Source organism: Convolutriloba macropyga, chromosome 3, assembly GCF_964194025.1.
Source record: "Convolutriloba macropyga chromosome 3, txConMacr16.3, whole genome shotgun sequence".
In the NCBI taxonomy this organism is placed as follows: Eukaryota; Metazoa; Xenacoelomorpha; order Acoela; family Convolutidae; genus Convolutriloba; species Convolutriloba macropyga.
The window spans coordinates 80,970,015-81,042,103 of NC_134470.1; the positions used below are offsets into that span (position 1 = coordinate 80,970,015).

The following is a 72,089-nucleotide window of genomic DNA, read 5'->3' on the forward strand; positions in this document are numbered from 1 at the left end:
CGGCTAATGGCTGTTAAGACTTAAAAAATAATTTTTCGAATTTTTTTTTGAATATTAAAGAATCATAATCTTATTATAGTGAATTGTAAGTCAGTCCAGGGGTGAGAGCACCCTCTTCCTTCCTACTGCAACCAAAATTAAACTGGTTAGCGGTTTTATCTTCTATCTATTGGTTATATGACTTCAATGACAAAAAATTTCAATTTTTTAAAATTTTTTTTGGATTTTTACGTATTATTGGTTACTTTTGAAATCTTATCACATTATCCAAATATTGACAGTTCCCATTAGCTTAAAAACGATGTTCTGTGGATGGCCAATAAAAATTTTAAACAAAAATTTATGGTTTAAATGGCTTCGACACGTTCTTCTTGCACTTTTCTACTGATTTTTTGGTTTTCTCCTGTTTTTTTTTTTGTTGTTTTAATAGTCATTATACTTACTGTGATCTCATAATGAATACCTATGCATGACAAACATAAATGTACTGCCACCGGGGCATCTTTGAGCGTTTTTATTGACTTCCGTTGAAAGCTATTGAATTTAATGTCTGTTAAAATAAAAATCATTTTTCGAAAATTTTATTTGAACAATAACAATTCCTAAATTTTTCTTGAACTGTTAGTGAGTTTCAGTATTGACTGGACCCACTTGCTTTTTACTGCGACTAAAAATATTCTGTTTAGCTGTTTTATCTTCTAGCTATTGGTTATATGACTTCAATGACAAAGATTTCAATTTTTTTAAATTTTTTTTTGGATTTTTTGAATTATTGGTCACTTTTGAACTCTTTATCACATTATCCAAAGATTATTGTAATCCAATTGGCTTAGAGAGGACGTTCAGTGGATCACAGAGAAAGTTTTCAGAGAATAGCTAATGGTTTAATTGTCTTCGACACTTTCTTCTCGCATTTTTCTACTGAATTTTAGTTTTTGCTGTTTTTGTTATTGTTTTCTGTCATAAGACTTATTGTGATGTCTTTTTAACTATCTATGCATGACAGACATCATTTTCCTCCCTATGGGTTATATCTGAGCATCGTCATTGAGCTCCGATGAAAGATTGAGTTTACTGGCTGTTAAGGGTTTAAAAATAATTTTTCGAAACTTTTTTGAAATTCAACCATTCCTAATTTTTTTTCGTGAATACTCTTGGTCATTGTTGGTTCTAACAGAATCCATTTCCGTTCTACTATAGCCAAAATTAATCTGGTTAGCGGTTTTATCTTCTACCTATTAGTTTTAAAACATCAATGCCACGAGAATTCATATTTTTTTTGGGTACTTTATTTTGTTTTTCGATCCTTTTGAAATCTTATCACATCATCTTACTGCTGAGAGTCCCTATTGGTTTAGGGAAGAAGTTCAACGGATCATAAATGAAGTTTTCAGGGAAGAGCTTATGATTTGAGTTGCTTCGACATTTTCTTCAGGCACTTTTCTACTGAATTTGTGGTTTTTGCCTCTCTCTGTTGTTGTTTTCATAGTCATTAACTTGTTGTAAGGTCTTATTGATGAAATACGATTGGCAAAAAAACTTATTGTCCCCTCGAGGCATCATTTATTGTATATACTGGCTTCCGTTGAAGGCTAATGAATTTAATGGCGTTGATAATACGTGTTTTCCCGCAATTTTCGTGCGTCTGATGTATTTGTTTATATTTGTTGATTTTTTGAAATTATATTGATAAAAAAGGTTTTCCCATTGCTCCTGAAAAATTAATTTAAAATTGAAGAGTGTTTAGTGAAAAGTTCATTTTTTTAATGCCTTCGACCCTTTTGTCGCTCAATTTTTTTCCTGAATTCGCTGTTTTTGTTCTTTAGGTAGCCGTAAATTGCTCACAGATCTCATAGGCTTGTAATTGAGGACTGAATGAATGATGTTGCTCGAAACATTCAGTATATAGCGAATAGGTTCCTTTCGTCAAATTTAACTTCTATTCATCAATCAGATGTCCCATCGAATTTCGTGTATTTCAAGAAATAACATATATATTGATATTATGTGCCACTGTTGTTTCGTTTTTCTGAACGTTTATTGAATGGCCATTTTTTGCGTTTCTTTTTCTCTTCCTTCAGAACAATCGCGTAATAACAGATCCCAATGGTTTTTAAATGTGGCCCAAGTAAACTTATTTAATCTTTCAGTATAAATCCTTCAACTGAAATAGCAGAAATAACAACTGAATTAAAAATACATATTCAGATGATAGGTATTGATTTTAATGGTAGCAAAGGTTTGTGTTTTCGCAAATCGTTTGTAATTTTTTGAGTTTCTCTTTAGTTTGTTTCTATGGCATAGTCTGACCACAGACGGGTGCTTTTGGTTTTGTAATGACTTTTTAGTAATTTATCAAGGATTTTTTTATTAAAAACCAATGTTTTTTAAGATTTTTGAATTTTCTTGGTGCAAAAAATGTTGATTAATTTTTAAGTTTCGCCTCACTGTTCGTTCTTTTTGTCGGCTTGTTACCTAGTCTCGTTAAGAAAACTTTTCATCTGCTGTATAGTTAGTAAAAGGTAAACTTGTGTAGTTAAGGTTTTATCTGACTGCATTTTGACGTTGTTACCAGGTGCTTTTAAATTTAGATATTCATTTTTTGCCGCCAAAATTTTGTTGGTGCTATTTTTTTTCTAGTCTCTTCAATGTCAGGTCACGTTGGTGCTGTAATGAAGCATGGCATTAGTAATTCAATTAGTAGATAGAATGTGTAACGATTGTTTTAAACTCAAACATCTATTTTTGTTATCTCTTGATTTGGTTGACATTTTAGTCAAAAATGTAGATGAGCTCGGGTCGGAACATCATGTGCGAACGCACATTAACGAGCCGCCTTGTTGTTTTCAAGGAGCAGATAACACGACAGATACTAGACGTACAAAATCAAATTGATAGACAGTCTGAAAAATTCGGAAATTGTGGTCAACAATGGCTTAAAACCCATAAATCAGTATGCCTATCAAAAGAAAAGCCTGGCCAAATTTGTGGAAATCAAAACCATTTTGTTCAATTATGTCAAAAAACCCAAACTACAAATTTTGTTTTATGTACGAGTGTTACTTCTATTTGAGTTTAAACTCAAATAGAAGTAACACTCGTACATTAACCAAAATTTCAAAAGAACAAATATGTGAGGATAATGCAGTCAATTGTATAACAAATTTCAATCAGCAATAATACAAGTCACGCATTGACGATTCAGATGATGATTTCATTGCTTGGATTGAACAATTCAACTAGGAAGATCGCACCAAGAAAACCTTGATGGTTAATTAAGGGATAGTTTGTACCTTACACACGTACTACCTTGCAATTGATTGCGGGGAACCAATTTGTTTAGAAGAACCTCTAGAACGAAAACTAACAACGTTTTCACAAAATTAACAAAAAAGAATTGGTCACAAAATTAACCAATCTCGTGTAGCGACGACACGATGCACGACACGGTAATAACTATTCCCAATGGTTTAAGGCCGTTAAATAGTGGCTATTTGATCATTGCCCTTGGTTTATCCATTGTTCAATAAAGCACTTCATTTCAAGTTAGATATGCCAACAGGATTACACAATTTCCTATTAAAGATTCAATAGCTAAAAAAAACCAAAAACTCTTCAATCGCACTGAAAAGACAATATATATGTCGTTAAAGTCAAACTTCACAAAAAAAATTTGCAAATTATGGGACGGGGACAGGGCGTTTTGTGCTTATTATTTAATCAAAAATTATGCCTATAGTCAACTAAAATTACACCCTGTAACAGCACAACATTGCAACTTCAAGATCAATTTTGGCGAGTCCACATGCAGATTTGGTTTTAAAACAGTTTTCTATGGTTAAACAGACATCCCCAGAGAATTTCCAGAAGCGATGGATTATGCTTTTATAGGTCATAAAAATACCTATTGCTTCTTTGATGATACTTAATAACCAGATTTTTGACCTGCTCAAAAAACTAGATGAAAACAACTTGCGAATCAATTAACCTAAACGCAATTTTGCAGCGTCTGAAAATGAATGCATCCATTTTAAACTGGTATTTAGGTGATCGAATTATAAACATCCTCAGTTCCCGCAATAACAAAACCAAAAAGTAAGGTTGTTTTTTGTAGTTTGCGCATCATGTTAGCAAACAAGTACCAACTCTAGCACAGCTTTGTCACCAACTTAGACCATAGCTCAAAAACAACATTTTACTGGGACAAGAACACAACAATCACTTAACCTAAATTGACGATAAAATCGCAACATCAACAGAAAATTATCATTATAACTAATCACCCGGCATGTGAATCAAATGTGATGCACCTGGAACAGGATTAGGCGCCGATCTAGAACAATTAATAGAACATGGTTGGAAGCATACTGCATTTAACTCACTTTTTAAAAAAATCAAACAAAGGAAAGATGTGGTATGAACGAAATAGATTTACTTGGTGTTGTCTGGTCTTTTGACTGGTTTAAAAATCATCTATTAAAACATCTTTCATAGTTATAAAAGACCGAAGCTCGTTGTTATCATTTCTCAAAGAATTAGTCAAAGCGTTCTAACCAGTGATACATTAGTTGCCTAACCAGAAGGATTGGTGGTCTTTACCTTACGATTTCTCAGTTAACATTTATCTGTTGCAATCATAGCTCTAGTAGATTAGTTTTTACGTAACGATTCAGTCTGCAAATTTAAGTTCATCATTAGACGACCAATTCGTTGTAGAACCATTGTGTCATATTCGCACAGCGGTCAGCTCCATTGTCAAGCATCAGTAACATTTGCACTGCATATTAAACATCATTTCTACAACCGCACCTTCTCTGCGAAATCCACATACAGTTAATTTATTGGCACGAGAAAGAAGTGAGCTCGCTCGAACCACAATGATCTTTTCTGAAATTAACATTCGGGACGGAATAACAAGCTACAAATCATCCCATTTCAATTGAATGAACTCACCACAAGTCACCCTTCCCTCAAAAACCGCTTCCAATAAAAAAATGTCAAAAAATCACAGATACAAACTTTGTATATAAATCTAACTCCGCATTAAAGAATTTGAACTTACAATACAAAACAATACAATAATACGCAATCACACATATATTCTTCAAACAAAGTCAAGTAGTTCCTTGCCAAAAAATCAATCTGAGTCAGTTGCCTTCTTCAAATCAACACTCCGGTCTGAGTAATACTACTGTAAATATAAACATAATACCTCACACAAACAAACAGAGTATGATTCCAGCGAAGAAAAAAGGTTCCAAAGAAACAAAGGATTCAAGCGAAACATTATTTCAGGAAAACATGATTCCAGCTAAACAAGTAGGTGACCTCACTCACTGACAACGTTGTCAAAACACGCTTACAACTTAAAGCATGGTTGTTAATAACAAACAAACCGACTAACGCCGGACGAGTTTCTCTCGATCAACTGGCGAGGCTAGATAAACTTTTATGATGCAAAATTCCGACCAGTCACGGGTTGAGCGTCTCGCCCACTGACCACTGCACTATACTGGCTATATACTGCCTCACTCAAACTCGCTTTTATTTTAACACTTATTTTAGCCAGACTTAATTTCTGAATGCTCGAAAATCAAAACACCCAAAAATCGAAAAAAAAATCAGGGTTAAAAAGTCACCCGAGAAGAGAAATCAAAAGAAAACATTAATTGCATCAAACTTCATTCGAGAGCACTTGCAAATAAAAACACTCGATCAAATACTCTATTTGCACCAGAATGATAGCTATAATCGAAGGCTAGAAAAGGATAGACAATCCCTAATAGAAAAAAATTTCAGCGTACTGAAATTTTAGGTGCCGGTTGCTTTCTATGGAGTAATTTTTAATTCACATCTACGTTTACTGAATAATTGAAATATTAGAATAAAATAAAACACACACATTGTCAAAAGATTCCTTACTGCGTGTGGTTTTTTTCACAAGCCTGAAGGCTTCTGGACCTAGTTAAAAAACTAGAGATTTAACTAATTTAATCAACACCTGTTGCGATAATAGCAGTTAAATAAACTGCCAGTGTAATAAGTTTTAATGCCCGATCGACACTGGAAAAACACTTCCGCATTAGACTACGAGTTTATCACACTCTTTTATCGCCATTGTTACTAAACAAACAGTGGCAATAAAAGAGTGGTGATAAACTCGTAGTCTAATGATGAAAACTTTGTTTGATAAACTTGTAGTCTAAAAAAACAAACATGATCGCAACAGGTGTTGATTAAACAAATTAATACACAGTTGGTATCGCCCTCGAAGTTATCGTAACACCTCGGCTTCGCCTCGGAGTTTGATAACTTCTCGGTGGCGATAACAACCGTGTGGTAATATTCAATAACTAGATAAGTAACTAGATGACGTTAAAATTTATCAGCCGACAATATTGGTAACGCACAGTTTTCAACTACGCTCAAGAAACTTGATTCCTTATCGCCGTAAATAGAAGGCCAAGAAATTCTCAATTCAACAAAATTGGTTACTTTCTAAAACTAATAATTCGTCTGAGGTAATTGATATTGTACTGTTGGAAAATATTGGATCTTTTCTTTTCATGCCCTCACCTCCCGTCCATTTTAACCCCACACTTATAAGTGTTTTGCCACATTCTTTGCATTTCATACACTTACATATACAATTATTCACAAACGGCACTGACAATTTAATGATGCAGCAAAATTTTGAAATTAAGACATAAATTAATTATGCTTACTTATAAATGTAGTGCGACAAATAATAATGCGTGTTTTTACTACTTTGGGACTTATCTCTTATAGGAATCGTTTTATGCGACTATTTTTTTCGACAACCAATGGATCTCTAAGGACCAAAGAAAGAGTACACATTTGGGGCGGGGTTGCAAACAGACAAAAAAGATCCGAAATATTAACTATTATTATCTAGTTAATTTTCGCACAGTCCTAGACTCGCATGACGGCTGCCCGTAGAGAGTAACAGCACGTCTTTCGAATGCATTGGTCATCTGGTTGACAACTTGTGCAAAAAATAAAGAAGACAATTTAGTGTAAAACAGATTTGTGAATTGGAAGCCGACGTAGAACTCCAGTAAACAAGACGAGGAGTCTGATTGGTCGCCTTCCCCTGGTCTGAAAACCCAAATATTTTCTAAATACTGAAGAGTCTTTCCATCTGAACATTGTGACTTGACATAGTTTGGCTCGTTACACGTTACTCTAGAAACGTACCTGCAACAGAAAAAAAACCTTTATGAAATCTAGATCAATGCTCACGGTTTTTTCACAGATGAAATTGGCAACTATGCGCCAAGAAAACTTGAGTTCCGAACTACGTCAAATTACATCAGATCTACGAAACGACAATACAAGATAGTACTGTACATCCCTATTAGAAAAAATCGGCTCTTGAAATTAGAAAAGAATGAAATTTCATGTTTACGCAACGATCAGTGAACTTAGCTTATTGGGCAAAACTTCTAAATGGACCAAAAAATCTTAGCCGCTTAAATATAAGTTTTCTGCTAGAGACAAGGATTGCTTTTTTAGCTCGTAAAAATTAAATATTTTTTGTTCGCTTCCAAGTGTCCAAACCGTCCAAGTGTGAAATTTGGGTTCTATTCTGTCCCCACATCCCCACCCCAGTGTTTTTATGTCCCCCCAATTACATTTTGTGTTGATATATAGCACATTCCTATGTAAAAAAAAACAAATGAGCTGGGGGGGGGGACGTTAAAGTTGTACGTCATCTAAGCTGAGGGAGGGGGGGGGGGAAGGAAGGAGGGGGCAGAAATTACCCGAAATTTGCTGGTCAATTCGTCATACCTCTCCAGAACTGGCGGAAATCCAACTTCGAGCAGCCAATCAGCCTCCGTCTCACTTATCCTCCGATGCAGCTGTGACTTTTTACACCATGGGACAAACTTATGGTAGTGTTGAATATTAGAAGCAATGTCATACATCTGTTCAACTGAGAAGCCAATGAGACGCGTCTCCGTGTATTGTCTAAAGGGACCATCTTGCAGTGAATAATTCGACAAGTGTCTTCTGTAAAACTGAGGAATGAGTTGGGAGCAGCTATTTGGTTTGTGTCTTAGTTCTGTTCTCAACCCATTTGTAAAACAAAGAGCAGTTGTGTTCAACACTGAAAAGGCATAGGGCGCACAGCGCATCTGAAACACACAAAGATTAAAGGCAATAGATAAAAACGCTAACATAGTCAAGCATTACAGAGCCACTTTTTCGCGACTTTTCATTGCAAGCCCTTTTATCTAATTAGTTGCTCTCGAACGAAGTTTGGCCCAATTATTGTAATTGTCTGTCTTTTTATGCAAAATTTTTGATTGACCGTTTTGACTTTCCAGTAAGTTGAACTCAATTGGCGGCAGTTCATTGCTTAAAATCAAATAAGTGCAACGAAATCGGTCTCGTTTTTTATTTACACATTTAGCATTACCTCATTTTAAGCCTGTTAGGGAATTTATCCAATCCCCCCACACACACACATACATAGGGTGGGGGGGGACTGAGGGGTGGGTGGGGGGTGAAACTTTCAAGACTAAGAATCGTCTTTCACGCCATGATATTGTCTTCTCAAACAGTTTTGGTGAATCGCATTCTTAGAGTATAGTAAAGCTTAGGGCTCTAAGAGAACTTAATGCCCTACGAGCGCTACCTTTTCTGTTCTTGAGGACGAAAAGTTAAATGGGTCAAACGAAAAATCAGTCAAGCCAAAAATCGCAATGAAAAGAGCACAGGGCAATATAACTGCTACAGACTTCTTCTGAGAGCAAATCATAACATTCAGAGAGCAAATTACTCGAAATCGAATCCTTTTTGTCAATGAACGAAGGAATTTCATTTCGCAGTTACAACATCAGAAGTTTTGAGAAATCAAAGCTAAACGTGGAATAACAAACTGGCTAATATCGGACAAATTGTTCTTGAACGACAGAGACGTGGATTTGATTCAGGGAGCGAAAGCTAGATCACTTTATGGGAGCGAAAAAACCCATCAGGTGAGATGTACGAACCTGCACCCTCCCGGATGGTAGTCTGGTGGTTTAAACACCCAGCTTTACGGGCTTTGTTATCGCAGTAACAATAACCTTTAATTGCAAGAGACTTATTTACGGAATGAGAGCATATCATATCACGCAAAAATGGCGGAGTCACTAGACAGCGAAAGAATGTTCTAGAACAAAAGCACAAAAACGGCCAAACCGTTGCGTAAAAAACACACGTTTACAGTAACTGCTTAATCTACGTTCGAGAGAACTTAATAATAGTAATTGCACCAAATTAAGACAGACAGCGTCTTTCATAAAATTTGATAACTCAGATATGCATTGAGTGTTTTCCCTCCAGCTATTCCGTTTCAGATTTCAGCTGCTGGTTTTAAGAGTGTCCAAATCACAGATAAAAAGGGTCACCATTTCACTTGGTCGGGAGTGTAAACAGGAGCAACTTTTGTTTAAAAAACGACCACAACCGGATTCGAACAAGCATCTTCCTTGCAAGCCTGGAACTGTGCGCTAACTGTTACACGGATAATTCTTAAGCTCTTCAAATTTGGGAATCTCTTATACAAGCTTCATGCTGTTTCTTGTCCCTCAAGGTTTCATCTCTAGCTAAGTTTAAGTTGAACAAGCGAATCTTGTCAGTCTCATATCACGTAAAATTTACATTGGTTCTTTTCTCAGTTTCACCTATCTTGTCTCTAGCTTCTGGGCCAATAAACGCCAACTAGTTTCCGGTTTTGGGGTTCTAAGCGGCTACATCAACAAAAAATTAAGCAGTGATGGATTCGAACCGGAGCCTCTTTCTTGCGATTCTAGTATTTTAACCACTACACCAATTGGTCTCAAATTCTTGCAGCTGAGTATCTCTAATAACACGATCTTTTAATTCTCAAGACTTCCACTTTCCAGCCAAGTTTACGCTGAGCACGTAATCTTATCAAACTTATTTTGTGCACAATTTGCAATTTATTCTCTCAGCCATCTAACAAGACCCAGTCACCTACCTAAGTATAGGCAAGAGAAAAAAAGTTAATTTATAAAAATTTTATTTACAAAATATGAATTGTTATTTTCTCAAAATTTGCACTACAACCATATGGGCTTACAAAAATAATGTCAACTTGTTAAAACTCTTTTAATCACTTTAAAGGCTGCCTAAATCATAGAATCACAATTGAACACCATTGACCACCTCTCTTGAGCACAAATTAGAGACATTTGAGAGCACATGAACGAAAAATACCAGAACTCAATTTTTATCAAGCGTTTCTTCCTTTTCCTGTAACCACGCATGCCATTACATAGCCATTTAACCAGTCATTGCTCCAAATATAATTTTCTGTTTCATTTGAAATTCAACTAATTTACAGGTAGAAGAAGAAAGATATCATATAGGCAGCATTATAATGTCACTGAAATTTATTATCAAGTCTTGCAAAAAAAAGCTGTCCCGTTAAAACAGACTAAGCCTTTTTCAAAATCGTAAATAGATAGCTTCACAATCGATTTGTCATCTGTAAACGGTGTCATTATATTATATAGCTTCATTTTGATTAATATTTCTTTTAAAGTTTGATTAGTATGTAGGCGGGGAACCTTGATCAGATTTGAAAATATGATAGCATTGACGTTTTATCCAATTTATTTGTGTCACACGTCTTTGAAAATTGTATGCGAGGATAGAAGTCCTAATTTGCAATCTTCTTTTCGGAGAACATGATGCACGATAATGTATAAACAATGGCAGCAATATTCGAATGTCTGGAAACGCTGAGGTAATTTCGGGATCAAAGATTTTCCAGCCAGAAAAATGATTTGTGAGTAAACTTATATCTTTTTCGACTTCTTTTGAGATTCACAGTCGCCTCCACAATATGGTCCAACAGATTGATTGAATTCGTACCAATTTTACAAAAATTATTGACGTCTCTCAATTGAAAAAAAAGCCAAACAAAATGCGCGGTCGCTCGGGCTTGTGTTGTGCAAAATATTTCATTCGTTGGATCTTTTCAGGACTTGCAATTAACCTGCTCAGTTTACCAGATAAACATTCTTTATTCGCTAAGTACAGATGACACTTTAAAGCTTTTGGTGTATTGCTACGGCTCCCTGGGCAGCACTAGTTGTTGTTGTTGTTCTTGTTGCTGCTGTTGTTTGTGTTGTTCAGCTGCTACAACGACTGCCGGAGGCTGTTGAGCCAGATCGGATGCTGATGATGTAGTGGTGGTGGTTGTAGTTGTGGTGTTGGTTGAAGGGGAATGTGGAGTAGCAACTGCAGCTGCTGAAATGTTCAAACTGTATCCAACACCACCACCAAACCCGTTAATGATGTTCGCGCCCTCGTCTCCGATTACTTTCGATCCCTCGCTTTTATCGGGGGAATTTTCATTCACATTAATTTTTCTATTATTAATGCTTTCATTATTATCTGTTTTGTTGTCTGAAGATTTTTGTCGCAACACTGGGTTCTGTTCTTCGTTATGTCCATCATTTTCATCGGCCGTTTTTCTTTCAACTTGATTTTCACCAGCGGTTTCAGGGTTTCCGCCATTTTTGATACTTTGAGCTTTCTCTCCTGTCAAATCAGAGTCTTCAACACCTCTTACATCAACCTTTTCATTCGAAGCTTTATTAGTATCTTCTTCGTCCACATTTTTTGCTTCTTCATCTTCTTTATCAGTTTTTACAGCTTCCGAAAAGTTTTCAAGTTTCGTCTTCTGCATCTCAACAGTTTTGTTCAACAATTCAAGTTCTTGCCTCACGGCGGTCAAGTTCTTATCCAGATCGGCGAATGTTTGTTTGATTCCACTCACATTACTCAAAAGTTCCAAACGTAATTGCCTCATCACATCAGCTTTAGAACTGGTTACCTGTAACGATACATTGTTTTTCAATAGCAGAAACTTAGTTTTCATATCTGCAATTTCCGACTCTTGTTGCAGTTTCCATTCAGTTGTAAGACCCGCTTCTTCGCTCTTCTCTCGTTCTTTGGCATGACTGGTTTCAATATCGGTCAATTTTGTTTCAATTGAGTTAATGTTAGAGGCCAGACTAGTTCTGAACTGATCAAAACTATCCTGAATTAGAGACACTTGACCAATGTCGTCAACTTTACTCTGTAGTTGAGTAACCTGACCTTTGACCTCTATGAGTGATGTTGAGAGTGACTTGGACTGGTCTGTTAGGTTCCCAATTTGGTCCCTTAAAGGCTGCATTGATAGAGTGACCTTAGTCAATGCATCTACATTTGTGTGCACGTCAGACTCCAGCTTGAGGAATCGGCTGCTGAGATCATCGTATCTGTGTTGCATGGCTAACAAATTCCAAAATAAGTAAATACAGAGCAGGAAGCAAGCTGTGAATATAAAAATTGAGCATGCGAAAGAAGCTGTACATGACCCGTTATGGTGACCACTACCCGTGAAGCCATGATGGTGTGGTTTAGTGCCCACTACGGTCGACCCGTTCCTTCGGGCTCGCTGGGGGTTTGAGGTGACCTCGTCGTCATCTTCATCCTCATCGGTCGAGCTCTGTGAGTTGGCGATTAAAAGGAGGGATGCGGAATCCTTGTTGAAGGGACTTCCATTAAGGGATCCATTACGACTGGAAGACTTCATCAGAGCGTCCAGCTCTCGTCGCTTTTTCATTCTTTTTGTTTGCTGCTGCGAAGTCATATGTACACCTGTGGTGGATCCAATGGCAATTGGGGGGCTGGCTGTAGTTTGGATAACAGACCCTGTAGTTGCTCCTACGTCACCGACTGTCGGGAAGAGAGACACTACACTGTACTCCGTTTGAGGCTGTTGTGATTGTTGAGGTTGGAGTTGATTACTACCAATGCCCCCTCCAGTTGATGCAGTCTGGCCAGTGCTGGCTCCGATCGCCACATCTGGGGCTGAGGTCAGCTTCCTGGCGGCGGCTGAAAGATCCACTTTGTCTGGCTATCCTTGCTTTCTCTCACCGTATACTATTTTAATCACAGTTGTTATCCAGATAATTTTGCACAAGACATCACATCATAAGCTCCGCACGTAAAGTAACATAAGCCAACGTTTAGTCCAGGGATCAATACAACCATTTAACCTGAAAATTATGACTAATTCTATAATGCTTTTATTCCTGAACGGAAATTACGGTAGTTTGACGCGGTAACATTCGTAACATAGAATCATGACAAATAATAGTTTCTCAAATTACGTTTTATCTCTCATCATAGCATTATTTTACATGCTTAATTCTGGGCACTAGCGATAGAAATACAAACGTAGCAAGACAGCATTCTTGACGCTGTTACGATTGCACTCATGTGACCACGAAACAATTTCTGAGATTCAAACTATTACCATATAGAAACCATTGGAGGAACCATTGTAGGCTAACCTTAAATTATAGCCAATTTTAAATGGTTCATAGGAAATCGTTATGCGTGAAAATCGATAACACTCAATTTTAACAATAACAAGGCGGCTCGGTAATGTGCGGTCGCACATAAAGTTCCGACCCCGCTCATCCACAATTTTGGCATAATTGTCTACCAAATGAAGAACAGATGGACAAAAACAAAAAATTCAAGTATTTCTCAAAAAAAAAAGATAGCCTCCAAAGAAAATAACTCAGTAGAGTAAAGAATGATTCATTAGATTGATGAGCTATGCCGATATTAAGAAAGCGAGCGAAGACGAACGGCAAAATCAAACAACAACAACAACAAACATTAATTACATCAAAAAATTTATGTCCGTTTTAAAAATCAAAACTTAATAACAAAGTCAAAATAGCGTCAGATAAAACTGAAAATAAACAAAATAACTTGTAATTAACCAGACAAAAATGGTTATTCACCAGTTCATAATAAAGCTTTGTAGCAATTAGACAAAAAAGAACAAACTTTAAAGTTAGAAAATTCGCTGAATTTAAAAAAAAAACAATTAATTTCCAAGTAACGAAAACCATTAGGAATCAACTAAAATATCCCATAGGTTTACAATCACCAATGCTTCTATAGAAGGGAATTAAGAACTCTTGGTATTCAATTTTTTATGCAGTTACACAAAGAACAACAAATAGACAACAAACTAAAAATTAATTAAAACTTGCCAGAAAATGCTTTGGAAGCCGTAAAGCCATACTTTGGCTACCAAAATATGTTCAATTGCACCTTTGTCGAATAACGATACTGTATTATCTGGCCGCTCATAAATGAAAATAAGCAACAATTAGACAAAAAAAGAAAAAAATGCAAAATTATGTAATACTTGTTTTCTTTCGAAAAAAATTTATTTCGAAAGACATGAAAGCCATTAATTACAAAATGAAAAAGATAATAAGTTCGTCTATTCTTCCAAAGGAAGCCCTTGAGACCTTAAATTATCCAGAATATGTCTTACGTCTACAAAAAGAACGTCAAATATGACAAAAATCAAAAATTCATTTACTTTTTTTGTGAAAAACACGCGTGGAAGCCAGTAAAGTCATAACGAATTCTCCTAAAACATTAGATTTTGTGACACCAATCCCATTTAACACCTTCCCTTGAAATGTAATAAGTGCCCTCTCATGAATGAAACTAGGCAACAATTAGACCAAAAAGAACAAAAGAAAGATTATGTAAAACTTGTTTTTATCGAAAAAAATTTATTTCCAAAGACATGAAGGCCATTAATTACAAAATGGAGAAATTGAAAAGGTTTGTTTATTCTTCAAAGAGAAGCCTTCGAGACCTACAATTAACCGGAACATGTCTTACGTCTACAAAAAGAACGTCAAATATGACAAAAATCAAAAATTAATTTACTTTTTTTTGTGAAAAACCCGTGTCGAAGCCAGTAAATTCATAACGAATTCGATAAAAAAATTAGATTTTGTGACACCAATCCCTTTTGACACCTTCTTCTGACAAAAATAATGTCATCTTTAACCTTTAATTAACGAGACCAGGTAACAAAAAGACAATAGCAGGAACGAAATTGCGAATTTGAAATGTTTATTTTTTCATTTTGGAAAACAATTGTTTTCAAAGTCATGAAAGCCATTATCTGTCTTCTAATATCAGAACTTTGGCTTATCTACTCTTCAAGTAAAAGCCAATCAAACCGGGTCATTGTACAGGAAATTAAATACGACTAAAAAGACAAAGTAAAAACGACAGTTAAAAACGAAATTAATAAAACCAAATTAAATTCTTCGAGAAAGTATTGTTGAAGCGGTAAAGAACCACAATCTATATCTTTAAGGATTTAAATATTCTAAATTGTGCGTTATTTTGAACTTGAAATTTGTGATATATGAACTGACAATAACGTGATAATTTGACAAAATTAGAAAACATGAAATATACCTAATAATTTTTTAAAAATTTGTGAAATCTAGTAGTATCAAAGCCAGAACACCATAACTTAAGGCGTATAACCAATATAAAGACTAAACTTGAATTCAGCAAAAAGGAGGAGCACTCTTTGATTGCTGACACTAAGCTACAAGTTGACCAAAGTAAGAGAAAAATGGAAGCGAAGTTCAATAAGCCATTTTTTTTGAAATCAAATATTTTAAAAGTCAAAACGACCATAGGCTTTCAAGTAATCAACTAGATAAATTAATTTCAAGCTAATTAGGAAGGCATTAGGACCTATCAATAGTGAGCTTTGATTTGAAATGTTCTGTTATTTAATTAATATAAAGATCGTATTTTTTTTAAAAAACCGACTGATGACAATCCGAATTATTTTTGGATTGTGACGGTCCAAGATTGGTACAGAAATGGTCCTGCTAATGCTGATTGTCCATTAGGAATGTTTAATTATTGGAATGTCATTGATATAGATATTTTGTTTGTTAAAAAATCAAAAGTAAATGCTGGGTTTTTGATAATCAAGTTAGCAAAAATTGGCAAATTTTCATTTACAGAGCACTCTCAACGGAAGTTGAAGTGAAATTAGCCCCCTTTTCATTCTACAAAGATTGTGTTAGTGGTGTTTGGGTGTGCACTTCCTGCAAATTTAATCAGAGTGGACTAAAGAAACTTATTTCGTGCTGTTTTTGATAAAAAAATCTGAATTTTGTGAAATTTTTAGCCGGAATTTGTGACACAAAAAATTCAATGAAGATAGCCGATAATGTATTTTGTCTTTAAACGTAAAATCAACAATATTTTCATGAAAAATTTTAGTAAATTTTATCAAAATTGGCGAAATTGTAGTAAAAAAAATTCGAAAAAAGGTGAATGAAATCAACGGAATTCACTCTATTTTATCGAAAATTTAAACCGCGATATCTCCCTGTCAAAAACGAAAATCAAAAAAATCTTTTTAGTTCCATATTCTACGCTGGACAAGCTTTCTAATGATACCAGTCTCAACTCTCTACGATGAATACATCGATCGGCCAAAATTGACTGAACAAAAAAAACCCAGTTGAGTATATAGTTCCTCCTCCCCCCTCAAGAGGGGTCGGAACAATAATGCCCTATATCTGGGTGAAAAACAATTTGCTTATATTTTCCGTGCGCAATTAATAAGATCACCCGTACTCCAATTTGATTGAAAGATTGCTTTGAAATTATACTGGATAAAATTGAAAGATAAATTTGAAATTTATAGGGGAAAATCAATAGTAATAACGAATAAAAATACAAAACTGAAATACTATGGTTCAATACTGATTTTACTGGGGTTTAAGTCAGAGAGAAAAGCTAGTTCTTGATTTTAAGGATAACTTTATTCTAGGTGGCAGCGAGTTGGTAAATGTTTTTTTGTAGTTGGTGGTTTTCTCATGGTCTTTTTAAAATTTACTTTTCTTTATTATAAACACTGATTAACTTGAGGTTCTTGGGAAAAACCAATTTTTATGGTGAGGTTGTCGATGATAGAACAAAAACTGATAAAGCTCAAATTTGTCCTGAGGAGACATCACTCTGACAGGTCCATTGTCCTATTTGATGTTCTCCCCAAATACAGATAACTTCTTGATTTAAATTAAATGTGTGATCATTAAGTGACTTACTGGATATGTATTTGGAAAAATTCATTATTATTAAGTCCAGATAACCATTTTTTTCGGCACAAAGTGTCAGCACAAAGTCACAATTTCAAATAGCGGCCTAAAATGCGTGTGCAATCCATCGAACTGTTAGCTTTTAAATTTAATTCTATTCAACGAGGTCAAAATTAATAGAAATCAAATAAGCTTTGTCAATTTAATAGGTTTTGTCGGATATCCTAAGCGTAGTCAATCTTAAGTCAGATTTCTGACAGTTAGTTCGACAATCCGTTCAAAATTTTAGAGATCTCAACTTTTGTCGGTCTTAATGCTTCTTGTCAAAGAGCTAAACTGAACGGAAAACAATCTGTCATAAGTTGATTTCATCCATCTCAATCTCAAAAGATCTATTCCTATATAAAGCCAACTATTTTCTAAGGTTGGAGGAGGGTGGAAGGGGGTGTACGGAGGGGGGTTAAGGGTGGGCGGCTGGGGGCGAGATGACTGGGGGTCAAACTTTCAAGACTAAGAACCACCCTTCACACCCTGAAAAATATACTCAAAACAATTGCGGTGAATCGCATACTTAGAGAGTAGAAAAGTGTAAGGCTTTAAGAGAGCTGCTCGGCCACTTAATGCCCTCCGAGCGCTACCGGTTAATCCCGTTTTAGAGGACTAAAAGTCAAATGGGTCACACAAAAATCGGTCGAGTGAAAAATTGCATAAAAAAGGCCACAGTACTAATATAATTGCTACAAAATTCGTCTGAGAGCAATAAAAACATTACTTAAAAATTCAGTTGAAAAGCCACGGTTAACACAAAAGAATTGCTCGTTGTCGCGAAGTTTACTTAACTCTAAGGCTCTTTAACAATAAGCTTTCACAATGTTAGCAGCCTTTGAAATTGTTAAATTACTAAAAGCTTTAACTTTTTTATATTAGCTTCGATGCATAATTCTTCAGAGTATAAAAACCAGCATAATTATGTCAGTCTCAAACAGTTTTTTCACAGTCCTAAAATATGTAGAAAATTAACGTCGATTTCTTGCATTTTGTCCTGTCATGTCATCTCTCTCCTCTCTTCTTTCTGTCGATTCTTCTTTGAACTAACCCTCACCAAAAGCGCAATATTTCATCAAGATTGATACATTGTGAATTTAAAAAAATTTATATTAAAATATTGTTCTTACATTTCCAATTGGAAAAATAGTCCTCTCTATTGTTTATCATTCATGACAATCTCATGACCACATTCAGTGCATTCGTAGTACGTACCGTAGAAACACTGGATTTGCTTCACTGGATTTTGTGAGGATACATTAGATTACTAAAAAGGAACGAGGACAGAGGTAATTTTTGAACATTTGTATATTTGCTTAAGCGAGTTGCGAATCTAAGGAAAACCAGTAGCACAATACCGCAAATAAAATAAGATCTGAGCACAATTTCTGACCCAAAACTACCAAAAATAGCTGACTTCAATGGGGATCTAATTTACCTTAGAGATAGAAACGAATCGGTTTCAGTTCTAAAGGCAATAAATTAGCTCAGATAACTAGAATAATAACTTGAATAATAACTAGCTTTAAGTCGACATACAGCTCACATCATCATAAACATCAGGATCAGAGAGTGTAAGTTAATTATAGTGCCCAAAATAATTTGAATTCACGTTTTGTCAACGTTTTCAGCTCTACAGAAATATTAAGTCTTGCCAATCACAACGCGGAATGCCAAGCCGTTGAAAACAACTAATAGTTTTGATTTCAGTGCATACTTTGTCAGGTGTTAAATTCGGTGTCAGGGCAATTTACCCAATTCCATTATACCCAATGCCATTATACCCAATGCCAACTTCATTTTACCTAATTCTTAAAATTACCAGAACGAATATTTAGCCGACTCTATAATTAAACAGCCCGTGGGAGTTGATATGAAACCATCACAACCGAACATGGGATTATAAATGTCTATATACCGTAGGAATTGATATGAAACTACCACAACAGAACGTCGGATAATTGAACGAAAAGATCAAAGAGCATTGGGTAAGTTGACGTTGGGTAAAGTGGCATTGTGTAAAATGGCATTGGGTCAAATAGAATTGGGTAAATTGTCATGTATCCGTTGAATTCTACCAAAATCAAAAATTCTACCATTTTATACACGTTTTGTCAAAAAATAACTGCTCGTATTATCAAACTTCAGATCTTAAAGTGTAACTTCGCTGTGCAGAAAATCACAAATCAATTAAAATATTTAAAAGACAACTGGTAAAAAAACAACTGAGAATATAAAAACAACTGGTAATCGGCGCACCAAAAACTATACATGCAAGGTCTCAAAAACGGGCTGGCAAAATTAATCAAACAATGCAAAAAAAGACATTTGCATATATCTCTGAAGAATATGTCCAAAATAATACTCGACAAAAATAAGGGCTATGAAAACACATGACGAAATTCAAATAAACAGCTGGTTAGAAATATGATTATTTAAAAGCATTCTTTGTCACATCATTACACTAACGAAAACAAAAATACCAATATACAGTCATGGTCCGGAATTTTTCAAATGTACAAAAAATTATCTTTATATTATCTTATCCGTTTCTCTTTAGAATCTTTTAGAAAATGTTCCAAGCATATAAAGGTCTGCACTCAAAAATCTCAATTTTAAAGTTTGACTGACATTAAAAAATCCGTGCCTTCGCGTTAAGGGTATTCGGCAAACTTGCGTCCTCTTTTGGAAGCCTTTTCCACTCCAAATTAATGGCCAACTGTTTTGTTGCTTAAGTTCAACTGAAAAACCATATTCCCATGTACAGATAGCAATTTTCGTCCAATTTGGTCGTCTCCAATTCACAAATTTTGATAGCCAACTTTTAAAATAATAGCATTTTGATTAGCTGACGCGGCCATTAAAAATTACCCAATTTAAAACAACAAAACTCAGAATTTTTCTTATTCGGTTCAGAACAAATGCAGCAACCAAGAAGTCACGGCTTAGTATTTTAAGGGAAATCACATCAATTAAGTAGTAAAATGTTCTCCTGAATGAAAACACGACCGACCAGCGGTTGGCTTTGGTAGAATCCAGCTGGGGCGAAGGGGGGCCAAGCGATTAGGGGAAGGGTAGGGTTGGGATGGCTGAACCAGTGGGGTTCCCAACCGCCAGGCAGAGGAGGGACGACGGCTGGGCTTGGAGGGGTGGTGATTGATTGAGTCGGGGATGACTGGTGGGTCAAACGTTCTTTCAAGATTAAGAACCGCACTTTGCGCCATAAAAATGTCTCCTCAAAACAGTTTTGGTAAATCGCATTCTTAGACACAGGTTAGGCGTAAGGATTTAAATGAACTTAATGACCTCTGCGCGTTACCGGTTTATTCTGGATTAAAAGTCAAATTGGTCAGACGAAAAATAGGTCTAGCGAAAAGCGAAAAATTGCATTAAAAAGATCACAGAACTAATAAAATTGCTACAAACTTTTATATTGTGCTGCGAGCAATTGAAAAAACAACGGCGCCTTTCATAATTCTCAAGTTTACAGAAAGTAATTAGCCAATCGACATTTTGTTCTGATTATATCAAAACATTTTTGATACAAAAAGATACGACAAGATCAAGAATATGAAACAGATGGCTGAAAAAGGTAATAATCACGCCTATAATTTTTCCTCCAAAATAAACTCACTGCGGAACTGTAAGCACCTTTTGTGGGGAAATGTTGAAAGAGTGAAGTATGCAACAAAATTAAGCTTCCCCATTATATTTGCGATAAAGTCTTCGTAGTTTCAGCCAACCCTATTGGCAAGTATTACGAATCGCAAACAATTTTCGGTCGTCAAAATAAACACAATCTCCTTAAAAAAACTCTAGTGTCCGAAAAACATTCTTTACAACCGGGGTTTCTTCAATAACTTTAACAACAACAAAAATCTGGCCAAAGAAATTATTTCTCTCGCAGGTAAAACTTGGAAATACTGAGGAAATGACGGGAAACGCTCACGAATGAGGAACTAGTTCAGTTTTGTTGAAAACATATGAGCACCAATAATTAAAGAGATAAAAGTAGTGATTAGCTCTAACAAGGAGACAAGAAAGTTGACTAGAATTTGTAATTCGAAGTGAAATCGACGCTAATTGACGCTCATTATGGTTTGAACATTACGCAACTGACGTCACATGCACACGTTAAATAACTAATCACGCAATAATCTCGACAAATTCCAAAAATGTTTCCGAACAAGCGCAAACTCGAAACAAAAACATGATACAATATACAGCTTTACAATTTACAAAATGTTCACTCGTTCAGACACTAATAGATCAAAAATGAAGACATTAGAATACAAATACTAACAATTCATCAGCAAGCTCTGTATTTGTCGGTTCAGAAATGAAGCCCGAGATCATAAGCGCTTGTCCTCAAAAACGCAAAGCGCTCTCTTATAAGAAAAATTGAGAAAAATCTAACATTAGCTGCAACATATAATAGCACCAATCAAGGCAAAAATCAGAGGTCATTACTGTGAAACTGTGTATCGCTCGAGATGTGGCCTAAACGTTCTCAATACGAAAAGCTCTAATTCAAAGACTAATTGGGCTGCTGCCTTTTTCACTGGTCGACTGATTTAATTGCCGACACAGGCATCAATCCACTCTTTCAGTATGGCATCTCAATCACATTACTTTTACTGGAACTCCAAGAGGAGTTCGAAGTGAATATGTTACAATATCAGCCCGAAATAAAGGAAAGAAGAGGGTTCCAATTTCATCAGGTCCAGTTACTCTTCACTGTTGGGCACATTCGCCTGGACTAGCTCCCATTCCTCCAGCCGCGCCCGCGTCTCCAGCAGCTGGCAGACTCTTTAACTTAGCAAATACTCTTTTCTCGAGTTCTATCACCTCTACAGGTTTCCTACAAAGCAAAGCCTGTTTCCTTTTTATTACGAAATTGGTCTTTTTAGTAATCTAAATTCCTCCTCTTTCGCAATTGGGACGGGAGGTCGTTTAATTTGAATAGAATTTAAGGGTGTCTGGACAATTTACCCAACGCCATTATACCCAATGCCAACTTTGTTTAATCCCATTATAAAAATTACCAGAACGACTATTTAGCAAACATAGTTGGTAGATTACCAGAAAATAGCCGCGATAGCTTTGTAGAGCTGCAATTTCAAAAAAATAGTAAAAGAAACAGACCAAAAAGAAACATTTTAAATGCTGAGATGTTAACTTTTGATTAAAATCTGTTTATCTTATTGCTGCTTCTATTAGCTGCCCTCAAATACCATTTAATTATAGTGACATGCACTCACTTGACCTTATCTCAATTATTACCTTATTTTAATTAAAGCAAAAAAGTCAATTTCAGATTGAAGTCATTTTTGAGAGAGTCATTTTTGAAGAGAGGCGCTTTTTGAAGTCATTTTTAAGTCACGTGCGACCAAAAACTTAATCACAGGAAAGAACAAAAAACATTCGCCATTAATAGTGGAAAATGACAACACGCTCGCAATTTAGTTGAAATTGTATGAAGGAATGAACAAAAAGCAGATTTGTGAGGTCATATGGTCGTAACATCATGTTAACAAAAAAAACATGGTAGGACATGTCCTGACCTACATTTCAAAAAACTTTCATCGACTTAACAAAAACTAGAGCTCGAATAGACTATGAATGGACTGGGAAAACAATATAGAAAAAATCAGATCCAAAAAGTAGAAAAAAACAGTAAAAATCTACGTCAAAATGCCGCATGGGAACAAAAATCCACCAGCGTTCTCACTCTAATTTAAAATTCCGGTAAAAAATCATCACGCTGCAAAATATCACCACTCGCTTTTTCTCTCCACTTCCTGCTTCCGTGTGACCAAAATCACTACTCCAATTTGACTTAAATAAACATGAATATATGCAAACAGATCTTAAAAAACGTAACCGACTAACGTCGGGCGAATTACTCTCAAACAACCGGTTGGCTTTGTCAGTATTTAGCTGCGTTTTAATGAGGCTAGCTTTAGCTTAATAAAAGGGGCGTCAGGTGAGCACAGCGGGGGTGTATCGGGGGAGGGGGGCAACAGTGGGGGAGGGTCTTTGGCTGCACGGGGCCCTTACGGCCTGAACGATGTGCAGGGGTGGGTACTGGGGGGGGGGGGGGGTGAGTGAGGGGGGCTGATGTGGGAGGTGAGGTGTTGTGGGGGGTCAACTTCTAAGAACCGCCCTTCACTCCATAAGTATGTCTTCAAAACAGTTTCTGTGAATCGCATTTTTGGAGGCTAGTGAGCTGAAGGGCTCTAAGAGCACTTAATGCCCATTGGGCGCTACCTGTTTATCCCGTTTTTGAGGACGAAAAGTCAAAAACGTCAGACGAAAAATCGGACAAGCGAAAAATTGCATTAAAAAAGACCAACGGGACTAAAATGATTGCTACAAACTTCGTTTGAGAGCAATTAAAACAGCGCTTCAATACAATTCAAATTCTTTGAATTTTAATTGCCTCAGCTATCGGTTCGCGGCTATTATAAATGGCGCATATGACTTGATATGAAACTATTATAACCGAACATGGGATTGTATTGCCCGCTGATGTATAAAACATCCTTAATAGCGACTGCTAATTTTTAACCCGATTATTGAATGAATATCAAACAGCATTGTTGAATTAGCAGTAAGTAAAGTTGCATTGGGTAAAATGGCATTGTGTCATGTAAGTTAGAGAGCCATTTTAAAAATCAGATGAAAATTAAGTAATGGTTAAGTGAATCTGCTTGAATTCACTGTGAAATTCTGGCGTTTATCGAGAACCGCGAAGCGGTTAGAGATATTAAGTCAGAATTTCGAACTTATGCAGAATCACTTAACCATGCTTAAAACACGAAACGCGCACGTTTTAAAATGACGATAGTCAACTTCAGGCTAAGTAGCAACTTTTGGCATTTTAACTTCTGGCACTGCAGACTTTCGGCATTTTAAAATGTGCACGTCAGTGTTTTAAATTTCCATGCATACGGATGCTACGTTGAACTGAATTGAATATATTAAGCCAGGCCATGGGAATTGCTCTAATTGGATTTTTTTGTCAGACTGTCCACTTAACTTGTAACGAAAGGAAACAGATGCCTATAATGAACAACGAGAGTGTTATTACTGTGAGCAAATCTGACATTAGACTGTACAAGTTTGACTCCTATTCTGTCCATGGAGGGAATGGGAAGTTTCTTGAAGTACTTCTTGTTACTTGTCCTCACTACAATCCTGTTCTCTTCTGTATTCACATTTACATCGTATACTTCTAAGGGGTAGGGCAGGTTGCGTATCCTCCACTCAAAGTTATCTGCAAACAAATCATTGAAGAATTCGCGAAAAAGAAAATTGATTATGATAATTAGTTCTTGATCTTCTTTAAAGATTTATTATTAGCATGCTTAGTTCAAACAATAATAGTGTTTTTAAGACTTCAATTCCAAGCTATCTATTTTCACGAAACAAATCAAATTTAGATACTAAACATCACTTATTTTTGGCTTATTTAGCGAAAAATAGTGCAAGCTGAACTCATTGGATATACAGGTAAGTATAGAAGTATGAAAATTGCCCTCTACACCGTTAAATCGTCTCAACAATTTCAGTGGAAATCACGCTTAGACACTAGTAAAGTTCTAAGAAAGGCGATGAGCTCAGGATTCACCAGTTTAACCCGTTTTCGAGGGACTAACGTGAAATCGGTCAGACGAAGAAACAATCACACAAAAATGGTATAAAAACATAACTGGCAGTATTTAAAAAAGATAACCAGGAACAACAGACAGTTTTAATTCAAGGACCAACAACGACCAAAACACACCCACACACACACACACACACACACACACACACACACACACACACACACACACACACAAACACACGCACGCACACACGCACACTAAAATCAATAAACATAGCTGGCAGGTTGCACAAAACCAGCTGTGATACCTTCATAGACATTTAGACTCTAATTATAGAAAGGAATGAGATCTACAAAAATTAAGGAAAAATTTTCTGTTCTACTACATGTATTTAATCGATTTATACCTTAGTACTGTCAACTGCTCTCAAATAACCTTCAATTTAATTAGGATATCCTCAAGAGACCTTCATTCCTCCGATTAAGAAAGGAGAAATCAATTTGAGAAAGGAGAAATATTTTTGAGAGTGAGGTAACTATTGAGGAAAATGAACCAAAGACTCGCTAAAAAAGTCGAAAAAAATGGAGTTACGCACGCACTTCAGTCCAAAGACTGCAAAATGATTAAAGCCTGAATTGATGTAAGCGTGCCGTTGCATGGTCGTGACAAAATCTTGATAAGGAATTTGATAACGTATCCGGAAGACTCCAGAATTGATTCGAAAAAATATTATTCAAGCCAGGAAATTACCTGCTCATGTAATACTTTATACGATTATACTACTGGATTCAAATTAAAAATTTTGTTTTTCAACGAACGCTATAATGTTTATCTTAAAACAATGACCACACATGAAAGACAAAATAAATGGATTCAGAAAATTTTATACATACAGCAAGGAAAATAATGATACGGGGTAAAAGTCAAAATCTGCCAAAAACTGAACGATCTCTACAATTAGCAACATTTCAAAAAGTTCACGGCGAAAAACAATGAACTCCATTTTTGGTTGGTCAGTGACAACTCACAGGTTTACAGCACAATAAAATATAAGCCGACTAATGTCGAAAGAATTGCTCACGAACGACATGCGGGTGGAAAACATATGACCACACCGGTATTCCAAACATTGACCTCCCTACCCCTAACCAGAAGCACTGCCTACTCGTATATCATGCCCTTCTTAATGCAATGCTGCAACCAATTTTATATTAGCAGCAAGCTTTAATTCGGAGTGAGAGCAATAGAGATCACTCAAAAATAAAGAACGAAAGCGTGAAAAAGTCACTTGAGAAGTCAAAGAATGTTCTAGAAGAAAAACGCTAAAACAGACAGGCAAAAAATTTTCATTAAAAAACCAACAGTTTACAAAAATTGCTATGAATCTCGTTCAAGAGCAATTAATGGCAAAAAACAGAGCAAAAAAACAAAAACTCAATTTAAATAAAACAGCAGATACTAATTATCTCATTATAAACACAAGCTATGAAACATTCAATTGTTTCCTCTTATTAACTACAGCACACTTGAAACCAACCAGCTGAATATGAAAAATTCTAATAAGAGAAAAACTAATTGCAACGAATAATATGACCAGAATCTGTAAAAACGTGAACATAGAAAAAAGTGCCTGACAGGGCAAAAAAAACTTCAAAATTGCATTTTGAAGTCTAAAATAACTTTAACACAGTTAAAAATTACTCCAAAAAATCAAATTTATTGTCAAAATATGTGTGAGCTCCATTTGGGCCGAAAGAATACAAGAGAAAACTATCAAAACTGTTTTGAAAAAGCTGCAAAAGAACAGAATACTCCAAATATCACAAAAAAATTCACGCATACTTTCTCGCTCTCTCTATCAGAATAATTCTTAAACACAAACCACTCTACCTTTCCTCTTATTTTTAACTTTTGTACAACATATTGAACTAAACACTCGATTTCACGTGCCCATTGACTTATGGATCCTGTTTCAGAGACGCTTTAGCAATTTAAAAACCGCCGAAGATCACCATAGCTCGCAGAGTCGTGCACCAAGAAAAAAAACATAGCTGGCAGATTGCCAGAAAATAGTCGCAATAGATTTGCAGATCTGCAAACTCAAAAAGATTGAAAAAGACAGACTAAAAAATAGTCTTTTCATTAAGAAATCAGATATTAAATTTTGATTCAGAATATGTATAACTTATTGCTGCTTCTATGAGCTGCTCTTAAGTAAACTTCAATTAGTAATATATTCGATTACTAATGAAGCTCAGCTTCAACGCTTTTTTCGCTTATGTATAGCTTTTTGAATCCAAACGGAAACAAAATTGTCGTTTTGAAAGTTACAATTCTTGTGACTTTGTTAGGGCACGTGGTAATTCTTGGTTACAATTTTGTTGAGACCTTGAAAGTTCTTTTGACCTTGAACATTTCCCGGCCTTCTTGAACTCGTTCAATTGTGACATCTGTGGGCTTCCTTTGTTATTATCTTGCGAGTACAGTTGAGGGTACAAAGAAGATGATTTTGTTGAACTGACAACTTGGTTTTTGTGAAAATCGCCAGAAATGTTATCAATTTCATACAAAACTGATTCTGTACATATTGTCGAAGGTGTGATCAAACCAATTGTGAATCTTCGGGTGTTTCTCAAAGTTTAATCCCTTATTCATGTCCAAGATCTTCTGGTTCTTCTCGGTGAAGGGGTATGAGGCGACTGACTGGTCTGATGTAAACTCCAGTTTGTGTTTTCACTTGAACAACACGAACAATGTTGTCATTACCGTCGAATGTCTGTATTATACGAGCAAGCGGCCAACACATTGGAGGAGTGTTGTCTTCTTTGATGATCACAATATCGTTCACTGCTGGTTGTACGTTTTCTGTCCTTCATTTGTTCCGCTGCTGCAATGAAGATAAGTATTCGACACTCCATTTCTTCCAGAACTGACAAATCATTTTGTCTCTATTCCTCCAATGTCGCGACAAGGTGTTGTTCTTTGGTGAAGATGGCTCGGGTATAGCTGTGATAGGTCTGCCGATGATGAAATGTCCAGGGGTTAAAGCTAGAGGATCATTGATGTCGGTTGATGGTGCTGTTAAGAGGACGAGAATTGAGGATAGCCTCAATTTGTGTCCGGAGAGTTATGAAAGCACTGGATGAAACTTAGTCGATCCAACCGTTCTGTAAAGATGGCGCTTCATAGATTTAACAGCTGCTTCTCACAGTCCTCCAAAATGTGGCGTCTTGGGTGGTAATGTAAACCAATCGATGTGGTTTTGGCTCGCAAAATTGTTAATGAGATCCTTGAACTCTTCATCTCAGAGAAGTCGTCTGAATTCGAGTTCTCCTCGGGCTCCAATGAACGTTGTCGAATTGTCACTGTAAATTGCTTGCGGAGTACCGCGTTTTCCGGTGAATCTCGAGGGTATCGAGGCAATCTTCTTTGTTAGATTTTCCACTGGCTCTAAGTGTATCGTCTTTGTGGTGAAACAGATGAATATAGCTGCGTATGATTTTTACAGTTTCCGCGAAGCATCTTTCGTATAAAACGGTCCACAATAGTGCATCCCAGTGAATTGGAAGGCAAAAGATTCAACTATTCGTTCTGCTGGCAGATCTCCCATTAATGGCTGGCGTATGCGGGCGTCAAATCGTATGCAGGGCTTGCAGTTGTGAATGACTTTTTTAACACTGGCAATTCCTCCAGGAATCCAAACTTTTTGTCGGAGGGCGAAAAGGGTCACCTAGGGTCATCTGGGGTCCACTGTGAAGGTTTCTCAAATGACTTTCTCGGATGAGTAACTCGGCTAGTGGAGATGTTTTTGGAAATATTATGGGGAACTTTTTGTCCACGCTATACGGGGAATTTGCAAGACGACCACCAACGCGGATGACGTTCTTGTCTTCGTCGAAGAATGGGGAGAGGCTGAGTAGATGACTGTTTTTCTTGATACGCTTGCTGGATGACTCAACTGGTAGGTTTGAAGTTGAGTCTTCTGGTGTTGTTGATCCTTTTATATACCTGAATTCCGGCAGAAAGAGCTGTTGCATGATGCTGTAAAGGGCTATTCTCGCTGAGCGGAGATTTGATGGGGAAAATTGATGACAAACACCAATTTGTCTTTTTGCTTTGATGTGTTGCTTCTTCTAAACTGTTGATATAAGGCTTGTTGGTGGCAATGAAAGACTTGCTGATAAATCCGTCTGTAGCTCAAAAACAGATTCGTTCTGTGATTTGTCCTCCATTGATTCGTATTGTATTTGTTGCCTTGGTGGAACCAAGTCTGTCAGTGTTGACTGGATTTCAGCGGTTGTTTGCTGAAGTCTATTCAAACATTGCGTAGATTGCTCTTCCTTTGTGTGCTCGACAGGAAGAGGGGGCTGCGGGTACAAATCTGCTTTTTGACTGCGGTGATGAGTGTTTGGCTGTAGGGATTGGTCTTTATGGCTGCTCTGAAGAAGGGGCTGTGGTTGTTGGGAATCGTTTCGATAGCAGATATTCTGCAGATGAGGTGCGTCTCTATTGTTGCTGGAGAAACCCGAATCGTCGCATGGGTTTTCCTGCTGGTTGGTTACAAGTTGTTTAAAGATTGGTCTCGAGGTTTTATCGTGTGTTGTAGACGGTGATGATCTTGATCGTTGTATGAACTTTGGTTGAAGATTCCCGTGCGGCTCTTTGTTGGAAAATGCTTTTGGTTTTTGATACGTATTTGAATGATCAATTGCAGGTAGCGAATGACTGTGATTGTTGCTTGACCTTCTCTTTATTCGTGCTTGTAGTCGTTGAGTGAATAGTTTGACGTAAGCGAACACTCTTACAAGTCAATACATTGAAGTTTGTCTGCTGATAAGATCTAATATTCTGTTGTCTTGCTTCTGATGCTGTGTTACTAGAGATAGTTGGGCTGATGAGTTTACTTCGGCTAAAGCGTCAGTTGAGGCGTTACAGAGAGGTGTAACATCCAATGAAGGCCAAAAACTGATCGTCTTGACGCAACCAATTGGGACCTTTCCACCAAAGTTGGTGATTAAGAAGTTTGTCGGCTGAAATTCCTCGTGATGCGCAATCAGCTGGATTGTCTTCTGTTGGTACAAACTTCCAATTTTCTGAAGGAATGATGCTCGGAATCTTGGGAACTCGGTTAGCAACGAAAGTCTTCCATTTCCTGGGGATTTCTTTAATCCAGGCGAGGGTCACTTGTGAATCGGTCCAGGCAAAGACTTTGGTGTTGGGAAATCGGCTGTCATTGATGGCTTCTTTTCACTGCTTGAGACAATTGTGCTCCAAGAGGTGCTGCACAGAGTTCTAAACGTGGGACACAAAGTTTTGATTGGGGCAACGCGTGTTTTGGCTGTCAGCATTTGTGTGTGCACTCGGTCGTCCATGTGCTCTCGCACGTAGACAACTGCGGCATAGGCTGTGGTTGAGGCGTCACAAAACACATGAAGCTCCAAAGATGACGAAAAAGGTGCTGCAAAAACTCGTCGTTCAAGTTTGATCTTCTCCAGTTCTTTGACCTGAAGTCGAAATCTTCCGTATTGTTTTAGGATGTTTAACGATAGGGTTTCGTCCCAGGTCAACTTGTCCATCCAAAGTATTTGCAAGAAGAATTTCAACTGAATTGTTGTTGGTGACAACCATCCGAGTGGGTCAAACAATTTTGTGACTTCCGATAATATTTTCCTCTTTGTAGTGGGAAAATCCTTGTCCAGGCAAACTGTGAAGGTGAAATGATCTGGAACAGGGCTCCACTTTATTCCAAGGGTTTTGACTCCGTAGTCGTTGCTGTTGATTATCATTTCGTCTGGAGTTTCGCGAAGACTGGTAGGCAATCGCTCAACAAGTGACGAAACACTTGATGTCCATTTTCGTATATCAAAACAAGCTGTTTTCAGTGTTGCGATGATTTCGTCCTGTAATTGAGTGGTGTGCTCAACATCTGAGGCTCCTGTTAGCAAATCGTCCACATACATATCGTTATTGATTGCAGGGCGGAGGTTGCTGTGGGTGCAACTGTCTGCTAAGGCTTTGAGAGGTCTAATTGAGTGGTAGGAAGATGATGTTATTCCATAGGTCACTCTTGTCATTCTGTATGTTTTCACCTCTGTGTCATTTGGATTTTTCCACAAAACCCTGTGAAAATCCTTGTCTTCATCGTCAAGCTGAAGTTGTCGGTACATCTTGGCAATGTCGGAAGGTAGTGCTACTTGATGGAACCGAAAACGAATCAGAATTCCAAACAGATCCTTTTGAAATTGAGGTCCGACCAGGAGACGGTCGTTTAAAGATACTCCACTGGTTGACTTAGCTGAAGCATCAAATACGACTCTGAGTTTAGTTGTGCTGCTGGCGTCCTTGATGACACAATGATGTGGCAAGTAGAAACAATTTGTGGCAGGCATATGAATTTTATTTCTGGGAACTTCTTCCATGTGTCCAAGCTCAATGAATTCCTGAATGAACTGACTATATCTGTTGTATACATCAGGTTGTTTCTCCAGTCGGAAGATGAGGCTCCGTAGTCTTCTTTTCGCTTGATGGTACGAGTCACCAAGGGGTTTGGAGTCTTTGAAAGGGAGTTTCACAACAAATCTTCCCTCTGAGTTGCGTCGGGTGGTACTTTTGAAGTGATTTTCGCATTTCTGTTGTTCTGATGTCCACTGTGTTATTGTCGGAATTTCTTCAATTTCCCAGAATCGCTGTAAATTGTCTGGTTCTGAACAAATGAAAAAAGACTGAAGTTGAGTACTCTTCTTTTCAAGTTGGCTCTCACGTCCGATCACGAGCCAACCAAAACAAGATAGGCGGTAGGTAATTGGCTTTTGAGGCTCCTTGATTCTTTTGTCTCCAATCAGCGGTTCTTCATAGTGTCCTGCTCCAATTATCAAGTCAACGGTGGATGGCTGATTGAAGTCTTCGTCCTTCGTTTTCAGAATCAAGTTTACTGATCCTTTGCTGTTGTTGACTTCTTGAACTCCGAGTCCAAAAACTCGGCTCGGCCGTCGGCTTTTTCTTTTTTCAATCCAAGGCGTTGTACTGCATCTTCCGTGATGAGGTTGCTTTGGGATCCTGAGTCTAAAATTGCTCTAATTTCAGTTGTTTTTCCGTTGTTTTCAACTGAAACGATTGCAGTGGGAAGAAATACTTCTTCTTCTTCTTCTTCATTCTGCGACTGCGCTGCGGCTGTAAATTTTTCTTTGTTGACTGTTTTTTCAGCTTGATTGCTTGCTTCTTGTGGTGACGTGCTGCTAGTTGTAACCGTTGGCGCTGTTGAAGCTGTCCTCGAGTTGTTATTGGCTTCCAAATGCAAAAGACTGTTGTGCTTTCGTTTGCATTTCTTACAAGTTGAACCATTGCATTGTTCACTTCGATGTCCAGGGCGTAGGCAGTTGAAGCAAAGTCCTTTTGTCTGGATCAACTGAGCTCGGTCCTGTACTGAAAGTGTTTTGAAACTTTGGCATTGATAAATTTTGTGGTTTTCGTCGCAACATTCACACGTCGCTGATGTGGCTATATGTGAATGGAATCTTCGAAGTTGTGGGCTGCTTGTGGGCTTCTTGTCGAAAGCTGTTGCTGACTGCTGTGTGGCTGCTTCAAGGGGCGCGTGTTCTTTCTTCCATGAAGTTTTTCATATTAAGATAGCGTTGGGGATTTCTTCCTGGTGTTGAAAGTTCCCGACATTTTCTCGTTTCGGCGGGCAATTTCTCTACAATGAGGTACACGAAAAAGATGTCCTGATCGTCCACGGGCTGTCCAAGGTTGCTGAGCGCTAATCTGTGTTCTTCTATTGTCTCCATGAGATCTCGAAGTGCCTTTGGGTTTTCATTTGTTACCGGCTTCTGTGAAACTATTGCATGAACATGGGCTCGTAGAATCAGACGTTTGTTGTCGTATCTGTTCCTCAGGATGTCGCATGCTGTACTGAAGTTTGCGTCTGTGATTTGGAGAGAGGTCAAAAGCTTTGCGGCGTCTCCTTTCACTGATGTTTTTAGATACTGCAACTTTTAACTGTCTGTTATCTGGCTGTTGCTTGTCACTGCTCCATTGAACTGGTCGAAGAAAGACCTCCAATCCTTCTAGTCTCCACAAAAAGCTGGCAATTCCAGCTTCGGCAGCTTCACGTTGATGGACGGTGGTCCAGTTGCTAATCGTGGTGTTGAAGTTCTGGCTGGGGTTTTTTTGTACATGACAAAGCGGTTGATTAGGTCAACATGTTGTCCTATCTTGTCGTCGTAATCTTCCGATTCTTCGATTTCTTCATCTGTTGGTGTCATCGATTAAGTTTTGAACTTTCTGATTCATGTCTGACAAGTACAACTGTTTTTTTGTCAACAATGTCGAGATTTGTTCCAGTCGTGTGAGCTCCTCTTCACTGACATTTTGTCCAGGTCTATCTGTAATTGTTTTGGCTTCGTTGTTTAATCTGGTTGCAACGGTGCGGTGGCCTGTTCTTGACTTTTTCAATCTCTCGAAGTTTTCTGTCATTATTGAAGACTTTTGTTTGGTGCTTTGTCTTTTGTCTGTGGCTTTGGTGACTAATTAGTTGCTTTTCCTTTGCTGTTTCGTTGCCTATGCTCTGTTGTTCTTTGCTGTGTTGGTATTTGCTGTGTCTTTCTTTTTGCTGTGTCGGTCTTTGGTTTGGGTGTCTTTGATGCGGATGATTGTTGCTAGATGTAAACAAAAAAAACCAAGAAGATCCCCACTATCTGTCCCCCCGACCAATAAGACAACCGAAAAAACACACGAAAAACGTTACACTTAGTCTTAGAACCGCAGAGGGGACGATTAATGCTACCTAGTGTGACGGTTTTGCCCTCCTTGGTTTTCAAAAAAAATGACTCAAGAAACACTTGGCATCTATTTGTTCCCCCACTAGATAACTCTTGTTCCGGGACCCAGGTTAATCAACCTGTCATTAAATTTAAGTTAATCAACTTAAATGAACTGAGGGGGATGGTTATCTAGTGGTTGTCCGCTTTTTTATGATTAGCTTATTTTTGATACCCCAACTTAGCCTATCTTAGTCTTATGTACCTCCCCCGATAGACAATCTAATGTCTAATGCGAGCTGTTCCTAACCCGCGTGCGTTTGCTCACTCTAATTCTAAGGTACATCCTATGATTTTGTTCGGCGGACCAGAAATGATTACAAGTTCATTTCAATGTATTCGATTACTAATGAAGCTCTGCTTCAACGCTTTTTTTGCTGATGTATAGCTTTTTGAATCCAAACGGAAACAAACTTGTCGTTTTGAAAGTTACAATTCTTGTTAGGTCACGTGGTAATTCTTGGCTACAATTTTGTTGAGACTTTGAAAGTTCTTTTGACCTTGAACACACTCACTTGACCTTAACTCTTTGAATTCAAATAAAAAACGTACAATTCAAAGAATTTTCATTGACTAAAAAAACTAGTCCTAGAACGAACTATGAGTGAATTGGGAGCACCATTTAGAAAAAATCAGATAAAAATAAACGAAAACAGTAAAAATCAAATGTGAACAAAAAACCACCAACGAGAAATGGAAACTTGGTTCAAACAAACAAAACTAGGCCTAAAACGGCCATGAATGGATTGGATGACCATTTAGAAAAAAATCCGATCCAACGAATTGAAAAAATATTAAAAATCAAAGTGAAATTGCGCATGTGAACAAAAAACCACTAGCGAGAAACCGAATTTTTGTTCAAACAGTTTTCTCACTCTACTTTAAAATTAGAACGAGGAAAATTCACGCCACAAAACCATTCGCTTTTTCGCCCCACTTCCTGTTTCGGCGTGACCAAAATCACAACTCCAATTCGACTTCAAAAATCATGCAAAAGTGAACAGATCTTAAAAAAAAGACAGCGCCCCAATACAATTCAAATTCTTTGAATTGTAAAAAAGCCAAGAGAACGCCAATAATAGCCTCAGCTATCGCTTTGCGGCTATTAATAAAAATAGCACCGCTCAGCTGTCGCAGCCATTAAAAAGAAGAAAACCCAAAGTATTGTTACTATAACAAAATTTTTAATAGACAAAACTTTTCTCACGCAATATTACTAATGATGTTCGAGGTCAACGTGGAAGCGAGTAAGTGTAGATGGTGAAAACGTTTTTGAGCGTAGCACAGAAAGTGACAAATTTCGGCTCGGGTATAGGGAGGAAAAACGGTAAAAGTACTCATAAAAGGTCAAAATAAAATAATCTAAAGCTTTTTAAATTAAAATGAGCCTCGAACATTACCAGCGGCTTCTCACTAGTATATATTAGAAAGTAAGTCAATTTTAAAGTCAATCATAACTGTTTGAACCCATACACAGAGTGCGAAACAGAAATTAATTTTGTAAAACAAAAGTCCACAGTCGAAAACAAAGAAGTGACTGTTGAAGTCATGAACAAATATGCTCCAGCTAAAAAAATCAGTAGAATGCCAAAACTCCTCTTCGAGTAGTTAAAATACTAAGATGACCAAAATCGCGTCACCGTGCTGTAAGAACTATATTGAAGCATAATAGTGACAGCTTATTTGACAACTTCGACCCATAAAAGATCAAAATCGGTTTCAAGCCTCAATTATTAATCATGAATGCCAAATTTTTTATACCGATAACGAAGTATATACAATTGCCGATCATGCTAAGTAGAAAGATGTGACGATACCTTTTGTGTTTCTTGCCACACAAATGGGGTTGGAATTGCTCTCGTATAGATCCAAAGTGTTTCCTCCAGGCAATTCGGACGAAGATACAGATTTCAACGCATCCTCGCCTATCTCGTAGTCCCAAGCCTTTGGAGCACCACCCAATGTACTTTTCCGCCTGTAATAAATCATCCGTACAAGATATTTTTTAAGTCATATTGTACATCTTTCACTTATTTCAAACATAAACTAACTAACGTCGGACAAATTGCTCTCGAACGACAGGCGGGGCAACTTAATTCAGGTGCTGTAGATTAGATATTTCTTTATCGGTGAAAAAAAGTGAAGAGGTAGGGTTTCAAACCCCAACCTCCGGAGTTCTCAACAAAATCATTAACCACTCAACTATCAGGACCCGATTATTTCGTATGGTTAATCGATTTTATTTTAGCAACAAACTTTATTTCGGAGTGAGAGCAACTTCGATCACTAGAAAATGCAGAACTGAAGTGTGAAAAATCACTCAAGGAGTCAAAGAATGCTCTAGAACAAAAGCGCAAAAACTGTCAAGCACAAATTATGCATTGAAAAAAGAAAAGAGTAACGTATTTACAAAAATTGCTTCAAACTCCATTCGAAAGCAATTAATAACTACAAGGATACTGATACCTGTAAATATTAACTAATTGAGATACCTCCATTTCCTGAGAAGTAGTTGCCCATTGCGTGTGTCATACTCTTCAGCCATCTCTGTATTTTGGTCCAGCTGGAAGTGCGCTTTAATTCGTCCATCCTGATTGAGACATGTGATCTTTGCATTCAGCAGCTGTTCCTCCCACCCACTACCACCACCAAGTGACGCTACAGACGATGATGACGACATTCACCGCCTCTGAAAGTCAGACTGAAATGACGATAGAAATTGACATCACAGAAGCACAGCTACTACCGATTATCTGATGAAGGTTTTCTGAAAACTCAAAGAGGGCCAATGTTCCTGAACATAGCCTTTAACTTCGGGCGAATTAAAGATGTAAGGGGGAGTGGGGAGAGGACAACGCATTTGAGGGTTGGGTGGAATTGGATGGAACGCAAGAATAGGGGGTGGTGGCGTTAATTCGTGTTTAATTTATGTCTACACCTTTAATTTATGTCTTCTCAGGAGCTCCGATGAATTGTATAACGGGATTAGTAAAGCTCCAGGCTTTAACTGTTTATCCCATTTTTGAGGACAAAGTTAAAAGCGTCAGAAAACAGCATAAAAGACCGTAGGACTAAAAAAGTTGCTAGTAACTTCGTTTGAGAGCAATTAAAAACATACCCGGCAGATTGCCGGAAAATAGCCGCCGTTGATTCCAATAAGCATGATTGGGATTGAAAGAATAGAAGGTAATGAAAAAAAAAAGATTTTTGTACAAAAATATTTTTTAAGTCCGATTTAATTCGATGGATTATATTTATTTCGTATTTGAGCATACTTCAATTTCTTAGAGAGAGGCTACAGGGTTACTATCAATACCAATAAGCATTAGAGATGGTAACTAAGACTTAAAGGAACGATGTTCAAATAGCGGGCATCTAAAATTTGGCTTTATGGGTTTATCCCGTTTCTACTTCTGACTTCAATTTTTTATACTGACTCTGTTCATTTTGAATTGCTTTGCTGAGCAACTGATGTTCAAAATCACTTTTAGCAGAATGAGAGAAGAGAGAAACTAGCCTAGAGAAGTCAAAAAGATTTCACGCAAAATGTTGAAAAAGCGGCAAAATGAGGTAAAGCGAAACATTTTTTTATTCGACGAAGTAAAAAAAACATAGCAGGACAAGTCCTGACGTACAATTCAAAGAATTTTTATTGACTAAACAGAAAAACTAGACCTAGAATGGAATATGAGTGAATTGAGAAAACCATTTTTAAAAAATCAGATCAAAAAAATAAGAAAAAAAACAGAAAATCAATGTCAAAATGCCGCATGTGAACAAAAAAACCACTAGCGAGAAATTAAAATTTAATTAAAACAAAAAAAATTAGGCCAAGAAAGAGCTGTGAATGGATTGGGAAAACTATTTAGAAAAAAATCCGATCCAAAAAATTGAAAAAACAGTAAAAATCAGAGTGAAATTGCCGAATGTGAACAAAAAACCACTACCGAGAAACCGAATTTTTGTTCAAACACCGTTTTCTCACTCTACTTTAAAATTAGAGCGAAAAAAATTTACGCCGCAAAACCACTCGCTTTTTCGCTCCATTTCCTGTTTCGGCGTGCCCAAAATCACCACTCCAATTTGACTTCAAAAATCATGAAAATGTGTGAAGAGCTCTTAAAAAAAAACATAACCGGAAGAATTCCGGAAACGATTCGAAGTGAAATTTCATTTAAACGCCATCCAACTACTCTTCAAACAAAACGTGCCCTCACTAATTTATGATTATCTTGAAACAAAGTCATGAAACAAAAAAAGTAAAAACAAAAAAATCAAATCTGTTAAAATATGATAAAAAATCTGATTAAATTTTGTTATAAATTGAGATCCCGAAAAAACTATCTCTGCCAAAATAACTTCATCAAAACAACTTGTACTAAAAAAACCACTTATGTGAACTTTGAAAAAATACTTTAGGCTAAATTATGAAAAAAAAGCTCTTAAAAACAACTTTCACTGAAAAAAGTAAATAAACTTTTTAATATTTCAAAAAACATATAAACCCAAGGAAAAATTCCCTTCAGCCAAGAGGGTATCCAGATGCTCGCAAAACAATAGCCAAGTCATAATAGGCAAAGAAACTTAGCTAAAAACGGAAAAAGACGAAAAACTGCAAAATTAAGAAAAATAGTTCCAATTTTCGCCATTTTTTTTTCATATTTCTCAACAAAAAAATGGTTCTTCACACAAAACTGTAACCAATTGTTATCATAAATTTTCTCAAGTAGAAAGGATTTTTTCAATACCCATTTGAGCCAGTAAAACAAAAAAATTGTCAAAAAAACGCAAAAATTAGCCCGAAAATCAGCAAAATACACTAAAAACCTCCGAGTTCTCATAAAATACATATGAATTTCTAGAAACCTTCAAACCACTACCGAAACCAGCCTAAAATTAAAACAAAATCATAACCAAACCTCTTAACCAAAATAAATAAAAAAACTGCTTTAAAATGCCGCACGTGAACAAAAAAATTTCGCTCGCTTAGAGAAAATTTTTTCACACATTAATTTTTCGCTCTTTCGAAAACAGCGGTATGAACAAAAACCACTCTCTTTTCGCTCCGCTCTTCACTTTTGTTCAGCACCAAAATCACTCCAAATTTTTTCACGCGTTTCATTTCCCGCTTCAAAAATCACTCCAATAAAATTGATTAAAAAAAGAACTTCTCCAATACTCCTTTTCGAGTCGTAAAAAAAAGACAGCGCCCCAATACAATTCAAATTCTTTGAATTGTAAAAAAAATAGGAGCGCTATAATAGCCGGCTGAGAAGATGAGGGCGGCTATTAAACATCCTTTTAATGATTGGGCCAGACTTATTTGGCAAGGAAGAGATAGAAGTCGAGCAAATTTAGTTATTTTTAATTTACTGTCATTGAGAATCTGAATCGATTTAAGTAACAATTTCCAGCACCAGCAAAAGCAGCCCAAAAATTCGTCATAAAAGCCTCAATTTTCTGTTAAAAATCTAGGACAATTTCAGGCGCTTATACAAGATCCGCCCTTTGTTCAGTAAAGTTCAGTCATCAAAAGAGCCAAAACCTGACCAGATCCAAAAAGAGCCGAAAACAGTAAAATACATTTAATTACCCTAAATTGTAAATTAACTAATACACAGAACAGTTGCTTCGTTAAATTGATCTCATGTTGGGCTGTAATAGTTCCATATAAAGTCCCAGGAGCCCTATGAGGCATGACCGTGGCCCTCAATATTTACAGTAAATAAAATCATTTCCCGCTTCAGATTTTTTGGCTAGTAAATGATAAACTTCATTTCTAAAAATTGGTCGATAACTTTCTGGTCTCATTTCATGAGTTAAAATCAATTGGCTCAGCAAATTAATCACTTATTATTATTATTAAATTTTCAATTCTTTGTAACGTCGGTTTTTTAATTTCGGACATTTATGAAGTCACCATTCAGTATATTAAAGTTACACCTATGTGATTACTATTTATTCTCTTTCAGTAATCAAATTGGGTACTAATTATATGAGATTAGTAGAAGCAGGCCTCAATTTTGTCTTACAAATAGACGGAAAAGCAGCAAACAGAAATGAATAGTGATATCAATTTTAGATAAGAAAAATTTACTTGCAATTCAAAAAAGTCTTCAAAATCAATAGCTTCTAAATTAAACACTAAAATAGCATTGCCGATACAGGGTAAACCTGTATCACAAAAACAGATATCAAAAAAACAAAAACGTGGAGACTTACAGTTTGTGTGAAGATATTAGCTCGGGCATAATAGAATTCAAAATTATGCCCTTATTTTAAGGTCATTTTCTCTGATGACTTACATACCTTCCAGTTCAGGATAAGAATTTTAAAACTGAGAAAAGTAATTTATGATAACGCAACTAAACTGGGATAAGTCACAAGTGATTAAGCAATAGAGCATAGAAATCCGTCCAAAGAGTGCAACAACTAAAGTTGCCCACTAAATGTAACTGAAACCATTTCTAAAAACCATTTCTATAAAGAACAGATAAAAAATAGACAAAAACAGAAAAATCAATGTCAAAATGCCGCATGTGACCAAAAAACCACTTGCGAGAAATGAAAATTTGGTTTAAACAAAAAACTAGGCCTAGAATGAACTATGAATGCATTGGGAAAACCATTCAGAAAAAGATCTGCTCCAAAAAATTGAAAAAACAGTAAAATCAGAGTGAAATTGCCGTATGTGAACAAAAAACAATAGCGAGAAATGAAAATTTGGGTTAAACAAAAAACTAGGCCTAGAATGAACTATGAATGCATTGGGAAAACAATTCAGAAAAAGATCTGATCCAAAAAAAAAGAAAAAAAACAGTAAAATCAGAGTAAAATTGCCGTATGTGAACAAAAAAACCCCTAGTTCAAAAGCAAATTTTTGTTCTAACACAGTTTTCTCACTCTACTTTAAAATTAGAGCGAAAAAATTTCACACCGCAAAACCAGTCACTTTTTGGCTTCACTTGCTGTTTCGGCGTGACCAAAATCACTACTCCAATTTGACTTCAAAAATCATGAAAATGTTTGCACAGATCTTAAAAAAAGACAGCGCCCCAATACAATTCAAATTCTTTGACCTGTAAAAAACCAAGAGAAGGCCAATAATAGCCCCAGCTATCGCTGTGCGGCTATTAAACAAAAATTGAGCAAATTGAAATTGAACGAGGATATAAGTAAGCAACAAAAAATTTGAGAATAAAAAATAGGCAAGATACTAAACAAAACTCATCTTCATTTATCCTAGGCAAGTTAGACAAAAATCTGTTTTGGCTATAACACAGCACAGAATATGCTGCTATCTACATTTGATAATGATGTCCTCAGCATCAATACAACGAGCAAAACCTTTACGCAACTATGGAAACAGGAACGATTTTTGAATCCAAAGCAGAGAAAAAAACTAGGAACATTAAATGTTACTTTTAAGCTCATTACTATAAAGAAAAACTTTGGTAGAAACCTCTGTTCAAGCAACGCATGGAAAATTGTTTAACTGTGTTTATTACTAATTAAATATCTAGCAAAAAAACTGCTAAATTCTCAAAAATCAAAAAATGTCACTTTGAATCCTGTATTTATGCCTTTAGATGTTTTGGGGCACCAAGTACGAATAAGTAAAACTACCAAAAGTTCAATTGGTTAATCCCGTTTTTTTAAACAAAAACTTGAATTGCGTGCTTAAAAATTCTGAATCGCAAGCAATAATAACAGGCGTCATATAATGACAAAGCTTTGAGAGACCACATTCATCTATTAGAAAACTTTAAAAACGAATTTGCTACTTGCTGGAGTCCTCAAAATTTTCCATTGAAAACGTAAAAAAGTCGGAGATGCTAAATCTACGCATTGATTGATTTATTGCGTTCATCAAAACCACAGTTTGAAATATGAACTTAAATTAATATACAAACAACAGATTCACAAAATTAACAATTATTCTAAAACAATCAAAGCAATCACAAATATTAGAAGACATCATAATTAGAAATCAAATAGTTAGGTTAGGCAACCCATACACAACTGGCGCGTACCCCGTGCAAACGGGCAATTTTACAGCTCTCTTTAATTGCTTCAATGTCATAGACAACGTCATAGTTTCATGACTTTGCAAATCTGAAAAATTCTCTTTTCTGTCTGACTCAAGATCCTTGTCATCTGCAGCAGTGTTCAGTTTGAATAATCGTCTGAGCAAAGCTACTGTAAATGAGTCAATTTCTTTGTCTGAGACGTCCCATAAGTTTGCCACCACAGCGGGCGCCCCAGTGAGCAAGAAGTCGAAAGGGATGTTAGTCGGGTCTAAATTGTCACTCAAACTATTTAACGAACCGCTTCCACAGCCAATAAGCAAAGCCACACAATTCAGCTTTGGCCTTTTGCCTCTCAGAACCGAAGATGGGTAAAACTTGGATCCAGCGCCATGTCCGCAATACAAATAAACGTCACAAGTTTCAAGTATAGTCTGCATTTGTTCGATCGAGGGTTCATCTCCCATTAACCCGTCAACTTTTAGATTGTTATCTGCCGTTTTAAGCTCCGTATTTTCAATTTTAGCTTTCAGATCTCGAAAAAATGTCTCAAAAGTAAGCTGTGTTGACAGCAAGTCTCCGCTCGGATTTACCAGGTAGAAAAAAGATTGCATTTTTATTGACGTTTTCGCAGCTCGAAAGTTGCTTGAAAGTGAAAGTGATTTCAAATGGTGGAAGAAAAATTCCTCTGAAGGGTACCGACCTACTGACGTCATTGCAAAGCAGTCTAATCGTTCCCAAGGAACACTGTTAAACTGACCTTCAACAATCAGCACAATATTCTCAACATTTGAGTATCGTTCCTCTATTGCTTTCTCCAATGACTGCAGTTCTTGGTTCATTTTCGCAATAAGCTGTTTCAAGTTTTGTTCTGCTTCATAGCGTTTCCCCCAGTATACTTTTCTGTTAGCGCTAGGGTCAACATTTTTGTTTTCTTTCAATCCCGAGATAAACTCACAAATCAAATATTTCAAATGGCTGAACTGTAACTGGACGCTATCATTAGTTCCCGTATTTATACTAATACTGACAGAATTACTATTAATTCCATCTTCAACTATATGCACAATCGCCCAATTTTCTGGAATCAGTTTGTTTTTCTCCGATTTCAGTCTTTGCTCTAAGTGGATACTGGGCTGTGCAAATATTCGTTTCAATAACTCTATATGTTTCTGATCAGTTTCAGTCGTGAAGAACAAACAAACGTTAAAAGCTGTCGGATTAACTCCAGCTGCTTCCATTTTCGCTGAACAACTTGCCGTTTTTTGCTGAAGCACTAATGCATTTTTCAGTTCTCGAATAAGACGGAAATTTCTGCTGCGCAAAATAACATTCTGTAGTTCATGAAACCAGGACTCCAAAGGCGAGCAGATCTCAATTTCTGAAGATATCAGTCTTGAGCAATAATGACTGTTTCTATTTTGCACTCTAGTAACGCAGTTTTCTTTATCGTCAAGCGTAGATGATAGTTCAGACCCCATGCCTGCAGGTGTAATTTTGACTGCATTCACTTTGTTAACTTTTCCAGTCTTAGCAGTCGATTGAACCGTTTTCTTTTTTGACCGTGATGCACTGTTTTTAACAGGAGCAGTTGTTTCTGTTGATGTTGTTGTTGCTTCCTTCTTGTTTTCACTAGTTTTTCTGTTCCGGCTACCGGGTACAGACAATTTCTTAGATTCAGTGCTCTCTTTTGTTGGTTTTCTGGTCGCGGCCTTATTGTCTGTTGTTCTCTTCGTTCCTCTGCTAGATGTACAGGCAGTTTTTGCTTCTTTCCTCGGGCTGCCTTTATCAGATTCTTTTCTGCTATCAACTGCCAAGTTTTCAAGCGCATCTATCAAATTCTGCTCTTCAGAGTTCCTGGAAAAACAAAACGATAAAACCAAATAAATGCACTGTACAGTAATAAAAACTCAAGCCAAATCTTAACTAAGCAAAAAGCAGATCGGGCAAATTATTAAATGAAACTCGAGAAATTTTGAACTTCTGATAATTTGAAATTGATGTATATCTGCTTTCAGTTGCAAGGCACAATTTTGTGAACTTTACTTCCCAGTTAATTACTTCAACTCCATCTTTACTTGCTTTTTGCTTAATCTTGAAGGCGGTAAAAAACAACAGTTTCACAAATTTAGAGACATCGGACAATAGCGTTTAATTTGTAGAGATTTCTGGTGGTAAGGTATTCAAAAGAATTCTATCAAAATTGCAAGAACACGAAAACAGATAATTTACATAAATCATGCATAACATAAGAGAGAAGCAGAGGCAAAAACAAGACAAATTCAAAATTGAAAAAAATTAGCAACAGTTCTAAAATTTGTGAAAAAGTTCTTGGAGGTAGTAATGTCTTGAAAATCAAAATTATGTTGTTAGGCTCTACTTAGGAATACAGTTTCAAGATCATTAACTTGACAAAAGCTAAAAAAGCTGCCCACAATCCTTGATGTTAACGGTTTTAAAACCACTTTCGTGCTTCATAATCTACCCTATAACCGATCTAAATACTTTGAACGCCTGTCGCAAAGTTTTATTGAGGCTTAAACGCAAAACAAAACTAGGAACAATTTTACTACCATAATTTTTATATTGGCAATTTTTGTTTATATCGCCATTACCAAAGCAATCTCAAAGAAGAGATATGAAAAAAATATGTTAGTTGCAAAACCCCTCCATAAACTGTCGCCAACGTCGATTGAAGAAACATTTTCTCAAACACTCAAGAAAAGCGTGAAAACTACTAGTGTCGGCTCAAAAAGTTATATTCACACTGAATTTGGGCTTTACCAGAAACTACAGCACAATTAGCCAAAAAAGACTACTAAACCTAAATCAGGTACTGTATGTAACGCGAATCTCAGAGTTTAAAGGACTTGACCAATTTTTTTTAGCTTCAAAATCGCAAAGTTATCGATCACTTTTTAGAAAAAAAACATTGCAGGACAAGACGCAGTAAAAATCAAGAATTGAATGAAGAACTTGAAAAGCCTTAACCTAACAGGCAGCTCAGATAAAGATAGCAATACAAGCATTTAATATAAGTACGCTTTTGGGTGTAAAGGTAACGGCCGCCACTTGAGCGCAGCTGTTGACACTTGCGAGAGAAAGTTTCGATCAGGCAAAACGCTGAAGTTAAGAGCGTAAAAGTCACACGAACAGCCAAAACGTTCAAGCAAAATTTTGCATAAAACACATGGCCTGTAGAAACGACTCGAAAAGTGGTGCAATAGAATCTCTTAACTACCCCCTATTTAAGAAAACTCAAAAGAAAATAAAACAATATATAGAAACAACCAATTTTTAATTAGGAATGAGGGCACTTGGGTGACGTACTTAAGTGTACGGGGGTAGGTAAAAGTTGGGGTAAGTAGTTGACGGGGGTTAAGTTGCAGTGGTGGGGGGGGGAAGGTTGTTAAGGCAGTCGGTGGAGTGTAGGCAGGGGGTAGGCAGTTTTCCAGGGATAGGTGTGGACCGGTTGGTGCGGGCAGGCAATTGGTGCGAGTAGGTTGGGGGTATGTATGGGGTCTAGGTATAGGAGGGTAGCTAGATGGTGGTGGTGGGGGGCAAGCGGGGGGTTTTGCATTTGATAGGTAAGTGGTTGTTTTGTAGCTTAGATAGGTAGGAGGGAAATATGGGATCAAATGTTTTAACAACGAAAATTTCACCTTCAATATTACCAGCAGCATGGGTACTTGCAATAACTGAAACAACGGACTAACGTCGGAAGAGTTTCTCTCGATCGACTAGTGGGGCTCTAATATGTTGCAGCCTGCTTCAGTCAGGGGGACTACCTGAATTCACTACGGAGGGCTTGAATTGACGTCTAGAGTTTATTATATAACACTATAACCACTAATAAAGCTGAAAGTGGAAAAATTAAACCAATTTCGGCGCACTGTTCTGTTGACTAAGAAGCCAACTGCTGCGAAATTAGTTCAACTGCTTCAAGTTTTGAATGAGAGGGAAATTTAGATCACGCAAGGTGCAGGAAGTCAAGGGCCCAAAAGTTAAAAGGTGAAAACGGTCAAGCAAAAGTTTTTGCATAAAAGATCAATTGCTTCAAACTTCGGTCGAGAGCAATTACGATGACAAAGAGGGCAATTAATTTTTTGAAAATAATTCATTTTTTTAGTCTACAAATCAAATAACCTGCAGCTTAGAAGAAACATGGCTGGACGAAACAAACAAACAAAGAGAAAAATGAGTTCAATTACATAAAAATTTTTAAAAGTATAGAAAGTAAGAGTAAAGCAACCGATCGGGCGAATTGCAATAAAACTACTGGCGAGCGGTTCGTCAACAGCTAGCTTTGTCTTAGTTAGGCTAGCTTTAGCTTAATATGGGTAGGGGATGAGTGGCGTGGGAGAGGGGGCGAGCAAGCGGGGTTACGGGTGGAATGTATAGATGCGGGGGAAGTGTTGGGTGAGCGGGGGGGAGCGGGGAGGGAGGAGTAAATAAGTTGAGTCAAACTCTAAGAACCGCTCTTCAAACTATGAAAATATTTCTCAGTTTTAATGAATCGAATACTAACGAGTCGAGACTAGTGAGCCGTAATACTCTAAGAGAGTTTTATGCTCTCAGGGCTGATTTGTTTACTCCGTTTTTGAGAGAAAGCCAATTAAAAAACTAAAAAATTCAAATAGACATAAAAAGAACGAAAAGCAGATATAGGAAACATATTGAACGAGACCAGCATGACTAATACAATTGCTAAGAACTTTGTTTGCGAGCAATTAATTACTTGAAAAGCCTCTATGAACTGTAACCAACGTCAACCGAAACACATAAATTTATCGAAAAACATAAATTTATCGAAACGGCAGCAAAATTGCACCTACCAGCAAAGCAACTTAATTACATTAAGCACTTTTAGAAAACTCTTAAAGCCAACTTAGTGACTAAGTTAACATAATGCCCAAGGGCTTTACCTATTTATCCCGTCTTGAAAGCTCCAAACTTGTCGAACACATGTGTGCACTTGCGGTATTTCCTGTTCCAAATTTATTACAAAACTTCAATGAAACATAAAAAGACAAACGACGGTTGAATTGCTCTCGAACGGCGAGTGAGGCAATTTAATTCACAGGGGTGTGGCTTAGAAAATTTACGGTTGCAGAAGTCCTCACCCCCAAAGGGTTCAAACACGCACCTCCGGGATAACAATCTGACATATCAACCACTAACCTATATCGTCTTTCAATCTTCAGCGCTAAAAATTTTCTTTTATGTTACCAACAGACTTTCTTCGGAATCAGACCAATTGAAGTCAATTAGAATGAAGAAGTGAAGCGGTGAAAAATGCACTCACGAAGTCATAGAATGTTCAAGAAGAAAAGTGCAAAACCGGCCCAGCACAGATTTTTGTGTTAAGAAGACACAAACGTTTGCAATAACTGTCTCAAGTTTCGTTTGAGAGCAGTTAAAAAAGAGACTCCTACGTTCGAACTACTAAAAAATATCAAAGCCATCCAAATTCTTTGGACTGACAAAAATCACAATGATTAACGGTCAAACAAAAATTCGTGTCAAGAAGACAGACACGTTTACAATAATTGCTTCAAACTTCATTCGAGAGTAATTAAAAAACACACCCCTTCACTCGAGCTATTAAAAACAGAACAAAACAGCCCAAATTCTTTGGATTGTCAAAAAATCTCAATGATACTATTAACAGCCTCGCTATAACTTCGCGGCTATAAATAAGGGCATCTTTAGAAATCACATGCTTCCTCATTCGCCTAGTTAACCTCAGAACATTAACTTAGGGGAAATACCTCAGAAAAAATAACTACGCTACCAATTCGAATAAAACGTCATAGAATTGAATTTCACCGTACCTTGGAACTTCACTGCAGGTGGATGACTCTTTAGTTTTCAATCTTACATTGCTGTTATCCTTTGTCTGCTGCTGCAATAAGCCCTCAAGTGTAGCTTGTGCTGCAAGCGATGTACTGGCAAAGCTGATACGGGTAAATTTTTGAATGCTTGGAATCGTTCCATTAAAATGATAACGCGACACAAAAGACATATGTAATGACAAAGTATGACAGTCACTTTTCTGATTCTCATTGCCAGTCGAAATACAACGGGTTCTGTTTTTGGCACCGCTCTTTGCTGTGCTTTTTGCCACATCCTTAGATCCCTCCGACGCACGATCCGAAATGTCATCATATTCCGACATCAAGTCTTCAATTTGTTTGCAATGGCGCTTTAGCTTTGAATTTAAGATGTCCAGAAGCTTTCCTTGGTTTATTGCCGCAATTTCGGTTTCTTTCTTACCGCAGTAACTTCCAGGCAAAGTATTTATCATCGATACGAGCAATGCTATATTGTCAAACTTTGCTATGTCACCACAATTATCAGCACATAAGCATTCGATACTGTGCGCTCTAAATTGGGCAACCAACTTTGAAAGAGGAATTTGAGGAATATTATCACTGAGGCCTTGCTGTGCCTGGATCTTTTTGGAATCGCTAACCTCCGTGCTCGAATCGATCCGATCACGTGCTTCAAATAACACTCGAGCCTCCGGTTCCAAATAGACATTTGCGCATTTAACAAGGCTTTCGTAGCATCTATCAAACAAGTGGACGTATGCATAGGAGTAAGCGGATTCTATAAAAGATTTCGCTTCGAATATTTGTTTAAGAATGCGAGAATGTGATTGGCCAATGTAGTTTCCCTCGGAAATGAAAGAATCATAGGACTTACTTACATCCACCAATCCTATCGCTTTGACCATATGGCTTAGTTGAGTGTAATTCTGATATGAAAACGGCGCCACCAATAAACCACATAGAGGCTGTTTCAATTGCACGTTCAGGAACAGAGGCAAAATTGGTTTATAGTTTTCAACTTCAGGACAGAAATTTATTGATTTCCTGCAAAGGCTCTTCCAGTATCGAAAAACCTCCACTTTCCATTTGGCGAAAAACGCATAGAAAGGTTTTCTGGTTCGGAACGCATCAACTGACAATGACTCACTGATATTGGACAAATCAGTCGACGAAAGTTCCGACTCAGACAACAGATCCACCAAAAAGTCGATTGCAAGCGCAGAAGAGAAAACTGACCACGGTTTCAGCGAATCCGTATCTATTAGACTGAGAGTATCTTTAATAATGGCAGCTAATTCTCTCCGCTTCATACAAGCGTCTAATTTCAAACGCAAAAACTCTTTTCCGAAGAAACTTTTCAGCAAGTGTTGCTCGTTTTCTGGAAGCAGACTTATGGTCTTCAGCAGAAGTTGTTCTAGTTTCATACAGATAGAAAGACTACCGCAGCTAAACGCTGTATTAAACCCATAGAACACTGAAATCGAACAAACAACAGACCACTTTTCTGCGTCTGATGGCAATGATGATGATGATGATACAATCACTCTCTTCAGAGCAGAATACGATTGAGAAGAAACGAATGTCCAGACGTACAATGCTTGCATTTTCAGACCGTAGAATTCGAGGACTGATGCAACGTGCATCATCATTATTCCAAGTTCAACATCAAATGTTTCTCGGCTTTTCTTTCTCTGTAAGCTATTTGTTAGCATTGATATAATTTGTTCCAAGTGGTCGGCAAAAGGACACTTCAATGACTCCTGCTTCCAGTCTTGTCTATCCCAATTGTCAATCAAGAAGTCTGTTATAATTCGCATGCCTGTCACGCGGAAAGCACAATTACATGTTTCCACTTTGCAGGAACTTGACACGGAAGCCATATTGCAGACAATTTGGATTTGTTTAACATCGTCGCCATTACCGATTGAACCCAGATGAGCGTTTAGGATTCTTGTCAACAGTTGAGTTTCGTCACACGGTGTGAAAATATCTATTTTCACAAAAGCGTGGATGTCTTTGACTGGTTGCGATTCAAGCAAGAACTGCAGGTTTCTAGATACCACAATCAAGTCAATTGAATTCCCGATTGAATTTAAAAAGAACGATTTTAGTGCTTTACATCGTGTCAGATCTTCATTCGTTGAGGATTCAGTCATGAAATCAGTCCATGAATCGTCTAAATCATTGATTAATGACAATTTATAATCAGTGTATCTTTGTAATGCTTGCCAACATTTCATGTAGTCTTTCATCACTTCATCGTTGTTCATTAAAAGCTCGATAGGCGTTCGTCTCGTCAGCAAATTCATAAATTGACTTTTGTAAAATTGACAATCTTCCGAACAAGAGATGAGACCACATTTCGACGCCCAATACGCAATTGAGCTAATGGTACGAACTTGATTCAAACATTTATCTGTGTCAATTCCTGCTCTCTTGCTGTCTTCATCATTTGCAAAAACAAGACGAGATAATTGGCAAAAAATTGCTTTCAATTTAATAATATCGAAGCCTTTTTTCTCCAAATTTGCACTGGATAGAAATTTGAGCTGCGAAATCGCAAAGCGTGCCAAGTTTGCTGTCAGCTTTGACCCAAGATCTTCATCATCACTATTTGTTCGTATCAAAGCGCGCTTCATTCGCTCAATTTTCCCATCGAGAAACTTTTCATCCTCCGAATTTGTAATTTGCAACAAGAAATTGAAGTCATTCTGCAAGAATGTGATCGTATTATTGTAACAGTCAATTGCAAAGTTTCGACAAACCCGATTTAGTTCTTCACTTTTCGACGTTTTATTGGATAACAAATTACAAAACACAGAAACAAAATCAACTATGTTTTCAAAGTCACCTTTCGATAAATCAGTTCTTCGTTGCATAAGCCTATTTTTGATATAATTCTTGAAATGACTCATAAATGTAAACAATTCCAAGTCAGCCACTGATTTGTTTGCCCACTGGTGTTCGAGTTTTAACATCTTTTCCAGACTGCTACTTTCATCTTTTTTGAGGCTAAGATAAGTTCCATAAAAGGCAAAATCACCCAAACACATCTTTGATTCTAATTTGCTCACAATGGGATGTGAATCGCACATTTTCACACAGCAATCGGTAGTTGATTTTAGTACGATGCAGACACAACACAGAATAGTTTCTATAAAGGGTCCGTGTTGTTGAAAATTCCTGTCAGAATCAAGTAAATTAAGACAAAAATCCAGAAACTCCTTCTTTGGACATAAAATTGGGGCACAAATTTCAACCCTTCTTGCCATCAAGGCACTCCAAAACATGATCGACTTTACAGACGCTATGTGAGTAAATAACAAGTTAAGTTTCGGGATCACAAAAGACAAACGGTATAGTTCTGCAGTGAGATTATCAGCTTTAGTTGCGTTACATTTGGCTAATTCGAATACAATTTTGTCACAGCAGTAGCTTCCCAGTTTTCCAACTGAAGCATCAACTACCAGCTCCAAGTTGATGTCAATTTGCTTGAAAAAAATCTCGAAAAGATCAGCAACTTCGTTAGCATAGTCACGATTTGACAAGAGATTAGTTTCTCGACCATTGTTGAACAAACAAACTATACTTTTCCCAGCCGAAACTGTTGATGATTTATTAGATTTTTCGCTGACACCAACCATTTGTCCTGAAAATGGGTACGATGTTAGTAACTAAAATAGTATCTCAATAGCACTTCTATCTTATAACAAAGTAGGTATCTGATTAATTCACACGCCCATGATTGAGAGTTCGATCCTCTGCCTCCGTGAAGCTGTCTGTGTGAGGATGAGCTCTTACTTAACCATAGATTCAGGTTGACCATAGCTTGACCAATGTTGCCTGCAATGGTGGTACCACGTGAAAGTTTCAGACGCAAAAAAGTGGACATAGTCTTCAAAAAAAATCAATGCTGCTCATAAAAAGAACAGTCAGAAATGTGGGGAATAATAAGAAAAAAAGGGCAGCTGAGAACAGGCCGCTGTGGCCTAATGCTATTCCGCTGCGATTACGCAGGAACCAAAATTATTATTATTATAATTATTAAAAATGCATATTATAAAGTGGTGTTTCTACTTGAAACTTTTATTTTCTCTCGCGTATCTTGGCTAGTAAATGCTGGTTCAAAGCATTTTTATTCGAATGACATGTTTCGACACTTTCTAATGACTTCAAAAAATGTCAGTGCGAAGAAGGTAGATTCAAGGGGTTGTCCAACAGAAATGCAACGTCAAAATTATTATTGTTGCATTTATCCATCCAATCAGAGGTCTGAAATTTATCACATTACGCCTAAAACGCATCAAAACGCTTTATTATGCCATTTGACATATTTATGATTTCCTGTCACAATGTCTTTTAGTTATTGAACCAAAGCCGGTATAAAACCGGGAAAAGACTGACAGCTTATGCAGTCTGAAAACATCAATAATAATAATAATAACAGGAAATGATTCAACTTTTGGGGTCTTTTGGGGTCAATGCTTCCTTCTGTTCACCAGTGAGACCTTCTTTGCGAGAAAACCATTGACCATCAAAGAAACTGAGGCAACATCAATTGAGTGCTACTTAAGTCATTTACAGTAAGGAAAGTCGTTCATGATGGAAGCAACAATTATAAAATTCAGCAAAACTCTGCTAATGCGTACAGCGAACAACTGCAGTTGAAGAGCGCAATGAACAGATGAACAACAATTGATGATTTGAAAATTGGGTAGTGAAAAAATTTGAACGAAAAAGGAGCGACTGACGGAAGACTGCACAAAAACTACAATTACGCTGATGATGTAACTTTAAAACTGATGATATAAATTTAACAACATCGCACCCACAAAAAGAAAAATTGCACTACATAATAACTGCCCGCCTAAATATTTTACAGAATGGCTTGAATAAAGAAAACTGAAGTTAACAAATGAAAAGTCAAGTGCAATTGTGCTCACACTTGAAGCAAGGTGGACAAATTTGACCCACCCCTCACTATCATCAATTCACCAATACCAATAAACTCCAAAGTCAAAGTACCTGGTGTCACCTTTCCTAGAAAGCTCAGTTTTGAAGAACATGTAAAGAGCACCAAAGAAAAAACACAAAAGCACAGACACATACTGAAAACATATTGCTCTTAGCAACTCGGGTTGTACAAAAGAAACACTCTCAGGGTCCTCGAAAGCTATCAGTCGGAGCGTCCTGAACTACGGTGCTGCCAATTGGGCTTCCTAAATCATCAATACAAACTGAAGCACCTGTAAACACAGAACATTGCTATTTGCCACTACTGGTTGTGCAAAACGGTGATATCAATGACTAACACAATGAGGGTGAAATGCTTCCCGCTGAAGCTCACAGCGAAAGGTAAACGCAGCAATGTCTGGCCGAGAGTTATCGGAGCCCCCATGCGGACAACAAAACAACCACTACAACCAGTTTTTGTCCCATCAGAACGACACTAAATTATATTCATAGGTAATGAGTGAAACAACCCAACAACAAAAAGAGCAAATAAATCCAACAAAAACAAAATTGCACAAAAAAGCATTCACAGACACACGGTCCATACTTAGCTGAAAAAAGACAGCAAACAACTAGTCAAACCTCCTTCAAAGACAGCAGAGGAAGAAAAAAGGCAGCCACGAATTACACGTATCCGATTGGCACAACTGAGAACTGGATGTAGGATTTGTAGCAATGTTGATATTTGCTGTCGCAAATGTGAAGTCGCATGACGAAAATCACATTTCCAACTGCAGTTAGACCAACACGGACCTAAAGGTGGCTGACTTGTGGGGAAGACCAGTAGAGGTAGCTAACTGGATAGACTTCATGCCATCAGTTGAACACAACCAAACACCAGAAAAATCCGCCGTCCTGGCCCCTTACCCCGGGACCCTATTTCAGCAGCAATGGCGTAGATGAAGAAAGGTCGCCGCACCACACGCAAATTGTGGAGAGGCAGTCACACTATGTTTTTATTATACAAATGCAAATAAGGAACCAGTTAAAAGACCGCAATATGCCCCGATATACCGCCCAAATTAGCCGCGAATTGCAGCTTTGTGTCACAGCTACAACAACTGCAAGTATTTTAATTAATAACAATTGTCACAGAATGCAAACAAAAAAGTAGAAGAGCAACGACTAGTAAAGAAACTAGAAACTAAACAGTTAAACACGCAAATTACTACCCATTAAAAATTGGCCCTATTGGCCACAAAACTTATTCAAAAATCTCAAAAAATTGTTAAAAAATTATAGAACCAGCCGAGACACTAAGAGACCATAACCACTAAACAACTTGATTTTGAAGCAATTGAAAAACCATTTTGAGAGTAAAACCTCAATCGCAATTTTTTTATATCAAATCAAAAAGGAAACTTTCTGTTTTCCTGTAGTGGCAATTAACCATTACACAGTGATTTCTACCAACTAGAGTTGAGTAATCGAGACAGACAATCAACTGAAAAATTTTACAATGCAAAATACTGACACAAGAAAAACATCCTGTCAAACTATGCAATTTGAGTTATCTTACCCCTTCAATATGTACCGCAGTGAACGCAGCGTCAGGGAAAAGAAAAACGTTAAAAAATTATTAGAAAAACGCTAAAACGATAAAAATTGAAAAACATAACCGACTAACGTCGGGCGAATTGCTCTCAAACGACCGTCGAGCGGTTGGCTTGGTCAGTAGCTAGCCACGGGGGGGGGGGGTGCAGCGGGGGCAGCACTGGGTGGGGGGGGGGGCAAAAGCGCGGTGGGGGGGGGGTGTGGAGCCAATAGTGGGGGTGGGGGGTCAACAAAGGGGGGGGGGTGTCAACCTCTAAGAACCGCCCCTCACACCATAAGTATAAGTATAAGTCCCCAAGACAGTTTGAGCTGAAACAGACCTGAAAGGCTCTAAGAGCACATAATGCCCGCTGGGCGCTACCTGTTTATCCCGTTTTTGAGTACGAAAAGTCAAAAGCGTCAGACGAAAAAATGGTCAAGCGAAAAATCGCATTAAAAAAAGACCGACAGGACTAATATAATTGCTACAAACTTCGTTTGAGAGCAATTAAACAATTATCGACTTTTTTGCATATAAATCATTTAAAAGGAGCCGCAACTTTTCATCGTGAGAACAGATTAATTGTTGTGATAAACTTATTAAATAGTTTAAGATGAGTTATGACCTAACCGGCAATGACGTCAATGGACAACCACCTGTTCTCCGGTACATGGATCGCACCCCCCTGATGAAGGCAAGTGCAAACAAAAGAGGTTGCTCGGAACTGAGTCCGCTTGAAGAAAGATCGATGGAAGAAGTCATTCAAAGCGCACTTGCAGCTCAAATGCCAAGTATTATTGCAGGCATTCAAGCAGAAGTTCGGAATTCGGTATCAGCAGCCATCAACGATGCAATTGCCAAGTTGAAAGATGAATTCGCTCAAAAATTAACTGTGCAAGAAGAAAGATGTAACTTGAAGTCCCTATCCGAAGCCGAGCTACTGGAAAGTTACAACAGGCGTGATAACATCAAGATTATTGGACTGCCTGAGGTTATCAAGGATGATGGAAAACCTGAAGCGTACGCGGAGACTATCGAAGAAGTTGTTAGACTTGCGAACAAAATAGAAGTTAACGTGGATGAGCAGGACATTTCAATTGCACACAGGCTACCAAGTTCACAGAGAGGCAAGCGACCAATAATTGTCCGCTTCAACAGGCGAGTTTCAAAAATTGAGATGCTGAAGAAGAAGAAAAGTTTGGAGAATCTCGACGGATACGCCAATGTTAAAGTCTTTGAAGATATTAGTCGTCCCCGTTTAGCATTTTTTAACCTAATGAAGCGCGATAATCGTATTGCAATGGTCTGGACCCGAGAAAGTAACATTTTTTTCCAATACAAGAATGAAAGAGCTATTCAGAAGATAACGGGACTGTACGAAGGTGGTGATGAACTAGGCTATCAATTGCAAGATGTGAAAAACTGTTTTCATTTTCAGCGGCATTTCTCCGGCAGAGAAATGCACGGAGAGGGAACCTAAATCAGTTTTATCTTCATGTGCTAGATCCTATTTATCAATTTCCATACTAACTGTTAATGTTCGTTCTTTAAAAAAACACTTAAGTGATTTGGAAGCACTTGTTCATAGTCTTGAGTCTCCACCAAATATTATATGTCTCACTGAAACTTGGTTGACTGAAAATGATGACATCGATTCCTTATTAGTTCCAGGCTATAATAATTATGCAATTAAGAATAGGAACACGCTTGGCGGAGGTGTAATGATTCAAATCAAGGATCCAATATTCTTGTTAGAAACACATTCAACAGATATGGATGAGACTCTTTTAGTCTCTCTTCAATACAATAAATATAGATTTAAGTTGGCTACTATCTACAATCCACCAAGAACAAATAAATTAAAGTTCGTCGAAAAGCTGGATAAATTTTTGAATGATTTAACTTCCATAAATTGTCCTACCGTTATAACTGGAGATTTTAACATCGACACTCATGTGAAGAATCAATTACATTCGAATTATCTTTGCACGATATCTGCTAATGATTTTGAGATTGCTAATCTTGGAACTACCAGGGAAACTTCTACCTCCGCAACTTGTCTAGATCATTTTATATATCAAAATTTTGCCAGCCCTGAATTTAGTGTACTAACTCATGAAAACTTTTCAGATCATTATCCCATCTTAATGAAGTGGCCAATTAATGTTGATACTGAACAAAACTATTTGCCATTTAGAGACATAAGTTTTATAAAAGATCAAGAAAAACGGTCGAAATATTTAACTGACTTAGACTGGAACCTAAGGAATCGGTGTCACTTTTTCGAATCTGATAGTACCAATGAGTTGTTCAACAAATTCAACAGCCTTTTCCTGGAAATCACTAACAAGTATGCCCCTCTTAAATGCTTGGCTGATAAAAAATCGAAAGTACCGAAATGGTTTACAAACACCCTTAAAAATTTGCGCTTCAAAAAAAACCAAGCACATCGAAGTATGAAACAAAATCCGCATAACAATGAAGCAGCAAAAAAATTCAAATTGTTACGCGACAAGTTTGGAAAAAGTGTTAAAAAAGCTAAGACTGATTTTTATGCACAAAAATTCGAATCATGTATTGGAGACTCAAGGCAAACATATAAGTTACTCAATGATATTAAAGGAACAACGCGAAAAAGTTCACAAGTCCCTGCGTTGAATTCATGCAATGCACGTTGCACTGATCCAAGCAGCGCTGACATTGCTGAGGAATTTAACACATTCTTCACCAATGTTGGTCCGAAGTTGAAATACAACATTAAACACGTTCCTTTAACTAAGATGGACGAAGTTAATCACTCAATGTATCTAAAGCCAATAACCTGTGACGAGGTTAGGGAAATCATTGATAATCTAGATAATAAATTCTCATCTGGTGATGATGATATCTCAAATGTCTTAGTCAAGTTATCATCAAATGTTACGATTCCATATCTAACCCAGATAATCAATTTATCTTTTGAAGAAGGAATATTTCCCGATGATCTGAAAAAGGCCAAAGTCATTCCTCTGCACAAGGATGGATCAAAACTTGATGAAAATAACTACAGACCAATTTCTCTACTAATTGTATGGAGTAAAATTATTGAACGTGCTTTGTTCATTCGCATATATGCTTACATGGAATATCATAATTTGTTTTTCAATAGGCAATTTGGATTTCGTACCAAACACAGCACAATTGACGCTCTAGTTGAATTAGTTGAAAAAATAAGATTGAACTGCCGAAATGTAAAAGCTATCAGTTTCTATCTTGATCTTAAAAAAGCTTTTGATACCATTGAGCATGATATCTTATTGAAAAAGATTGAAAATACTGGCATCAGAGGCCCAGCTCTAAGTTGGGTAACAACATACTTAAAAGGGAGACAACAGCGGGTTATTGTAAATGGAGCTTGTTCATCGTGGAAATCTATAGTTTGTGGGGTTCCACAAGGCTCAATTCTGGGCCCGTTATTGTTCCTCATTTATATCAATGATCTGCCATTAGTTTGCAAATCTCTTGATGTTATATTGTTTGCGGACGATACAAACCTCACCGCCATCAACAAAGACGATGATTCAGTGCAAGAAGATCTGCAAAGCATCAATAATTGGTTGATTGCTAATAAGTTAATACTAAATATGGATAAAACAGTACAAATGAATATAAGGAATAAAAATAGTGCTTCCAAATCAGTGTTTAAGTTTGATGATGTTTCTATTGAAGTTCGTAATCTCTGTAAGTATCTCGGAATCTATGTAGATAGTAAATTAAGTTTTCAATCACATATAGAATATATTAAGAAAAGACTCTCAAAACAGTGTGGTATTATATGTAAGCTGCGTCACTATGTACCCCGTAAACAGCTAATTGATTACTATCGAAGCAATGTTAACCCAATAATTCAATACGGTATTTTGGTATATGGCTGTTGCAGTTACTCGTCGCTTCTACCTATCTACATTCTGCAGAAAAAAATTTTAAAAATCATTTACTTCAGGAAAAGGTCAGATAGTTCTAGGGACATTTTTATCTCTAATAAATTACTAACAGTATTCGAGTTCCATGTTTATGAGCTGCTGAAATTTGTCCTGAAATCATTGAAAAAGATGCATAGCGAAAGCTTTCTAAATGAACTCTTTGAATATGAGCATAGTACCAGAAACACCAGAAGATCTACCAAAAACTACCTAAAGATACCCTTCTTTAAAACGCAGTTTGAGCGCTCCTCTATTTCATATCGTTGTGCAAAGCTATTTAACACGCTAAGAAAGAATGAAGTTCTAGAACCAAACATTGAAACCAAAATTTGGCAAAAAGTATCGCTATTTTATCATAAATTTAAAGAAAGTTATTTGCTAAACAATGAGGAGCTGGTATCCTATATTTTTAAATAGTTTTTTCCGTATCCACCCTCAAAATATTTTTTTACCTATTTCTTTTCCATGAACTCTTGTCAAAAATTGTTGCGGCACTTACTTTGTAAGTGCCGAGGCCTCAAAAATGGTATTATTTTTGCACAAAAACGAAGTCTACACATAGAAAATTGACGATAAAGAATCGAATTGCAGGAAAAAAAATTCTATTTGAATTTCTTTTTAAAAAATTTGCCAGGAATCAGTGGCTCTCTCGTTAAGCGTAACACAGCATACAGTCTTAGCGTTAGTTGGTAATGAGTCAAAAGAGAGAATCGTTTTGAGCTTAAAACCGTTTTTTTTTTTTAAAAAAAGTTTATTTTTCTGTTTTCGACATCAAAAAATTATTTTTTCTTATCGTTTTCTCTTCTAAGCTATTTAACTTTAGCCAGGGCAGATACTAGGTGGGCTTAATAGCCCCGTTTATCTGTCCTCTCCGAGATACCTTTGATATGTAAGTAATTTCAATTGATATATTATGAATTATATAATGTATTATGTAATTAATTAAATCGTTCAAAATTTTTATGATAAAGGAGAAATTTATTCTTTCTTTCTTTCTTTCTAGATTCAATTCTAGCTTCAGAATGGGACCGTACACAAAAACGAAACCATTAAAAAGTTTAAAAAAGTAAGCTGTTGTTGCAGTGCAAATGAAATTTAAGCCTTGATCATAACTATTCCCCAGCAACTACCAGATAACCGAATACATCGAGCGTCGTATAAGGCAAAAATGGTCACGCAATGAGTGAACATTACAAAAACTCATAAATGCACCTTTGACAAACTTAAAAATCGTTATGATTGGTAACAACGAATGTTACAACGGTGCTAATGCTTATCTTTGAGGAAAAGATGCTTGAATATGCCAATATCAAACAAAAAACTGAAAGAATCGGCCAATTTTTCTCTACTATCTGAAAATGAAACTACCGAAACTATTTAAAAAAAAAACTGAGAACTGACAACAAAAATCATCAAGCAAATACACGCGAATTATTTAATACCCTGACCAACCTTTGAATATGTTGGCAAAGTTAACAAGAAGTTCAAGATTGTCGCAAACGCATTCAATTTCTACAAAAGCCCTCCAATCAACAGAAATGGCTCAAATAACAAAATGTGAGCGATATTAGCCCCATCCTAGGCGATCAAATGCGTGTGACAATTACTATTTTACATACACTCCAAAATAGGCACAAACGGAAAAGCCAAAATAAATATCGATCAAAAGAACGACCAATGCTGTTCTTCGATGGTTAAAACTTATTGCTTAAATAAACTTAAAACTACCGTTTCTTGTCAGTAAGACTTACATTTCACATGCGGACTAGAAGTTCCATAAATAGCCGTCACAGATTAATTAACAAAATTAACCTTTACTACCTTCCAGTATTTAAAGACATGTTGCTTTTAAAATGCACACAAACATGTCAAAAAAAATCTCCAGGAGAGACAGCATTATAACTCCTTAGAAATTTCGTCAAATAAAGTGCGTTTTAAACTGACATAAATGAATATTTTCAATTACAGTTCTATACCTCCATGTGAAGCTAGGAAAATATGAAACCCGATAACCGTCAAATTCATCAAAAAACCGGTTGATAACCTATCTGATCACTAGCTGACTTTGAGAGCGGTTAATCAAACAATGCCCAAAAATTTCTGCGAAAAGTTACATTCTGAACGACAGCCAATAATAATTGCTACGAGAGCAATTAAATAGTGTTTATCAAATCAAAGCCCTCATATAAAAAAGCTTTTCAGCATCCTTTAAAAAATTTGCAACTAAAAAGCGAGACTAGAATTGTATATTTGCTCAATTTTCAATTTCAGTTCAAAACAGAAGGCATATATAATAAAATTTCATCAATTTTCAATTTTATCACCGTCGAACTTCGGAAACTTCTATTGCGTCATCTCCCATTAAGGCCAGGGTTATCTCATTTTCAGACCCATATTCACTTAATTAGCCAATATCAGGTGAATTATTCAGTGTCAGGGTCTAGATTGATTTGGTCTCCAAATTTAGAATACAATTCTGCCTTCAATTTTGACATCTCATCTTCTAACTTTGCCTTATCTTCTAATCTTTCTGATTTTTCCTTTTCCAGTGTTTCCTTGTCTGATTGGAGTCTATCAGTTGCTTCTGAGAAGGAGAAGTTGAAGAACACGTCACCTACTCTGTATGGAATCGAGTCTCCCTCCTCGCTTGTCAATTCCAATTCCTAAAACATGTTATTCCAATTTCAAAATTATTTCGTAATTGAACACGAATTTGATAATTCTGCGATCTAAATGAGCGATCGAGGATAGTTCAACAGATCGAGGAAAGCAGGTAGTTAATGATGTTTCGAAAAATTTCAAAATAGACCCCGAATGAAGCAGACTTATAAAAGCACCGTCCAAAATGATACAAAATGAAAAAAATGACTGTAGATCACGGTAATACAAGTCTGTCTACATTTTATGCGTTAATGAAAATTTCTCGACAGAGACTAAACAATCTCAAATTCTGCAACAAATCGCAGCTTAAGCTAAAAAAAAGTTTGATGTCAGGACATTTTACCCAATTCCATTAAACCCAATGTCATTATATCCAATACACATTGCTGTTTTCGTTCCATAATTCGACTACAAATTAGTAGCCGCTATTACACGTATGTTTTAACACACGTTATGGCCATAGCCATGCCTAAACGGCCCGTAGGACTTGATCTGAAACTATCACAACAGAGCACGGGATTAAATTATCCACTTGAGTACGTTAGCCACGGCTAATTTGTATTCGGATTATTGAACAAAAATATCAAACTGCATTGGGTAAATTGTCATGGAAACTAAAAAAAAAACAATTGTCATTTTACAAAACTGCTTCAAAAACGATACTTCTCCAGCTGGGCCTATTATAATATACCTACCTCAATTGACGTGGCAGCTTCTTGGAAATTCTCTAACTGTCTCTCCTTGTCAGTGACGTCACTGCTTATATCCATGTGACGCGTGTTCAATCTGGCAAACCTATTGATCTTGTCCTGGTCTTCTTGCGTAACCGTAGTAGTGGCTGCTGGTTTCTTTCCGCTACTGGGAGATGGTTGACCAGAAGACATAACTTCAAACTGAAATTCAGCACCTTATTCAATAACAAAGCTCTTTAATGGAGTCACTGTACAACTCCTGTGGAGTCACTGTACATTTTTCTTTTGTGTATTGTTGACCTTCTACTGAATTAGAAAATTAAATTTAAAATTAATTATATGCACTCAATTATATGTGCTGGGGGGGGGGGGGGGCAAGTTTTAAAGATTAAGAACCACCACTCCACATTCTGAAATTGTCTTTCCCTTCTTAGAGTCTAGTGAGCCGAGAGGCTCTAGGAGAAGATAATGCCCTGCGGGCGTTACATATTTATTCCGTTTTGAGGACGAAAAATCAAATGGTTCAGATGAAAAATTGGTCAAGCGAAAAACCGGATAAAAAGACCACAGGACTAATATAATTGCTACAAACTTCGTTTCAGAGCAATTAGAAACAGAATAACGTCGACGAATCGCTCTCGAACGGCTGGCAAGGCAAACAATTCAGAAAGGGCATAGGTTAGAGGAACTTTTAAGAAGCAAAAACTTCTGACTAGGGATGGTTCGAACCCGCGACCCCCCGGATGCTCACAATTGAAATCAATTTTAAACAAAAAATTTTGCCAACAAAAACAAGAGTACAATAATTGCTTCAGACTTCGTTCGAGAGCAAATAATTAACAAAACCTAACAGTCAAGTTAGTTTAATAACTGTAATCCTCACTTAGAACTAGATAAAGTCATCTGAAAAGATCTCATAATTTGAGAGCACATGAACTTCGTAACACGTGTACTTATGTCTCGTTGAAACGCGCAATTTATTTTGTCAAAAACATTTGCGGACAATAAATAATGAAGTTCAATAATGAAGTTCAATAAGTAATTTCTTCAACAAACAAACATGACCCACTAACGTTGGACAAATTCCGCTTAAACAGCTGCGCGTGACTGTCTTTGATTGAGCTAACAACAGCCAAGGTAGGCCAGTTTCTCCAGGCATGCGCAAAGAAAACAGATAGCGGTGAGGTTAAAAAAATACAGGAGATCCAAACCAACAAATTTTTCAAGCAGAACATGGAAAAATGCCAACTTAACAGTTTCGGTGAACAGTGCACTTAGAGGTTAACAAAGCTCCAAGAAAACAGCAGAGCAACAGTGCTCTCGGGCTGCACCCGTTCATCACATTTTAGAGGACAACAAGGAGGCTCGGTAATGTGCGTACGCACATAAGGTTCCGACCCCGCTCATCCACATTCTTGAGTTAATTGGCTACCAAATGATGAAGAGGTAGAAATCTTTAAAAAACATACATATCGTTCCATAAACAACCAATGGATTACGATAATGCCACCTTAGAGGGCCGATGAACAATGTTGATAATTTGACAAAGAGAAAGGACAATAATGAATATCAAACAATAAACATTATTTACGACCAAAACAAGATGTCTATAAAAAATAAAATCATAACAAAATCAAACTCGCATAAAAAACCTAATCGAAACAATTTAACCTATACTTCATTAGAAAAGATATGAGACTTGTTCTAAATGCTACTGGTTAAAAGGTCGACAAAAAAGAGCAAAGAGGTGAAAAGTTCAAACATACATTTGCATTTTTGAAAACAATTAGGGTTACCGTTATTAAAGTCAGTAGATATCAATCTGAAAAATCTCAAAAATTTTATGAAATCTCGTAGTAACAGTAGTAACAAAGCCGAGAAACGAATGTTCGAAGCTAAAGCCGTTAGGGAGATCAAATTATAGTTCACTAGAAACGGGTAGTGAACTGTGTTTACAGAGACTGAGCTACAAACCGAAGAACTTTAAAAAATGACAAAGCTCAGAAACCCAAACTTGTTTTTCAAAACAAATATTTCCAAAGTTATAACAAAATTAAAATCTCAACAAACAGCGCTGGCTTAAGTTTCAATAACTCAGGAAGCCAAATTGGCTTGTTAATAATGAGACTAAGTCACGACCACACCAAATAGCAACAAATAATTACAGAAGCCAAAACTTCAAACAGTCTTACGAGATCACACTGTTCAAGGCGCTACAATTATGATGATACCTGCAAGAACTGTAAATTGTCACTGTCTTTTCGTTTTATCATCAAAAAGCCTTCCTTATACGAGGACTACGTGGAGATGACAACAAAAAGAAACCCAAAATTGTAACAGTATAGAATTCTCAAAATATTTTGTGAAATTATTGGTCGAAGCAATAGATCACAACGCATAACCAAGCGCCAAAAATTGTTTGAATCAACAAAATAATTGAGACTTCTAATTAGTGGGATGGAGTTACTTTAAATCTCGATAACTCCCTACAAAAAGCGAAAATTGAAAAAAGTGTTTTTAATTCCATATTCTACGCTGGATGGGCTTTTTAATGATACCACTCACAACCCTCTACGATCATTATATCGATCGGCCAAAATTGTCTGAACAAAAAAACCCATTTGAGTATATTGTTCCTCCACCACTAAAGGGGGTCGGAACAAAAAGTCAAATCAGTGAAACGAAGAAACGATTAAGCAAAAATTTCGTAAGAGAACCAACAGACCCAGAGAAAAATTATAAACTTTGCTTGATCAAATTAAAACAAAAACTGAAAGCAAACACCAAATAAAAACAGCAAAACAAATTTCTGCAAAAAATTTAAAAAGGTTTAATCTAATCAAGGGAATCATTTAAAAAAAAATAAATCGTTAAAGGCCTTCTTTTAAAAAATCATTAGACGCCTTTAGGCAATTTTCTAGAAAAAAAATTTAGGAAGCTCAATTAGGACTCAAAAATTTATCCCCAGATTGTACTAATCCATTCCAGAGTAACAATTTGACCAGAACAACCTGTGCAAGAATCAAATTGTGGCTAATCCAACTATGGATACTCTTTTCAACGAGAAACAACGATGTAGTACTTTGTTTTCAATTTCTCACAGAGTCTAAATGAATAAACAAAACGCCCTAACTTGGGAATTGAAGCCGCAAAATTTGGATCTAGATAGGTTAGAAAATAACTCTAAGAATCTTTCAACAGCTCAAGCCCGGCCTCAGGTGCTCTCACCATCGGCTGAGCTTTAATTGCCTGAGGCTTCTCAGACCTGTACACAGAGAGCATTTAAATTCAGAATCTGATCGCGATCACGCAGATTGGAAAGTAGTGAAAAGAAAAGCTCCCTAAAATTAGTCTACCTCAACAGAATAATAGGCTCAAAAATACAGCTGCAAATTTTTGCGAGAAATTCAAAAATAGAAAATACAGATTCTTCGATTGTTTGTGGAAAATCCAGCAATGCTTCTGCGGCGATTTTTCTCAGCATCAAAAAATTTAGCATTGGATCTTTCAATTATTTTTAAATTAACATTTCCACAGTCTTGCTATACTTGCATATAATGACTCTTCTAACCAAAAATTTCTATCGCAGCATATATAACCTCAGAATAGCTTTTAAAGACATTAAAGCTTTTAAAAACCATACAACACTATTACAATAAGATTTTAAAATAGATCAAGCATGAAGAAGTTATAGAAATTTAGGCTGTCTTCACACCAGCTCTCACTATAAGCACAATAGTTCTGGACGAAATCACAAACAGAAGACGACCCATCATCTTTCACTTCCAAGGAACAGCTGAAACCACGCACCCTCCGACCTGCTTCATAACAACGTCCTGGGTTCTCATCAATTTGTCCAATTCATACCATCAATCACGACGTCGTTATCTTCTTCTTAGCTTGCTTCTAGGAGACTCCGTCTTGGCATCAGACAATGCTGCTCTCGATGAACTGCCTAAAAATCCACCAGCTGACCCAGAAACATTAGAAGCTGCGGCAGTTGAAGAGATGGAATCGTGCGTCCGTTTCTGTGAGACGGTTGCAGACGACAACGTTGGCGATGACGACGAAGAGGAACTGCCTAGACTGGGTTCCACAACAAATGCCCCATCGTCGCCTTTCGAGGATGACGTTGAAGACCTAGGAGTTGCATTACTTCCAGATGACCTGTTCCGGTTGCTGGTTCCTGCGCTGGTTGAAGTTGTTGACAGTTCATTTTCGCTTTTAGCATTTAAAGCGGCAGCCGCTGACTGTTCCTTAATAGCGTTCACTTTTTCGTAGAGCAATCGGGAGAAATCTGCCGTTTCTGGCAAGGCGAATTCGCGCACCTCATTCTCCTTGCATTGAAATGGCAAATTATCGCCTGAAACAATTATTAGTACAGTTATACGAAAACAACCCCTCCACAACACTGGCTGATGATTGACTTTTCCGTGATCCTCACAGCTTAAATGAAGCAAGTAAAGAGCGTGACCTTGACAAGCGAATTTCCGTAACAGCAATGATAAAACTGACAACAATGACGACAACAAATTTAGAACAAACAAGGCTGCCCGATAATGTGCGGTCGCACATGATGTTCCGACCCGACCTCATCTACATTTTTGACTTAATTGTCAACCAAATGAAGAAATAACAAAAATATATGTTTGAGTTTAAAACAATTGTTACACAACCCATCTATTAATTGAATTACATAATGCCATGCATTATTACAACGCCAATGAGATCAGAGCTTAGAGAGACTACGAGACAAAAAACAACCAAACAAAGCAAAAACGAAAATATCACGGCAAAAACTGAATATCTAACTTTAAAAGCACATAGTAACAACGTCAAAAAGCAGTCAGATAAAAACTTAACTAATCAAACTTAATTTCTCCTATTTATACAGCACATGGAAAGTTTCATTAATGAGACTAAGTTACAAGTCAACAAAGAGAACGATCAATGAGGCGAAATTCAAAAATTAATCAACATTTTTTAAACCAAGAAATTTCAAAAGTCTTAAAAATCATTAGCTTTTAACTTAATAATCCATGATAAATTACTAAGAAGTTACTACAAAACCAAATGGCCTTGTCTTTGGGTAGTTTAAGACTTAGAAACGAACCAAAGAAAAACTTAAAAAATTAGAAACGATTTGCGAAAACACAAACTATTGCTACCATTAAAATTATTAGCTATTATCTGAGTATTATGTATTCTTAATTCAATTCTTATTTCTACAAATTCAGCTGCAAGAATTATACTGAGCGATTAAATAAGTTTATTTGGGCCACCTTTGTAAACCATTGGGATCTGTTACCACGCAATTGTTCTGAAAAAAAAGAAGCGCAAAAAATGACCACTCAAAAAACGTTTATAAAAACGCATATTTTCCAACAAACAAAGCATCGGTCACAAATAATATCAGTAGATATATTGTTTCTTGGAATACAAGAAAGTGGATGTGACCTCTCATTGATGAAAATTAGTTACAATTTGACCAAAAGAACAACAAAAACTGAAAATGTTTGAAAATGTATATCCTAAACTTTAAGACTAAAGGCAAAAAACAGACTAACTGATTCGGATAACATCATTCATTCATTCCTCAATTACAAGCTTAAAAGACTTGTCAGCAATTTACGGCTACCTAAAGAACAAAAACAGGCAAAAACAGCAATTTCAAGAAAAAAAATTGAGCGAGAAAAGTGTCGAAGGCTTTAGAAAATGAACTTTTCACTAAAAACTTTTATATGTTCAATTAATTTTTTAACAGCAATGGCATTCCTCTTGTTTATCAATACAGTTTCAAAAAATCAAATATGAACAAATACATTAGAGCCATGAAATTTTTGAGAAAACTTGTAGTATCAACGCCATTAATTTCACTACCTTTCAACGGAATCCATTGGATACGCTAAATTATGCCTCCATGGGACAACAAGTTTGTTTGCTAATCATATTTGGTCAATAAGATCTAACAACAAGTTTTTGAAGATGAAAACAACAACAAAGACAGGCAACAACCAAAAATTCAATTGAAAAGCGCCAGAAGAAATTCTCGAAGCAATTTAAATCATAAGTTCTTCTCTGAAAACTTTATATATGATCCATTGAACGTCTTCCCTAAACCAATGAGAACCATCAGTATTAGGATAATGTGATAAGATTTCAAAAGGATCCAAAAAAAGAAAGTAACCGAAAGTTTAAAAAAAAATAAAAACTAGTGGAATTGAAGTTTTAAAACTAATAGGTAGAAGATGAAAACGCTTACCAGATTAATTTGGCTGCACTAGAAATAAAAATGGATCATGCAAGTACTAAGACTGACTAATAGTCCACGAAAAAAGTTAGGGATCGGTTAATGTTCAAAAAAAATTTCGAAAAACTTCTTTTCCAAACGTAACAGCCATTAAACACAAAAGCTTTTAACAGAGGCCAATAACTACGCTCAGAAATAAAACGATGACAGGAAAAAGATGTTTGACATGCATAGACAATCAATAAGAGATCACAATAAGTCTTAAGACTATGAAAACAACAACAACAGGCGAAAACCAAAATTCAGTAGAAAAGTGGGAGAAGAAAATTTTGAAGCCATTTAAACCATTAGTTTTTCTCTGAGAACTTTATCTGTGATCCTCTGAATGTCTTTTCCAAGCCAATGGGATTAGAATAATATTTGGATAATGTGTATAAAATTTGGTTAATGTGATAAGACTTCAAAAGTAACCAATAATACAAAAAAATCCAACTTTTTTTTTAATTTTGAATTCTTGTGTTATTGAAGTCATATAATCAATAGTTAGAAGATAAAACCGCCAACAAAATTTAAATTAGTTTCATTAGAAAGCAAGTGGGTTCTGTCAATACTGAGATTGACTAACAGTTCGCAAAAACTTAAAGATTGGTTAATGTTCAAAAAAAATTTTGAATTTTTTTTTTAATTCTTAACAGCCATTAAACTCAATAAATTTCAACGAAAGTCAATAAATACCCTCAAGTATGGTTCAAAAGGAGTATGTGGATGGATGTTTGCTATGCAAAAGTGATCAATAAGACATCACAACAAGTCGTATGACTATGAAAACAACAACAAAATCAGGCAAAAACCAAAAATTCAGTAGAGAAGTGCGAGAAGAAAAGGTCGAAGCGATTTGGAACCATAGGCTTTTCTCTGAGAAACTTATCTGTGATCCACTGAACGTCTTCTTTAAGCCAATAGGAGCGGTCAATTTCAGGATAATGTGATAAGATTTAAAAAGTAACCAATAATACGGAAATATTCAAAAAAAAATTTCAAAAACTTTTCGAAATCTTGTATCATTGAAGTCATATTACTAAAAGTTAGAAGATAAAACAACCAACTAGGACAAATTTGGTTACAGTAGGACGGAAGAGGCTGCTCTCATCACAGAAAATGACATAGTTCACGATAATAAACTTATGATTGGTTAATGTTCGAAAAAAATTTCGAAAAATTATTTTTAAATTCTTAAAGTCTTAACAGCCATTAGCTGTTCACTCAAAGCACTAGATATGCTCACTTAAATCTTATTACGGAACATATTGCACTGTTAGTCAATGAGTTCATGCCATAAGACTCCAAAAAATTAGTAAAACCTCAAAAAGAAATTCAAAATTTTATTTAAAATTACGAAAACTCAGAGTCGAATTTGAAAAAAAAACATGAGCAGTTCCTTGAAAACGATTTTATTGTTCTTTGGGCTTCATTTGACTGTAAAGGAAGTTTATCATTAACGGAACCTCGATATGAAAATTGACTTGTCTCTCGGTGACTTAAAAAAACAAAAAAAGCTAGAAAAGTTTTATAAAAAAAAGAGCTCTCAGATAGATTTCGAATTTTTTTGATTTTGAAGCTCCCTATGTGACCAGAACTAATCTTTTTTTTAGCCTATTTATCGTCTTTAGCCTATTAGGAACACGAAAGTGGTTCATTTTTTGGCAAGAAATTTAAGTTTGAAATACTATTTTTATAGAAAATATCTTAATTTGAAGAAAAATCACACTAAAAGTCATCAAATGAACCGTGTTCACATAAAACTTCAGTCCTAGATAACTCCTCGAAAAAAAACGAAAATCAAAATCTTTTTAATTTTGAATTCTACGCTGGACCAGCTTTTTAATGATACCACTCACATTTCTCTGCGTTGAATATATCGATCGGCCAAAATTGACTGAACAAAAAAACCCATTTGAGTATATAGCTCCTCCCCCCCCCCCACAAGTGGGGTCGGAACAATTAAGAACATTTTAAGGTAAAGGATAAATAGCAAAGTTGGGAGGTACACTCTAACAGCCATAAGCTGACGGACTTGATGTGTTCGACAATTTATCCTATTGAAGCATTAATCTTGCTCTAATAATTGCACAAAACCATTAACTGAAATTCACTGATTAGACGTTAAAATGCAACTCTGATCATCACTTTTAACAAACAGTAGATGCATATTAGAACGGAATTTTCTCTATTTAATGTTGATTTGTTCAATGCCAGGAGAGAAATAGTAAATCTCTTACTGATATGCGCCTCCACTTTGTTCACATTGTACAGCAAGTGGAAGAATGCCCACACCTCCTCGGGAGTGATATCTTGTTCACTCTCATCTATTCCACTACCCTCTGCTTCCTGCTCTTCATCTCCTCCGCCTTTCATGAGGTGCCGCATCCTTTCACAAATGGCCAATACCCGCCAGTGACGTAGGCACCCAACTGGTTTCAAACCTAAAACATAACCGAATAACGTCAGAAGAAACGCTCTCGAACGAGAGGCGGGGGTAATTAAAGAGTGGATGTAGCTTCGAATTTTTTATGGGTGCAAAAAATCTACCCCATATGGGTTTAAATCCGCGATCTCGTTTACGGCAGTCATACTCATTAAATACTAAGCTAGACAGGCTTTGGTGATCCGCCGCTTAGAATCAGTAACAAACAATTTCGTAATGTGAGCAATCGAGGTCACACAAAATTGAAAAGTGAAGCGGGAAACAGTCACGCTGAAGCAAAGAATGTTCTAGAACAAAAGTTTAAATTTTGCATAAAAAGACCGACACGTTTACAATAATTACTTCAAACTTCGTTCGAGAGCAATAAACAAGCACAGTCAACAGGTTTTGCTGGATCTAATAACCCTGTCACTCGCCCATACGTCACTCTGGTCATGTAGATATGCTCAAGTGTTGGAGCAAACGTCTCATAGAGACAAACTATTTTCGATGACCAGACATTATGATATTTAGATTTCAGATCTTTTCCTTTTGTGCCACCCCAGGTTAGTGGATGAATATTATTTGCAACCCCTGACGCACGTGCCATATTTTTACAAGGATTTACTATGTAATGACACAAGCTCTGTAACTGGGGGTACTAGTCTAACTGTGTCATTACATAGCAAATCCTTGTAAAAATATGGCACGTACGTTTGTTATGCACCCCCAGTTACGTGTCATTACATAGTAAATCCTTGTAAAAATATGGCACGTACGTTTGTTATGCACCCCCAGTTACGTGTCATTACATAGTAAATCCTTGTAAAAATATGGCACGTACGTTTGTTATGCACCCCCAGTTACGTGTCATTACATAGTAAATCCTTGTAAAAATATGGCACGTACGTTTGTTATGCACCCCCAGTTACGTGTCATTACATAGTAAATCCTTGTAAAAATATGGCACGTACGTTTGTTATGCACCCCCAGTTACGTGTCATTACATAGTAAATCCTTGTAAAAATATGGCACGTGCGTTTGTTATGTACTCCCAGTTACCCCCAGAAAGTCTGATCACCGCAAATTGACTACTTTATCTTTCAGAATCTAGTTCCTCGCTCCTCTGAGCATTTTTACACGACCAGTGAAACTATGAAAAAAAAAATCAAAGACACGAGCCCATTTCAGAACTCATGCCAAAGTTGAATTAAATAATGAGAGATCTACTTAAAAGCGGTAGCCCAACGAAGATAACTGTTGGTAAATTAGTCATATATACACTCTACATTGGGTGGGATGTCTAACTAAAAACGTTCCTAACAAACACAATATCATTTAAAGAGAAAAATAGTAAAAATTCAAAAACATGAATCAAGATTTTTGTACATCAATTTTTACCAATTTCCGGTTGGTCTGAAAAAAAAGGAGATTCAATTTTTTGTGAAATACATCAACAATCAGCAAAGACAGGCAACGAGATCAGGACCTTCGATTTCAACCCGCAACGGAAAATTTTACGTTAAAAAATAAATCATTAGTTCATTCAAAGCCTATGGCATTCAGTACATTAATTTAATTAATTGGACACTTCAATATGGTTTAGGTACTAATTTGTTCAATTCTTATACATCTATATAAAAAATACTTTACATAATGACAAAACATAGAAAAAACAGGCAACTAAAATCGAATATTCCTCAAAAAGATGGAAAACATCTTTATAACCTATATCTGGTTACTGCGTACACAAAATAAACATGCCCGGCAGATTGTCAAAAATAGCCACCATTGATTCCCGGAACCGTAATTAAGAACCAAAAATGAAAAACAAAAAGGGTTGACTAACAAAATTTTTTCCAAAGTGCATGATATCTTAATTACATTTTGTAGTTAGTCAAAAAAAATAGTTCTAGAAAAGCAAAAAAATAAGAGCGCTATAATAGCCGACTGAGGAGATACAGGCAGCTATTAATGAAACTGATCGAAGAAAAAGGATGATTTCTCTTTGAGAATTTCTCTTCTTTCTCAGATATTATATTAGAATTAAAAACTGTTTAAAACTTATTGCTGCTTCTTTTAGCTGCTGTCAAAAAACATTCAATTAGAGTGACTTTTTCAGTTGACCTTCTCTCCCTGAATTAAAAGGTCATTTTGATACACAGGTAAGTCATTTTGATT

General features: G+C 36.6%; 5 protein-coding genes across 6 annotated transcripts in view; all 5 read right to left on the reverse strand.

The window, feature by feature from the left end:
• Positions 1 to 6,455: 6,455 nt before the first annotated feature.
• Positions 6,456 to 8,187, reverse strand: LOC142337328 (coenzyme Q-binding protein COQ10 homolog, mitochondrial-like). The gene is made up of 2 exons (XM_075386535.1): positions 7,813 to 8,187; positions 6,456 to 7,218 (listed from the first exon to the last, which is right to left on the reverse strand). Exons 1-2 carry the CDS (start codon positions 8,157 to 8,159, stop codon positions 6,909 to 6,911), a joined length of 657 nt encoding a protein of 218 aa, XP_075242650.1. The 5' UTR covers positions 8,160 to 8,187; the 3' UTR covers positions 6,456 to 6,908.
• A 13,069-nt stretch (positions 8,188 to 21,256) lies between these two features.
• Positions 21,257 to 36,156, reverse strand: LOC142337329 (protein DPCD-like). Of its 2 annotated transcripts, none has more exons than XM_075386538.1 (4): positions 35,964 to 36,156; positions 35,289 to 35,446; positions 24,136 to 24,321; positions 21,257 to 21,903 (listed from the first exon to the last, which is right to left on the reverse strand). In XM_075386538.1, the coding sequence occupies exons 1-4, from the start codon at positions 36,149 to 36,151 to the stop codon at positions 21,893 to 21,895; spliced, it is 543 nt and encodes a 180-aa protein (XP_075242653.1). In that variant the 5' UTR covers positions 36,152 to 36,156; the 3' UTR covers positions 21,257 to 21,892. The 2 variants fall into 2 exon arrangements, with proteins under 2 accessions (XP_075242653.1, XP_075242652.1); XM_075386537.1 differs by having other exon boundaries at positions 24,108 to 24,321.
• Positions 36,157 to 41,352: 5,196 nt separating this feature from the next.
• On the reverse strand, positions 41,353 to 50,996 carry LOC142336512 (uncharacterized). The gene is made up of 2 exons (XM_075385410.1): positions 47,333 to 50,996; positions 41,353 to 43,355 (listed from the first exon to the last, which is right to left on the reverse strand). The coding sequence occupies exons 1-2, from the start codon at positions 50,974 to 50,976 to the stop codon at positions 41,462 to 41,464; spliced, it is 5,538 nt and encodes a 1,845-aa protein (XP_075241525.1). The 5' UTR covers positions 50,977 to 50,996; the 3' UTR covers positions 41,353 to 41,461.
• A 9,076-nt stretch (positions 50,997 to 60,072) lies between these two features.
• Positions 60,073 to 61,419, reverse strand: LOC142337330 (putative prefoldin subunit 4). The gene is made up of 2 exons (XM_075386539.1): positions 61,198 to 61,419; positions 60,073 to 60,504 (listed from the first exon to the last, which is right to left on the reverse strand). Exons 1-2 carry the CDS (start codon positions 61,384 to 61,386, stop codon positions 60,265 to 60,267), a joined length of 429 nt encoding a protein of 142 aa, XP_075242654.1. The 5' UTR covers positions 61,387 to 61,419; the 3' UTR covers positions 60,073 to 60,264.
• Positions 61,420 to 64,685: 3,266 nt separating this feature from the next.
• Positions 64,686 to 72,089, reverse strand: part of LOC142337331 (uncharacterized) — an 11,021-nt gene continuing 3,617 nt past the window's right edge. Inside the window, exons 2-3 of the mRNA XM_075386540.1 lie at positions 69,724 to 69,927; positions 64,686 to 65,557 (exon numbers count right to left, since the gene is read on the reverse strand). Of these exons, the coding sequence (XP_075242655.1) occupies positions 65,079 to 65,557; positions 69,724 to 69,927 (683 nt within the window). The 3' untranslated portion in view covers positions 64,686 to 65,078. The remainder of the gene's footprint in view (positions 65,558 to 69,723; positions 69,928 to 72,089) is intronic.

Excerpts from the sequence above, each read along its gene's own strand:
- LOC142337328 (XM_075386535.1), bottom strand. The coding sequence starts at position 8,159 with ATGCGCTGTGCGCCCTATGCCTTTTCAGTGTTGAACACAACTGCTCTT. Across the intron at positions 7,219-7,812 it reads TTTCCGCCAGTTCTGGAGAG|GTACGTTTCTAGAGTAACGT; the intron begins GTATGACGAATT and ends TTTCTGTTGCAG.
- LOC142337329 (XM_075386537.1), bottom strand. The coding sequence starts at position 36,151 with ATGTCGTCATCATCGTCTGTAGCGTCACTTGGTGGTGGTAGTGGGTGG. Across the intron at positions 35,447-35,963 it reads CTACTTCTCAGGAAATGGAG|GCGGAAAAGTACATTGGGTG; the intron begins GTATCTCAATTA and ends GATTTATTACAG. Across the intron at positions 24,322-35,288 it reads TGTGGCAAGAAACACAAAAG|ATAACTTTGAGTGGAGGATA; the intron begins GTATCGTCACAT and ends ATTTGTTTGCAG.
- LOC142336512 (XM_075385410.1), bottom strand. The coding sequence starts at position 50,976 with ATGGTTGGTGTCAGCGAAAAATCTAATAAATCATCAACAGTTTCGGCT. Across the intron at positions 43,356-47,332 it reads ACCTGCAGTGAAGTTCCAAG|GAACTCTGAAGAGCAGAATT; the intron begins GTACGGTGAAAT and ends TTGTTTTTCCAG.
- LOC142337330 (XM_075386539.1), bottom strand. The coding sequence starts at position 61,386 with ATGTCTTCTGGTCAACCATCTCCCAGTAGCGGAAAGAAACCAGCAGCC. Across the intron at positions 60,505-61,197 it reads AAGCTGCCACGTCAATTGAG|GAATTGGAATTGACAAGCGA; the intron begins GTAGGTATATTA and ends AACATGTTTTAG.